At 51.4% G+C, this 66,998-nt stretch overlaps 2 protein-coding genes across 5 annotated transcripts; one reads left to right on the forward strand and one right to left on the reverse strand.

The window, feature by feature from the left end:
• The first annotated feature begins 13,021 nt into the window (after positions 1 to 13,021).
• Positions 13,022 to 51,895, forward strand: PTGS1 (prostaglandin-endoperoxide synthase 1). Of its 4 annotated transcripts, XM_073314093.2 has the most exons (11): positions 13,022 to 13,116; positions 13,202 to 13,270; positions 35,433 to 35,549; positions 35,969 to 36,109; positions 37,519 to 37,662; positions 39,356 to 39,537; positions 40,160 to 40,243; positions 41,017 to 41,263; positions 42,298 to 42,584; positions 46,200 to 46,347; positions 46,785 to 51,895. In XM_073314093.2, exons 1-11 carry the CDS (start codon positions 13,110 to 13,112, stop codon positions 47,147 to 47,149), a joined length of 1,791 nt encoding a protein of 596 aa, XP_073170194.1. In that variant the 5' UTR covers positions 13,022 to 13,109; the 3' UTR covers positions 47,150 to 51,895. The 4 variants fall into 4 exon arrangements, with proteins under 4 accessions (XP_073170194.1, XP_073170196.1, XP_078705194.1 ...); XM_073314095.2 differs by lacking the exon at positions 35,969 to 36,109; XM_073314094.2 differs by lacking the exons at positions 13,022 to 13,116; positions 13,202 to 13,270 and adding an exon at positions 21,012 to 21,873.
• Positions 48,840 to 57,225, reverse strand: LOC140899155 (uncharacterized). Its single transcript, XM_073314096.2, has 10 exons — positions 57,159 to 57,225; positions 56,579 to 56,705; positions 55,480 to 55,547; positions 54,863 to 54,992; positions 54,035 to 54,326; positions 53,732 to 53,889; positions 52,605 to 52,674; positions 52,038 to 52,215; positions 51,009 to 51,558; positions 48,840 to 49,931 (listed from the first exon to the last, which is right to left on the reverse strand). The coding sequence occupies exons 2-10, from the start codon at positions 56,661 to 56,663 to the stop codon at positions 49,828 to 49,830; spliced, it is 1,635 nt and encodes a 544-aa protein (XP_073170197.1). The 5' UTR covers positions 56,664 to 56,705; positions 57,159 to 57,225; the 3' UTR covers positions 48,840 to 49,827.
• Between the last annotated feature and the right edge of the window lie 9,773 nt (positions 57,226 to 66,998).

The raw sequence follows: 66,998 nt of genomic DNA on the forward strand, positions 1-66,998 counted from the left end.
AGAGCCCTGGGAGGGTAGCGCGGCCTGGAGCTCCGGGGCCCTTTAAATCCCCGCCAGAGCCCCGCCGCTGCTACCCCAGGGCTCAGGCAGCAGGGCTCAGGCCGGGATTTAAAGGGCCCCGGGGCAGTAGCGGCGGCTGGAGCTCCCGGGCCCTTTAAATCCCCACTGCTGCCCTACCACTGCTACCCCAGGGCTTTAAATTGCCCTCTCGGAAAGCCGGTCCTGGTACGGCACACCGGCTCTTACCGGTACGCCATACCGGGGCGTACCGGCTTACTTTCACCTCTGGCTGAAGCACTACAGATTCTATTGTAAACACAGCTAATTCAGAGGAAAAACCACCCCCTTAAGGGAGAAACCAAGGTGTTCCCAGACAAACCCTCCAGGCTAAGAATGCTGCTGGATCTGGCTGCAAGCCACAGAAGGGAGGAATGCCGTGAGATTGCAGTTCTGCTCTGGAAAGGGAGGCTGTAAAAAGGCATTGTGGGGTCCTACGGGCTGTGATCAGAACTGGACCTGCAAACTTACCCTAACTATGAGCTCAACTGTGAAAAGTGAGTGAAAGTTTGTAAAATGTTCATACACCAGCCCATGTTAATGGGGAAACATGCTCAAGAGAGACAAACAAACAGACTAAACTGGTGAAAACAAAAAGCTCTAGGACTGTGTTACGCTCATGCCTCGTAAACAAGAAAAGTGTGGGACTAAAAATTAATGAACCAGAATTGGTGTGTTGGAAATTAGGCCTAATTGGTAAACAGTAACGAGGGGCTGGGCTATTCCATTCATCCCTCTCTTTGGGGTCTGAAATGGAAAGACTTGGAAGGAAAAAATCAAGCAGAAGAAGCAGCAAACACAACTGCTGGCTGGGAGATGGATGGACCGGAAAGAGCGAGCTTCACCATTATGCCTGCCACCCCCACCAGGATCTACCAAACCCCAGTGGGCCTTTGTCGGCCAGATCCTGAGAGATGTCTAGAACAGACTGGGCCAGAAACAGGGGCCCAGATGACATCACCAGCTCCACTGGCCTTGGCTAAATCCTAAACACCACCTGGAATGTGAAACTTTGTTCCCGCTCCCATGTGTTCTTTCTCCTTCCTCGCCTTATTTCTTCTCTTTCCTATCCCCCTCCTTTTTCCTTCTGTCAAATGCGAGTCTGGTGTAGCCGGCCAAAACTGCACCTTTGGCAACGCTGCTGTGAGCCTGTGACCAAAAAGGCAGCGAAAAGCAATGCCCTAAACGGCCTGACGCTGGTACGAGTTTGCCAGGTGTGGAGTGGCTGATAAGAATGTGTTTTCCCGCCTGTGTGCCTCCAGCTGGAATGCAGTTAATTTTGATGCACTAGCTACACTGAAGCCAGCTCCCTCTTCTAGGCTCTTCAGTTACACTGGAAGGAAAAGTGGTGCAAAGAGAATCATAGAATATCAGGGTTGGAAGGGACCTCAGGAGGTCATCTAGTCCAACCCCTTGCTCAAAAGCAGGACCCATCCCCAATTAAATCATCCCAGCCAGGGCTATGTCAAGCCTGACCTTAAAAACTTCTAAGGAAGGAGATTCCACCTAGGAAACGCATTCCAGTGTTTCACCACCCTCCTAGTGAAAAAGTTTTTCCTAATATCCAACCTAAATCTCCCCCACTGCAACTTGAGACCATTACTCCTTGTCCTGTCCTCTTCCACCACTGAGAATAGTCTAGAACCATCCTCTCTGGAACCACCTCTCAGGTAGTTGAAAGCAGCTATCAAATCCCCCCTCATTCTTCTCTTCCGCAGACTAAACAATCCCAGTTCCCTCAGCCTCTCCTCATAAGTCATGTGTTCCAGACCCCTAATCATTTTTGTTGCCCTTCGCTGGACTCTTTCCAATTTATCCACATCCTTCTTGTAGTGTGGGGCCCAAAACTGGACACAGTACTCCAGATGAGGCCTCACCAATGTCGAACAGAGGGGGACGATCACGTCCCTCGATCTGCTCGCTATGCCCCTACTTATACATCCCAAAATGCCATTGGCCTTCTTGGCAACAAGGGCACACTGCTGACTCATATCCAGCTTCTTGTCCACTGTCACCCCTAGGTCCTTTTCCGCAGAACTGCTGCCTAGCCATTCGGTCCCTAGTCTGTAGCTGTGCATTGGGTTCTTCCGTCCTAAGTGCAGGACCCTGCACTTATCCTTATTGAACCTCATCAGATTTCTTTTGGCCCAATCCTCCAATTTGTCTAGGTCCTTCTGTATCCTATCCCTGCCCTCCAGCGTATCTACCACTCCTCCCAGTTTAGTATCATCCGCAAATTTGTGGAGAGTGCAATCCACACCATCCTCCAGATCATTTATAAAGATATTGAACAAAACCGGCCCCAGGACCGACCCCTGGGGCACTCCACTTGACACCGGCTGCCAACTAGACATGGAGCCATTGATCACTACCCATTGAGCCCGACAATCTAGCCAACTTTCTACCCACCTTATAGTGCATTCATCCAGCCCATTTTTCTTTAACTTGCTGACAAGAATACTGTGGGAGACCGTGCCAAAAGCTTTGCTAAAGTCAAGATACAATACAAGATACAGTCCTGTCCCTGAAGTCAGCAGCTCTGATGATCCTAGCTGGGGAGCAGGTCTGTTGACCTAGATTTGATGAGAACCCCCCACTCAGCTTGGTGCACACACTCCTCTTCCCAGACATTAACGGCCACTCTTCCTGGAGCACCCTTCACCCTCCATCTCCCTGCAACAGGGCAGAGTGTTGCTAAGCTACCTTCCTGGGTTTTGCTCTCTTCCCAGCGTCTGTCATCCCCATTCTCCATCCGCTGCCGTCACGCTCCCTCCCAGTTGCCCCTCATTGCTTAGAGCTGGAAAGTTGAGACCGTGCATCTTCCCATGTTTGGGTGTCCATGGGCCACAGCCATTCATCACTTGAGCAGAAAACACATGGTGTCCTTGCCAGTGGCCACTAGGCTAAGCCTAGTTCTGGGCTCATTCTAAGACACACCCTTGCATAAACATATGACACAGACCTTCTCCCCTAGCCAGGCTCTCTGTCCTACCGGCTGGCAAGAGAGGCAGAGGGAGCACTGGGAGGTCTATTTCACCTCTATTACACCCGGGAGGTGCTCAGGGACTCCTGTGGTGGGGGGCCAGAGAAGGTCTTGCACACCCAGCTAGAGCCACTCCTTAATCTTGGATGCTTTCCAGTTAGCAGGTCTGACCGGAGAGCATGGGGGTTTGAGGCTGGCTCTGCATGGCAGCTGTCATGGCCCTGGTAAAGCCCCCACTGCTGTTTGGGTCCAACAGGCTGGACCCAGGTGCTTCTCTGCTTTCCTGATTCTGAACAGAGTCCAGGCTCTGCCTCTGGCTTTGGGTTTCTAGGGAGACTCTTGGGGTGCAGATTCTCCTAGAACCCATTTTGGAGAGCCCCCAGGCCAACTGCCTAGCTCCTGAGACAAATACCAGCTTGCCAAGCCCTCTTCCCCTGGTTGCTTCAGCACACATTCCCAGAACTGCAAATATGTGGGCGCACTGGCTTACAGCTTATCTCGTCTAGGACACATGACAGCTGAGCACATAACACACAGGCTTTGCAAAAGGGGCTTCTAAACACAATTACGCTTTACTTTAGACCGCAGAAGAGAGATACAGATGTAAATGTAACTCTTCTGCCCGTCAGAGTTGGCAGCAACAAGGGCCGGGTTCAATATCTAGGGGATTCATTCCAATAACACAATGCAAACCGGCTCGAGCCCCCACCCAGTGACCTGGGACAAATATATACCACCCCCGCTGGGCACCTCCAAGAGGCGATACTTCCCCTCTCGCAAGCACATAGTCTGAGTGTAGCAAAAAGCCTTTTAATAACAGAGAGAAACAATGTGGCATTATGTTGGGGAAACACCACCAACAGGATTCGTAACACAACCCATGAGCAAAAAAAACCCACCCCAAGCAAATTGGGGCGTGCCCTTTCCCTTTGGTTCTTGAGTCCAGCAACCCCAAATAACCCAAAGTCCCAAAAGTCCAATGACCCAAAAGTCTCTGTCCCTGGTCAGGGCAGCCCCAGAGTTCGAAAGTTTATCTGCAGAGGGTTACCTCCCAACCTGGGTGGAGATGGGGGGGGGGCGGGGAGAGAGGTAAGGGGCACCTTACATGATCTGAAGCTGACCGCCCCACAGCTCCATAGGCCTTCACTCCGCTCCGCCAGCCGCCCCACGAACTGCTTCGCTCAGTTCCACTCCGCTGCTCTACCAGCCTGTCCACAAGGCGCTCCAGCCGTCCCACAAACTGCTCCACACTAGATCTTCAGGCTCCCCCACTACTTAACACAACGCCCAGTGATTTCAGCTCTTAGTCAGTTCAGCTCTTTGGTGAATTCAGCTTGCAGTAGGGGAGCCTCAGTGCTGGTACACCATTAGCCCAACGTGAGCTCAGCAGCCTGTGACTAGACTCCTAACGGAATCAAAATTAGCTCCGATTTTCCACAGTGGAGAGAGGAGGAAGTGCAATTAGCATGTAAGGCCGGCACCCAGGGGCCCATGCCACCAAATATTAATACTTGTCCCCAACCTCTCTCAATTCACAGAGTTTTGGAACCCATGACCCTTGCCTAGCGAGTGCTACTTAGTTGATGGTGAATCCCTCCATCATAACAAAAGGCCAGGCACAGTTCCCATAATCAGGGTAATAACAATTTATTCTTCCTGCCCCAATAACAGAGACACTGGGGACCCCACAGCAGCCAAAGTGACCATTTGGGCAGCTATGGCCTCATTCTAGGTGGGGTGGGTGTGCCTATGCAAATGAGATCGGCCCCTGAAGTTCTTTTCCACAACTTGCCATACCTCACCACCAGATGGCAGGGTGGAGCTCATCCTGACACTGCTTACATAAAAAAAAAACAACAAAACACCGGTACATCATTCCCTGCCTCAGTTTCCTCACCACTCAAGTGTTCTTTGGGATTTGGGTCAGTTTCCTTTCAGCATTCTCAGGATCTTCCACCTGCAGCTCATTGCTATCTGACCCCAGCACCCAGTTTCCTTCTGCCCTCTCTAAGATGGCCAGTGAGAGGCCCTCCCTTCCTTTTATAACTTCCAGTCCCCTTTGTCAGGTAGGGTTGCCAACTGTCTCGGTCCATCAATGGCTATTAGCCAGGATGGACAGGGATGGTGTCCCTAGCCTCTGTTTGCCAGCCGCTAGGAATGAGCGACAGGGGACAGATCACTTGATGATTCCCTGTCCTGTTCATTCCCTCTGGGGCACCTGGCACAGGCCTCTGTCAGAAGTCAGGACACTGGGCTAGATGGACCTTTGATCTGACCCAGTAGGGCCGTTCTTATATTCTTATGTCTAACCACGCAAACCCGAACACCCTTGCCCTGCCCCCTGCCCCACCCGAGGCCCCACCCCTGCCCCAAGGTCCTGCCCCACTCACTCCATCCCCACTCCCTCCATCACTCACTCTCCCCCACTCTGATTCACTTGCACCAGGCTGGGGCGGGGGGTTGGAGGTGGTGCGGGCTCTGGGAGGGGGCTCAGGGCTGGGGCAGGGGGTTGGGGTGTGGGAGGGGGGAGGGGGGAGGGCTCTGGGAGGGGGCTCTGGGCTGGGGCAGGGGGTTGGGGTGTGGGAGGGGGAGGGCTCTGGGAGGGGGCTCTGGGCTGGGGCAGGGGGTTGGGGTGTGGGAGGGGGGAGGGGGGAGGGCTCTGGGAGGGGGCTCTGGGCTGGGGCAGGGGGTTGGGGTGTGGGAGGGGGGAGGGCTCTGGGAGGGGGCTCAGGGCTGGGGCAGGGGGTTGGGGTGTGGGAGGGGGGAGGGCTCTGGGAGGGGGCTCAGGGCTGGGGCAGGGGGTTGGGGTGTGGGAGGGGGGAGGGGGGAGGGCTCTGGGAGGGGGCTCAGGGCTGGGGCAGGGGGTTGAGGTGTGGGAGGGGGGAGGGCTCTGGGAGGGGGCTCTGGGCTGGGGCAGGGGGTTGGGGTGTGGGAGGGGGGAGGGGTGCGGGCTCTCGGTGGGAGTTTGGGTGCAGGAGGGGGCTCAGGGCTGGGGCAGGGGGTTGAGGTGTGGGAGGGGGGAAGGGTGCGGGCTCTCGGTGGGAGTTTGGGTGCAGGAGGGGGCTCTGGGCTGGGGCAGGGGGTTGGGGTGTGGGAGGGGGGAGGGGTGCGGGCTCTCGGTGGGAGTTTGGGTGCAGGAGGGGGCTCTGGGCTGGGGCAGGGGGTTGGGGTGCAGGAGGGGGTGCGGGCTGTGGGAGGGAGTTTGGGTCCAGGACGGGGCTCTGGGCTGGGGCAGAGGATTGGGGTGCAGGAGGGGGTTTGAAGTGCTGGCTTTGGGCAGGAGCATCAGGGGTGAGGCAGGGGCAGGGGGTTGGGGTGCAGGAGGGGGTTCGGGGTGCAGGGTCTGGCCAGGCAGCACTTATCTTGAGCGGCTCCAGGTCGACAGCACAGTGGGGCTAAGGCAGGCTCCCTTTAAGAAGCCTAAAATCTCCCAGTTTGGCTTCAGTAGCCTCCGCCCGATTCCAGGAGGGTTGGCAACCCTGTTGTCAGGTGGCCTCTTGTCAACCTCCAATTCCAACAGGTGATCAGTTGCCTGGTTACCAGCCCACTCTACCAAACCAGTTTCCTTTCTGTGTCCAGCTGTGTCCAGCAGTGCTGCCATCTGAATAGCTGCCCACCATGGTTTAACAACCCTCCGTTGTTACTCCTCTGCAAGGCTCAAGAGTTTCTCCTGACATCTCCTGTGTGCATGCTCCATATGGAGGCTACAGAACCAAGGTGAAGGCACCAAGGTGAAGGGTCTTGCAATGGAAATGGTGCTCAGAAAACAAACCAAGGTTGTTGTTTGATCGGGATACAGATAAAGTTCATAACAGCAAACGGAATTAATAAGTTGTATATAGACAAACTCCCCACATTGCCACAGCACCCCTGGCACAACTGCCTAGAGTCCCGGTGGGACCCAAATGAGCAGCCTATCCCACCACATAGAAACGAGGGCCTTTCGCATCTAGGTTGGAAATCCACCGGGTAGCAGAGACTGAAAGTCATTACCAGCTTGAGGCTGCTGGGTGGCCCTTGTGAGAAGAGTTTGGTGGGTCTCAGTCCAGCTCCCAGTCCCCCCATCACACTACTCCCCCCTGCAACTAGCACAAATCATCAGCCCTGCTGGGAGTCACAGCAGAGAGGACAAGGACTGAACAGCCCCAGGGCCAGGCTTCAGGGAGGGTCCTTCCACGACAGGCCTGAGTCATGTTCGCAGCGTGTGGGCAGAAGCGTGTTCCTTCTCAGCCCATGCTACCAGTCCAGTGCTAAGCTCCCATTCATTTTTTATTTTCTACCCAGTATCTTCCCCTCCTGGTCCAGCCTCCAAACACATTGCTTTGCCTTTCCCAATCACCTACAATGCTTTGTGTTCTGTGATTTTGCTGGAACATTTGGGGTGTCTCTGAAGGAAGTTGCAGACTGGAAAAGCAATTTTCCTTTGTATAAATTCCCTGGAGAATATGTGGAAATGCAAAGCAGCTGTGGAACTAGTGAAAGCCACAGAGCTTAATAAAAACAGGTCTTGAGGGGAAAGCAGAGAGGTTCGGCTGTCTGAAGAACCTGGCAAAGGCCCCTCTGGTTCTGATCCAGTAGGTTTCTACCGGAGAAGTGGGATTGTTAGGGCTTTCTGCAGCAAAGCCTGTATTGTTGTGGAATGTCCTACCTGATTTGAAGGGAATAAGATGATGGGTGGCACGTCACATAGGCTGGGGAAGGCTGTGCCTTCCCAAACAGCGCTGCCTGGCCCCACCCATGCTTCTCCCCAAAGCCCCCTCCTGCTTGCCCTTCCCCCTTGGCTCCAGCCCAGGCAGGCTGCTCCTCTTCAGGGAAGCGGGCTGGGGCTAGGGAGGCTGGGACTTGAGGGGAATGGGGCACTGGGGCTGGGGGGCCATGCACCACCCGCCTGCCCTGTGCTTAGGGGCTTTGGAGGCCAAGTGCTGCCCGCCCGCCCTGTGCTTGAGAGCCGGGGAGGGGGGCATGCACAGCCTGCCTGCCCGCCCTGGGCTCAGGGGCCAGGGAGGGGGCCGTGATTTCCCCATCCACCTGGTGCTCTGGGGCTGGGACAGGGGGCAGGGACTGGCGGCCGTGGGGGGGGGGCCTCTGGCAGGGGAAAAGGGACAGATCCTCTGGCAGAGGCTATCCTCCCCCAGCCAGCAGTTCACGTGCCGCCCATGAATAAGATAATTGTTTATATGCTCTGGTTTTAGGCTCACCAGTTAATCTGATCAGAAGGTAATAAGGGTCTTGTCCCAGAATCAGACTACATAGAGTCTTGAAAGGACCCTCAGGGCATACGACAAGGATGCTGACACTGAGAACAAAATACAGCCTTAAAGACTTTTATTGAGCTAAATAGAAAAGTAATCCCTCAGAATGACAAAGGACGTAATGTTGTTCTAGAGGCCCTTGTGGTATTATTTACTATAAAATTTCCCAGCTGAACACACTCAAACCCTTCCTTGGTAACCTGGCAGTGAGCGACAAAGGACCAGCCTTGTCTCTGGCATGCCAAGAGTCCGATGGGCCAGGTTCCTCAGTTCTCGAGTGGGAGGTGAAGAACTTAGGAGAAGCTACAGAGCTAGAAAGCTATCCAGGGACTCAAGAGAAACTAACTTAAAACCTAACTAAAAACTAACCATGGGGGGTTATCCCTCTTCCAGAGCCTGAGCACCATGTGCCCACCTTCCCTGTCCAAACTTACTTTCCTCACCCACATACTATCGGGATGTCCTTACTCTCTAGGCTGGCATGTTCCTATGTATTAATAACAATTAGCTCGTTCTCACAGTTGTTATTTCTGGAATCCAATTATTATTTATGATGTCTGCCAGTCCAGTGCTGTGCTCCCATTGCATTTTTATTTTCTACCCCATCTTCCCTTCCTGGGGCAGCCTCCAAACACATTGCTTTGCCTTTCCTAATCACCTACAAAGCTTTGTTTTCCGTGATGTGGCTAGAACACTTGGGGTGTCTCTGAAGGAAGACCGGTTATTTCCATGTTCTTTGTGGGATCTCTGTTATATTTAGAGAGGGCATTAACTCGGGTAGGCCATCGATCAGTGCCAAAGGTCTAACTTGCTTTAACTCCTAAGTGAAATAACTCACTTATCTAGGCTAAAGGTCACAAACATAGGTATGGCAACTTGCTTTAGCTCCTCACAGAGATGACACTGTAGATTCTTTGCATTACTGCCAAAAATATTCTAGTGTAAATCTACAAATCTATAAATCTATTATAATAAAACAAATAATCAAACCCATAAGAGAGGATATCAGCAAGGAAGCAGGCCAGCCCTCTGGGCTACAAATTCCTTATACTGTAAAGGGAATTCCTGTAACGTGCCCTGCACAATTATAGCATCACATTCAAACTCATTCTAATGAACGATGGGCCTGGGAGAAATCCCTGAGTGGAGCTCTGCCCTCCCCACATCCCCTGACCCATTTATAGTATTGTTAACCTCAACCTTCTCAAATTCATGAGCCAGCACATTCAAACTCATTCTAACTAATGATTGGCCCCTGAGTGGAGCTCTGCTCTCCCCACATCCCCTGACCCATTTACGGTATTGCTAACTTCGAGCTTCTCAAATTCATGAGTCAGCCTCCAGAACGCATGAGATTAGCTCTCAAATCATGCAATTTTTAAAAAAAAATAGATCGTTTGCATGTTGTAATACATTTCACTTGCCTTCTAGCTTTTGCACCCTTGAGGTGCACTCAAGTCTTGTTTTTGAGTTTTTCTCTGCAATCATGAAGGCTACAAGCTAATTGATCTTTTAAACGAAAGCTGGGAGTCTCATGAAATCACCTGACTCCAGGAGCTGGAGCTTGAAGAAAAACACCAATTATCACAAGACTCATAAACTCATGAGAGCTGGCAGCACTATGGTGGGCCCATGCTGGAGCACAACATCGGCAATAGCCCCAACCCCCACTGTTTCAAGTGTGTGAGTCCCCAAAACCCATCATTAAATAATAACGTTGGGATTCTGCTGTGGCCGTCTCTTGGAGCTCTGAGGGTCACATTCACTGCACCTTTTCAAGCTTTACCCTGCAAACCGGAGGGCTAGAAATGGACTTTTAAAAAAAAAAATGGAAGCTGAGATTCTCCCACAATCTCTTGATGCCAGAACCAGGGGCTGTGAATGAAAGACGTCACATAACATGAGACTCACTACAGAATCACAACAGTTGGCAACACTGGGCCAGTGAGTGACCCCAGTGAAAGTGCTGCTGTCACCACGCCGACAAAGCAGAGACAGGTGACTTCTTGGCCCCCAGCCCCGGGAGGAATAAACACTTGAGAGGCTCCTGTTGTACAAAGCAAAGGAAATTCTCTGCCTGGATCCAGCCCCATGCAGAGCTTCCTGCCAGGGTGAGAAGAATAGGCAAAGGCTTGATAAAGCCCAGCGGAGGGAGGGTGCAGCACGAGATAGTCTTAACAGTGCACTTCTGCAGAGCCCCAACAGGAACCATCTGGGCAAAGCACACAAAACTCAGACAGCAGCTCAGAGGTCAGGCTCCAGCCCAGCAGGAGTGGCTCCAGCCCAGCCTACGGTGTGGGCAGCTCTCACCCTAGGCCAGCCCTGCCTGTAGCTTGCAAGGCCCAACTTGCCAGTTTTAAAGCCCTGGCTTCACAACAGAGCAATGAGCAGGTCTGGTGAATGCAACCAGCCACTGAGACATCCCCAGAGGGTCTGCTCCTCTCAGAGCCTGGCCTGGAGGCATCAAGAGCCAGTAGGCCACAGATTACAAGCTGCTTAGGTAATAACATGACCCCTATCATTGGAGTTGCTAAGACCCTCGCAGTCTTTCTCATCACAACACCCCTGTGAGGCAGGGCAGGGCTACTATCCATTTGTACAGAGAAGGAGTTGACACACACACACAGAGGCTAAGTGACTTGCCCAAGGGCACACAGGAAGCCTTGGCAGAGCAGGGAATTAAACCCAGCTCTCTTAAGTCTCAGGCTAGCACTCTAACCACTACACCATCCTTCCTCTCAACACCCTGGCCTCCTGCTGCTTTAGCTGGGCTGAGAGCCCCAGGAGCCTCGGAGTATAGTGCAGGGACACCTGCATGTGGAGAGGAAAGTCAAGATGGCCTGTGTCCAATGAGAAGCCCCCGGCCCAACATTTTATGGTTTTACTGCTAAACTCATCTCCTTTCCGGAGCCTTCAAGTGACCCAGGATGCCCCCACCCCTCACCTTGAGGGCCCCTTCCCTCGAGAGTCAGTCCCAGGGGCCTGGGCAGGGTTAGCGAAGAGCCTCCATGACAACAGTTCAAAGGGAGGCCTGTTGGGACCAAGGCCTCCTTGGATGAGGCCCAGGATTTCAGGCCTGATCTTCACCACTTATTACCAGAGCTGTTAGTGTGTCATTTCCTAGCTCCTCCAGGGCTCTTGCATGGACTAAACCATCACCACGGGACTGCACCCTGATGTGCTGCACTAGTGACCGCTGCTCTGCAAAGACCCCTTGAAATCCAGGGCATAGCACTGTAAGTAAAGTGTGTAAGAGAGAGAGAGAGAGAGACACTGCTCTCTACTGGGCGGAATCAGAACTGCCTAACTATGTGTCATGGGCCCTATACAGCTAATGACCAGTCCTGCGGAGCAGGAGTATCTGAGTTCTAGGCCTGCCATCACTGAGCAGTTCTGCACAGCCGCAGCACGCAGCACAGTGACAACAGTGACGTCCCCAAGGTGGCTGCAGATATGCTGCAATATTTTATTCCTAGCTGTGTAACTTACAAGGTGGCCCGAAAGATTTCCCTCAACAGTAGCCTTGAGATTTGCAGTGTGGGAAATGTCAGTCCTGCGAGAATGTTATGGAGAAGGTTAGAAGCATCCAAGAAACAAGGTCTTAGAAGGGAATGCCACCCTGGCCCACTGATGCTGGGGCAAGGACACCCAGAGAGCGGTGTGGGAGTGAGTGCAGCTTATACCCAGTAGCATTATAAGAGTTTCGCCACCCATCAGCCTACCCCACTCAGCAACTGCAATGAGCAGTGCACTTCCCCCAAATCCCAGCACTGGTCAGTACACTGCAGAGCCGCTGATGCCCTCTTAAAGCACATGACAATGCCTGAGGTTGACGAAAGGAGGCCAGAACGGAGGGGCAGATTGGTCTGTTTCAGTGTGAGCACCATGTCCTTTGCTCCCTGAAAAATCCCCTGGCAGGGTCCCAGTCCCAGCCTGAGTCACTTTAACCCTCTACATTTATAGTACGTTCACCTCACGGAAGAAACTCCAGCAAAGCTTGTGCCATGGGCTGGCCCTCAGGCATCCCTTGCTAGGAGGTGCCCTGGGTCTGTGGAAAATACAGGGACTCAGGGACTTGCATGCCGAGACTTGGAAGCAGTTTTAGGAGAGCGAGTGAGACCCTTCTGCACAGGACACGCGCACTCTTGGTCCTGAGCTTTTTGCAAACAGGTGGAGGCAGCCAGGCTCCTAGGGTTGAAACATATCATGGGCTCCAAACACTGGAGCTGGAGGAAACATACACACAGTGGTGTCCTAAGGGCCACAGAGACTGGGCTGGGGAGGGGCAGGTTAAACCTAATGAGTGGGGCAAGCTGGGAAGGTCAGGATGGACAGGATGCCTTAGGAAAGCAGCAGAGGAGGGAGGGGGAGGGAAGGAAAGGGGGGACGGCGTAGCTGGAGAGAGAGGACGGAAGAGGCCTAGTCTGCACTGGAAAACATTTGCTGGTGTCGCCAGCCTGGCAAACCCCTCTGCGTAGCTGCAGCTTAGCAAGCAATGACTTTTGCTAATATAACTTAGATGGGTTCCCTTGCTGCAACAAGCTGGTGTAACTGCATCTACACCAGGGCTTTTGCTGGCATAGCAATAGCCCCAACAATGCCAGCCCCGAGCGATGAAGGGTCCAGCAGGCATCTGGCCCCGGCTGTGAAGAAACCCCTCCTAGCAGTGAGCTGGGGCGGGGGGGAGGAGCAAGAGGGGAAGAAGAAGTGGGAGTGGGGAGAGGAGGAGGAGGCAGGACACCGCTGCTGAGCAAGGAGAGAAGCCAGAGGCAGCCACAGAAGGGCTGCTGGAACTTGCCAGGAGCGACTCTCTCGCTATGACCCGTAAGTAGGGGTGCTCTGGCCTGGCTCCCCCACTCCTCTCCCTTCCAGGCATTCTCTACCCAGGCTTTTCCTCTCTGCATTTCAGGGCTGCATCTCTCCTTCGCACTGGTGATACTGCTGAGTGTGTGTGAGAGCCGGGCGAGCCCCCGCACAGGTACTGTACCCTGCTTAGCACAGGAATCAGCTCTGGCTGCGCTAGGACCAGACCTTCCCTCCCTGCCCTGGGGACACCCCAGCTCTGCTGGAGCCCAGCACCTTGGGGCTCCCCAGGCACAGGAGAAGGATGCTCGCTCTGCAGGTGTTAGTGTTTTCTGAGGAGCATCTGGCAGTGCAAAGGGCTGCACTTGGATGGGCTCCTGGCTTTGTTGCTGGGGAAGGGATTAGTATGAAGTGGGGGCCCTAATAAACAGCACTGCAGTATTCTACAGTCACGTACCCAGAGCTGGCAGGGCCCTACTGCACGCTACAGAGGGCACCGGAGTGGGGCACAGACACCGGAGGGGCGGGAAGGACACGGGCGTGGGGCACAGACACCGGAGGGGCGGCACGGACACTGGAGGGGCGGGAAGGACACGGGCGTGGGGCACGGACACCGGAGGGGCGGCATGGACACTGGAGGGGCGGGAAGGACACGGGCGTGGGGCACGGACCCTGGAGGGGCGGGAAGGACACGGGCGTGGGGCACGGACACCGGAGGGGCGGGAAGGACACGGGCGTGGGACACGGACCCTGGAGGGAGAATGTGTGGGAGGAGGGTTGGGGGGTAGCAGAAGCCAGAACATCACTCCAGGTTTGTGCGTGTTCCTTCTTGTCATTTTTGGCAGCATTTTTCTATTAATCGACCCACAAACGTGGGTTTCAGGGCTCACTGGTCAGCCATGGCCCTGGGGGAAATCTCTCCTTTGCCCTAAGTAAAGGAGCCAGAAAAAATAGCTCCCTAGGCGCTCGTGCTGTAAGCAACTGTCCACACCAGGGTGGTTCAGGGCTGCAGACAGAGACCAGGTGCTAGAAGCTAGAGGAGGGGGGCAGTGACCAGATCCGTCCTGCGTTTCCTTTGCCCTGGTATGACCCAGTGATGACGTTTCCCCTTCAGTATGTTCCTGAGTGCTTTGTCCAGGCTGGTTTGCAATCCCTGCAGCAACGGGCTCCCTCTGCTCCAGGACAGACGAGTCCAGGGAACAGCGTCTCCCCCATGTTTCCACTGAAAGTGGCACCACTGTGCTCCTTGTCGCGAGGAGAGAGTTAGGTCTCCAGCCCAGTCTCATATTCCCACTAAACGCCCCTTGGAGCCTGTGCGGCTCTGGCTGGATTAGGGCTCCCTTCTTGGCAGATCTTGGCAGCGTTTCCCACCAGGTCCTGGAATCAGCAAGGCGAATGCAATAGGAAAAATAACAAGCAGGACCCAGCGGCTGGAGGGAAAGGCAGGGCCATCCAGAGGAGAGGGAGGGAAAGCACACAAAGCGGAGGTGTGTATCTGCCAAGCAGGCTCTGTGGGGCTGTCAGGGCAGCAGCGTCAGTATGTACCGTTGCTACGCAGAGGCTGCACCTAATGGGCATAAACTAGACCAAATTGTAGCCACTGCCATCCTCAGTCTGAAGAGCCTATCTATCGCCGCCTGCCATGCACCAGTCAGGGACCGGGGAAGACGAGGGGGCTTGTGCTGCCAGAAGGGGCTTTAACTGGACAGCAACATGTGTCCTAGCTCCGTCTCCACAGGCTTTTCTCCCAGTCTGCTCCCACCAGACTTGGCCGCTGTGCACGGTGCTTCCAGACCCGAGGCTGCCTTGCACCCCTCTGGCAAATACCTAGGGCTCACCTTGCGGCTGTCCCAGCCAGATGCAAATATGGCTGTCCATTCACCCTTTCTTCACATGACGGGCAATATCCAGCCTTCATCCCAGCTCCGGGTCCGGCAGGGAGGCTGAGCTGTAACATCCTGCAGGGGACAGGAGTGGGGGCATCATGCAGCTAAGTTCAGAGGGAAATGAGGGTAAGGAACCAAAACACACAAAAGAAAAATCCCCACAAAGGGCTACAGGCCACAGTCCTCACTGAGCTCTGACCTGGTTTTTATTCAGGCCAAGCTGCCATTGAAATGAACAGAGTCCTGGCCTCGGTCTTGAGGTCAGAGCTGTCAGTCTAGTGCTGACGACAGCGCACACTGACTCTCCTTCTTCAGAGGGAATGCTAGCCCCACTAGGCGAGGAAGCCAGCTTGTAACATGGGCTGCTACCTGCTTCCGGCTCCAGATAACACCCTGGGTGCTGCCTCAGGCTGTTTCCTTACTAAAGTCTCTGTGTTGTTCTGCTTTGCAACGGCCCATCTCAGACAGAGACAGCCACTTCCCACCACGTCGGCACCAGCTCCCACGCCCCCCGCACGCCGGGCTGACACTTCTGGAAGGCCAGAGGTGGCATGGGCAGCAGCAAGCGCTGCTCCAGAATGGACCGTGGAGCCCTGTTTTAACCAGCCGTCTCGGCCTGGAGAGAATCTCAGAGTTGAATTTCCTCTGGGTCCTCCCTCGGTGGGAACAATCAATTCAAGCACGTTTTTAAGGGGGTAATTTTCCATCCTTCCTCAAACAAAACCACCATTCCAGAATGCTTAGGCCATGGAACGTTTCAGAATGCACTGATTTTCTGCTGGAAAACAATGGCCTTTACCAAACCCAGGGGTTTATATTTAAAAAGGTACGAGGGGAAAAAACCCTCAGAGAACCCAAGTTCTTTAGATTATTTTTCTTTCCTACAATGACCTATGGGCTCAGGTGTGTTTTATACAAACAAACCCTGTCATATTCTCCAGCCAGGGGCCCTAACCTGACCTGCCAGATCTATCCACCCATCAACTATGGGGGAGTTCAGCTCCCCGTTTGTATCTGCTGAACTCTGTTCATTTCTCTGTCAAAGGGCTTTGTACCATAGTATCTGAGTGCCTCCAAGGTGAAAGAGAAGCCCTGATGCTTCTCCCTTCTTCCATCTAGTGTTGCTATAAGCAGGGATATCCAAAGCTCAAGAGAGGAGGTGGTCTGGGAAGTCCTGCCCATCTACCATCACCCTAGTGTCTACGGTCTATGCTACAGGCTTCTGCTTGCATAGCTGTGTGGCTCGGGGGGGGGGGGGGTGAAGAGGTGTGATCCATGACCGCCATGGCTCCGCCAGCAGAAGTCCCTAGTGCAGACACAGTTACAGCGGTAAAGCTACGCTCTTACAGAGAGCTTGTTTCGCGTGTGAGAGGTGGTTTTACTATAGCGGTGTAGAGCACAGCTTTGCTGGTATAGTTGTGTCCGTACTAGGTGTGCTTTGCTGGTACGGTATCCCGGGATGCCTGTGCCAGCAAAGTGTCCTAATGTAGATATGACCCAGACGCCCATCTGAAGCAGGCAAACCTTCTGTGTCAGGGACTCTCCGCATCCCCAGGACAGGCTCACTCACTCCTGTAGTATTTCGACATTGCTGTCTTCTGTCCCAGCCAGAAAAAGGAAGTGTTAGAGCATGTGTGGGTGGGTGGGGTGTTTGTCCAGGGGGGAGGGATGTTTGTCCGGGGGAGGGGAACAGGACAAACTGTGAAGTAAGCTGGCCAGAGCCTGCTGCACTGTGGGATTCAGCTGAAGAGAAGGTTTGGGCTGGGAGCATGATGTCGCAAACTGGGTTTTCCCAAAGCTGAAGAAAAATTTGCTTCCTGAGCCCCATGGCAGGGTTGATTTCCTTTCCAGCCATCACTGAGCACTCACCAGAGCTCTTAGCTTAGGACCCCATTCTGGTTCTGTCTGCGCCGGTCTGCGTGTGCTAGGGTGGGGAGGCCGAAGGGGGCTTGCTCTCTCGTGGAAGGTGTGTTCCTCCATCGTGACAAACAATAGCCCCCAAAGTGGGAATGTCCTGGCACTGTGTGTGCTAGAAAGAAGACAGGTGGCCGGGGACTGGTTCACTCAAAGGGATCCAGGTCTTGGGTTCACGTGGGCCTTCAGGACAGGAGAGACCAGGCCATGAGGCCCATGATCATGCAGTGACTGTTTGCCCATGTGGAATTTGCTGGGGTCTTTGCTGGAGAAGCCAGGGAGTGCATGGGCCATGCAGATGGCACTTCCCTCGGGGTGATCCCTGCCAGGCAGGGGTGTGGCGTATCAGGGATGGAAAATTACGTTGCTGCTGCACTGCTGTGACTGTTCAGGGATGGGCAAAGTGTGACAGGGTCTGTCTGTGATGGGATCCCCGGGGTGCAGCCTGGGACTGTGGGACTGCTGTGCCCCCTTAACTCTCTCCAGCCTGGGCTGTCTCTCACAATGCCTTGCTAGTGATCAGCAGCAAACCCCTCCAGACGCTGTGATCGCTCAGCACAACAGTATGTGGAGCCCCACACCAATGTTCCCTCTAATATTTGACAGGCCGCGTGTGAAAAAATTTCTTCTGTGCAAACCGTTGTGCGTGCGGTGTTTTGCCGTGTGCGCGGGGCTTAGGATCTGTGTGCGTGCACACATGCGCACAGCTTAGAGGGAATAGTGCCCCACACCCAGCTAGATTGCATGAATGCTCCCAGAGCCACTCATGAATCACACAGAGAAAGGCAGCAGTGAAATCCCCCCAGTTCCCAGCACTGCACCTCAGGAATATAGCGTCTTGCACTGCTCAAGATGGGCTATGCAGATTTATTAATTGGTTCGCCACTTCATCAATGGGAGTGGACATACACCAGTCTTTGCAAAACCTGCGCAGATTTGCCACACATTTCATACAAACTCACTGGTAAAGATAAACAGTAAAACAAATTTATTGAATATAAAAATAGATTTTAAGTGATATTAAGTGATAGGCAAAAAGTCAGAGTTAGTTACCAAAAGAAATAAAATATAAGCACGCAATCTAAACTCTCAACCCTATTAGACTGGGCAACAACTATTCAAAGTAGTTTTTCTCACCCCACTGGATATCACAGTCCTTAATATACAGATTTCATCCTTGAAATCTGTGCCATTCCCCTCAGTTGGAGTCTTCAGAGTGTCCTTGTTGTTTGCAGCGTAGGTGGGTGAAGGAGAAAAGGCCAAGCATGTGGCCACTGTGTATGTTTTATACCCTCAGTCCATGTGCTTGGAGAATACAAGTCCAGGCATGTCTGGGTGCATTGCTGCATATCCAGGCAAGGTTGAGCAATTCCCCTGGTGTGGCCTTATGTAGGTGAGTCATTACATCATAGTTCCCTGGCTCCATAATGGTTGTTGATGGGTTGATTGATACTCAGCCTGGGTGTTGGTTACTTTCCTTGCTCTTGCCTCTGGGGAGCTAATATCTGGCTGATTCCCCAATTTACAGTATGTTTTAGTGACAACCATACACACAATTCTCATAACTTCATATGCATTAATGATATACATATCTGGATAGAGAAATGACTTTCAGCAGATCATAACCTTTCCCCTGATACCTTACAAGCTTTATATGTAAGATCACAGTCATATATAAATGAGGAATATGGGGGCTATAGGGTGCTTCTCCAAGGTACAGAATGTCACACTGTCTACACTGCATACTAAGCCTGGGCTCTGACTCGAGTCTGAGCCCAATCCTCCTTCCGTCCACACACAAATCAGGGTTAGCAAACACTCAGGACCCTGGTCTTAGGACCCTGCTGGGGGTGGGGGGTGTCAGACCCCAAGTCTCACTCTGACTTGCATCCAAGCCCTGTCATTTTGCAGTGTGGATCAGTGGTGAGCTGGACCAGTTCACACAGGTTCGCTGGAACCGGTTGTTAAATTTAGAAGCTCTTTTAGAACCGGTTGTCCCGTGAGAGACAACCAGTTCTAAAAGGGCTTCTAAATTTAACAACTGGCCAAAAGTGGCACCTTAGGTGCCAACTCCATGGGTGCTCTGGGACTGGAGCACCCACAGGGAAAATTTGGTGGGTGCAGAGCACCCACCGACAGCTCCCTGCCCCGTGCCCAGCCCCAGCTCACCTCCGCTCCGCCTCTGAACGCGCCGCCCCGCTCTGCTTCTCCGCCCCCCCGGCTTTCCGTGAATCAGCTGTTCGGCAGGAAGTCTGGGAGGGCTGAGAAGCAGGCGGTGGCTTCGCGCTCGGGCCCAGGGAGGTGGAGGTGAGCGAGGAGGCCCCCCCGTGCTGCAGCAGGTAACCCGGGGTAGGGGGGGCACGCAGGGGAACCGCTTCCCGCCCCAGCTCACCTCTGCCACCCTGGGCCTGAGTTCAAAGCTGCTGCCTGCTTCTCAGCCCTCCCAGACTTCCCACGCGAACAGCTGATTCACAGGAAGCCGGGGGTGGGGGGGGATGTGGAGAAGCAGAGCGGGACGGTGCGTTCAGGGGTGGAGGTGGAGCGGAGCGGAGGTGAGCTGGGGCCAGGCGCAGGGTGGGGAGCTGCCGGTGGGTGCTCTGCACCCACCAAATTTTCCCCGTGGGTGCTCCAGCCCCGGAGCACGAAGGCGCCATTTTTCGCCAGTTGTTAAATTTAGAAGCCCTTTTAGAATTGGTGTTGTGATATGATCAGTGTGGGGAGCGGCCACTCCCCCTGCTCCCCCCTTAGCTACACTCCCCTGCCCCTAGGAGCCAGAGGGACCTGCCGGATGCTTCCTGGGAGCTGCCCCAGGTAAGCACCACTGGGACTCCCCACCTCGCCCCCCGGCAGGTCCCTCTGGCTCTTAGGGGTGGGGTGGGCACCCACTACGGTGGCCCATGAGACCCTCTTGCCCGGTTCTGGGGGCAGTCAGGGGACAGGGAGGGGGGTGGATGGGGCAGGGGTCCCGGGGCAGGGGCATCAAGGAACGCGGGGGGTTGGATGGAGCAGGGGTCCCGGGGGGTGGGGGTGGGCCATGACCCCCTCGTGGGGTGAGGAGGGAACTGGTTGTTAATATTTTGGCAGCTCATCACTGGTGTGGATGCAGCTCAAGCTGCACACCTGAGTCAGAAGGGCTGCATAGTGCAGTGTGGACACGTTGGCACTGTTGCAAGACCCGGGTCCAGCCATTGTAAATCTGGGTTTACACTGCAGTGTAGCCACACTCACTTTAAGTCTGCTTCCTTTCACCCAAGAGAACAAAGAAAAGAAGGAAGGTAGCAAAGTGGGCGATGGAGGGAAGGGGCCAATTCCCTCCCTCACCCCAGAGCTTTTGTCTTTGTACTGCTTTCACGCAGTGTGTGAGGTTGAAAATGGGCCCAAGCTCTGAGATGGGTGAGGGGTGACTCTTACCATCCACACAAGGAGAGCAGAGCAAAGAGCTATGCAGCAGATTGCCAGGACACAGGTCCAAAGGCTGGGCTGGAGAAATCTAACAGGAATCAGCCCAGGCTACATCCGGCTACTGTGAACCTGCTCTCTTGCAGAGAGGTGGGATGGCTTCTGCAGTAGGCCAGGGCACAGACAATGGGGAAGAACTGTAGGTTTCTTCTCCAGAGACCAGTTCAAAGCTGGGGTAGGTCACAGCTGTTCTGTTCATTCCCTCCTGGGCACCTGGCTCTGGCCACTGTTGGCAGACAGGATACTGGGCTGGATGGACCTCTGATCTGACCCAGTAGGGCCATTCTTATGTTCTAATCCCTCTCCAGGAGAGACCACGCTGGGCTGGACAGTGCCATAAGCTGTCACATTTCTGTCCTCCCTAGGAGCAGCTCAGTGCAGCTTCCGCAAACCTGCAAGGCAGGAAGACAAAGGGGGCCCATCCTCACAGCCAGCCCCCTAGAGAGACTTCCTCAAAGCCCACGGGAAAGTGACAGCTTGGCTGGGGCTTTTTACTTCCTAAAAGTCAATAGAAGAAAGTTTTTAAATAGTTGAGATGCATTTGAGTAATTTCTTCTCCTCGCCTCACTGCCCCTGTCTGGAGCCGGGGAGCTGGCAGAGGAAGGAGGAGGACGGGACCCCCCTCTTGTTTGGTGGCCTCTGTGCCTCGTGGGGGGGAGCGGGGGTGACCTGGGGTCGGGGAAACAGTCTGTTTATTTCCCCTCTGGACAGTCACCCACGTCACAAAACCACCAACTGGTCATTTCAACAGACAGGCCAGGGGCTGAAAGGGCGCTGACGAGCAACTTGCCATCTGCCTCCTGCAGCGGGTCCCTCCATTTCAGAGGGTGGGACACGCTGAGGGGAACCCAAGTGTCCCTGCCCTGTGCACACAGGCCGTTGGGCTGCGGCACTGCCTGCCAGCATCTCTCACAAGCACTAGTAAGGTCTGAGGAGGGGCCGGGAGGAGAGAGGTGGGCTGGAGTCTGAATTTGCAGTGGCAGCAGCTGGGTGTATGGTGCTGGGTAACTAGGACGTGGGCTGGATATGCTGGGAGACAGGAACCTCCTGCCTCCAGCTTCCTGACAACCACTCACTGGGTACAGCAGGGAGGCAGGAGCTTTGCAGAATGGCTGGGTGTGTCACTCCGCCAGGAAAAGAGTGCCCAGGAGCACTTCTCTGGCAGGAGGGCGCTGCAGTGGGGATATTCAGGGAGGCAACAAGAGCACTCCGAGGTGGGGAGTGGAGCCTAAGGGAGCTGGAGCCGACTTGGCAGGAAGTAGTGGGGCACGCTGTCCTCCGAGAGAGAGCAGGGTCTGCGAGGGAGTGCGCTGGCTCCGACTGTAGCCGGGTATCTGAAGATCTGTCTCTGCCCTGAGCTTCGGCAGGAAAGCTAGCCCCGGTGCAAGCGCAAGGGTGGGTGCGGCCTAGGAGCCTCGAGGATGAGATTCCAACCCTAATCTTCGATGATTCTATGACACCAGCTGGCATGCCAGGGAGGGGATTTACCGGCTCTATCGGCTGCTGCTACACCAGAGAGGTAAGGAAAGTTTTGGAATAGCCTTCCAAGGGAAGCAGTGGGGGCAAAAGACCTATCTGGCTTTAAGATTAAACTTGATAAGTTTATGGAGGAGATGGTATGATGGGATAACATGATTTTGGCATTTAATTGATCTTTAAATATTCATGGTAAATAGGCCCAATGGCCTGTGATGGGATGTTAGATGGGGTGGGATCTGAGTTACTACAGAGAATTCTTTCTTGGGTATCTGGCTGGTGAATCTTGCCCATATGCTCAGGGTTTAGCTGATCGCCATATTTGGGGTCGAGAAGGAATTTTCCTCCAGGACAGATTGGAAGAGGCCCTGGAGGTTTTTTGCCTTCCTCTGTAGCGTGGGGCACGAGTCTCTTGCTGGAGGATTCTCTGCACCTTGAGATCTTTAAACCACAGTTTGAGGACTTCAATAGCTCAGACATAGATGAGAGGTTTATTTCAGGAGTGGGTGGGTGAGATTCTGTGGCCTGCATTGTGCAGGAGGTCAGACTGGATGATCATAATGGTCCCTTCTGACCTTAATACCTATGAATCTATGTGCATGGTGAACCGAACTAGGAGACATGCAGGGAGGTGGCCTGGGGCAGAAGCTACCAAGTAAGGAACAGGGGAAGGAGATAAATAGCAGGGAGAGAGGAGAAGCTGGGGCTGAGCCCAGGGGTCTGGGTAGATGAGTGAAGCCAAACTCTCCTGGCAGACATTTCTCAGAGCCTGCGCAAGGAATAGCAAGAGCTGATCCGCAGCGTATTTGATACTGAGGGAAGCATTTGCCCTGTAAAGCCAAGGGACTGTTTACTCATCTGTAAATAAGATTCAATAATACCGGCACTGTGCGGCTGGTATGGGGGGAACGGCAGGTTCGGCGGCGGCAGGGAGGAGCATCGGGGCAGCTCCTCAGGCAGGGTCTCCTCCCTGTGGGTCAGTGGGATTGGTTCATTTGCAATGCCTGGGAATAATGAGGCACAAACTGCAGCTGGTCTACAGAAGAGGAGAAAGGGTCACTGGCCAGATAAGAAGCCAACGCTCCTGAACCCTGGGAACCTGCATGCACCCAAAATGGGTCTCATGCCCTCTGCTGAGCTGTGCTGGCTGGCCAGTGCCACTGGCCTGTATTGTACTCTGCCCCAGCAGTTTATTCACGTGCCCCAGGGTTAGAGAGGGGGGAGAATCATTCAGTGAGAGTGATGTGTCCGAGCCATTTTTTCTTGCCAAGAATTTCATTCCTGTTCAGTTTCCTCACCTTCCTCTGTAATGCTCAGGGGCTTTGAAGCCCAGAGCTACATGTCGGTCCCAGCTCCACCGTTCTGGCCTGCAGCTCTCACTTAGGCAGCTGGGAATATGAGGATCTTGTTACAGCTCTGCTGAGATCAGGATGACGATAAGTGCATGTTTCTGGGCACTACGCATCATCGTTTCCCCTTCTTCACCATTAAATAATTCGCCCCCCTGCTTATTGGGCTGTTCTGGCTGCCCTCTCCGAGCATTCTTTGAAGGAAAGCACCATGCAGGCAGGGGAGTGGCACCATGTCATGTCTGCTCTGCAGGAGGCAGGCAGGCAGGCATAGCAAATCGGATTCTTCCTCAGGGCCACATCTGAAGGGCTGCCAGGTAGCACTTCCAACAGTGCAACACAACCTAACCCTACACCACGGTACTGTCAAGCACTGGCCACCAGGCCAAGTGCTGGTGCGGGATGTAAACTCAGGCCCTCCGGCAAAGAGGTGAGAGAGCTGCCAGCCCAGACAGACCCAGAGCGAGCTCTACCCAGCAGAATAATGCTTAATGCAGAATACGAGTAACTGTGGCGTTTGCTGCTGCCAGATATTATTGAAGCAAATACCTTCCCCCGGGGTATACAAAACAGTCTGATAAAAAACAGCAACTGCAGTTACATGAGTGGGGATACACGTGGCAAGTTTCAATTCTCAACCTCAAGGTACTGTGAGGTGACCACTAAACGGGGTCAGGAAGAAACCTGCCTGCTGTTACCGTACTGCTGGAATACGCACATTGTCCGAGCTTGTGGTCTCCTGCCCACCCGTCCGTAGCTCGCAGAGTTCTCCTACTTGGCTCCTTTACTTCATTGCCCTGGGCAGCAACTGCTGTGTGATGTGCTTAGTGCAAGTGGGGAGGGGCTGCCCTTTGGGCCTCTGCCTCTCTACAGACAGGTCCTCTGGCTGTGAACAGCTGCTGCTACAGTTAGGAGCTGACAGCCTGGACGGCCCCATGTCTGCCTGCCTTTTCGTGTCCTGGTCTTCATGTCCATGACCATGCCGAGCTGCTGGGCCCCTGGGCTGTCTATTTTTACCGCAACAGTAAGGAGTCCTGAGAAGAGGCTGCACATTCCTTCGTCATGTATGGTTTCTGCAGGACCTGCCTGTAAGACTAATATTTACAAAGGCTTCCCTCGTGGCGTGCAGCCCGCGGGAACACTGAGTGCTGGTCTCTGCTCTTAGGTGTGTGCCTGCCCTGCCTTCCACGCACAGAACTCGGCACTAGCCAGCAGCCGTTTGCCCAGAGATACCCTCACGCTGGCTAGACGTGACGTTGGCGCGCAGGGGGCGGTAGTGGTGCCCTCCTGTCGCGTTTCTCCTGGTCTCCATTGGTCTAGAGAGAGGAGCGCTCAGAGCATGTGTCTTCACTGCCGTTAACTTGGGTGCTCGGCCGTGGGGTCTGAGCACCGGTGTTTAGCCTAGCCTGGGCGTGAGCCGCCGGCTGCAAAGTCCTCCCCGAGTTACTGCATCCCCACTGCTGCTGCCCTCACTCGGGTGCGTCACTAGGACTTGTGGGGGCATATCTCATGGTCCTTTGTGCTGCAGTGAGCTGAGCCACTCCATGATCCTTTTCCAGGGAACTGAGGGAGAAACCATCTGTCCTGGGCACTTGCAGGGATTGAATCATGGGAGGCGTGGAGGGTCGACCAGCGCTTCAGTGGCTTAGCCTACATTGTCAGTGCAAAGTGGGCTGGTTGGCAGCCCGAGCGGAAGCAGCATGCGGGCTCCAACCCCCCAGCCAGGCCTGAAAGCACTAGTAAACTCGAGTGAGATGCTTGTGTGTGTGGAGGGGAGGTGGCTGGGACAACAGCTGGCTGAGAGCCTGCGGTAACTGCAGGGAAGACAGACCCTGAGAGAGCAGCGGTGAGCAATAAGGGCCAGGTCCAAAGCTCATTGAAGTCACTGGACAGAGAGCGAAGACTCCACTGGTCTTCAGATCAGGCCCTGGGGGTGTCAGCTTTGTGCTGCAGGAGGGGAGACAAGCCCCGGCTGTTGCTGTGCTCTGGATTGGCAATTTGGGGGTGCTTCAGCCAGTCCTCAAGGAGACACATTTTGGGGCAGGCTAGCCAGGCTCTGCTCCTGTGCCCATCCCGCAGGGTCTGAGGGCAGGCCTGTTCAGCTGAGTGGCAAGCTGCCCCAGAGAGCAGCATGTGGGTCCGTGGGTCCTGAGCCCAGTCGTGCTGGCTGACACTCATCCCAGCGGGACCGTGGCAGGCCAGGAGCACTGACTGACACACTGGCTCCTGAGCCCTTGCATAGCCTTCCAGGGCCACTCCCTCTCCACTGTCATTAGTCTCACTCCAGCAAGACTGGAGTGAAAGCAAAGGGCTCAATCTCCAGCAATAGGAGGAGAGAAATCCCCCCTTCAGGGCCTGTCTGTCCTCACCGAATCTGGTGCTCAAAGATGTTTCTCAGGCACCATGGCTGTAGGCCTCCTAGATCCTCCAATCTGGATCTCCAAGCGGGAAACTGAGAGGACCGTGAAATTGCCAGTCCCTCATCAGGGGTGTTGGCTGGCAGTATCACGCACCTGGGGCAGGCTGGTTCCTGTTACTACAGCACCTTACGTTCTAAGAGCCCTTGGGCCGAGCCGCTGCCTGTTTCCATTGTTTCTTTTTGGGTTTGGATGTCACACACTGGTTCCCATTAATTCAGCCCTTTCATCCTTATTTTTAAAAGCTTATAAATTGCAGCCTCAAGCCCCAAACCTGCCAAGCATCCCTAGTTTCACAGCATTGAAGAAACATAATACTCAACATCTGCGGACCAGTTGGGAGACCGGGAATCTCATTGAGTTTAGCGGCTACGAGACCAAAGGCTCACTGTGCATTGGAACGTGTATACGGCAAAAAGGCATTGCATCACACCAGCTGCCTTTAATATGCATCCAAGGAAGTCTCTGAACCAGGCTAATTATAACTCGCTCTGGTTTGTGTCTCTATTTACCATCAAACCACTGTATAAACCAGGAATGTTCCACTGAGCAACCTGCTCCGGGCCCTACATGCTGTGCTCCCTGACTCACCCTCGTGTTGGTTTGGCCATGGCTCTCAGGCAGGATATTGTCCCCTTATGGAAATTTTGAATGGTGACCCCTGTGTATCCACCCAGCTGTCCTCCCACCGAGGCGCTGATACGGCTCAGTGCAGCTAAATGGTTTACGTGGCATCAGCAATGCAGTTTGGAGAGAGGCCATCGCGGGCTGGAGATGAGGATGTTCTAAACTCAGGCTTACAGACAGGGAGTGACTTGGGGCGTAAGTGAGAGCGTGACCCCAGTTATGGAGAATCTCAGGAACGGGATGGAGGCGGCAGTGACGGAACTCCTGCAACAGATCCTCTCTGCTTGCCGGAAACTGTCTGTATGTGAGACTCTCTCCCCGACTCAACTGGCATGCGCTGCTCTCTGCCTCCTCATGGACTGCGCCAATCTGTGAGAATTCCCAGCCCAGGTAACTCAATAAGCCATCCATGGACATAAGCCCAAGCCAGCACCTGGCCCCATTCAGAGCATGCTGCAGAATCCACCTGTTTGACCTGGCTTGGAAGCCTGCTTGCATCAAAATTCCACAGCTATGCAGCTCACTGACATGCCTCTCCTTGCTGGCCAGCTGAATTGGGAGTGGCCCATGCCCAGACGCTGTTCTTGTATAACTTCAGAGGACTCCGGATTTACACTCGAGAGCAGAATGAGAGCAGAACATGGCCCGAAATGCTTTACCCATCACATACTGGGTCCGACTTTGCCAAACGGTGAACTGTGCACTGAACCTGCCCCTGGCAAAGCTGTGGAAAGCTTTCTCTCTGTATTCCCGTGCCCCGTTGTGGCACTCATGAGTGGACAGGTTGTTGTCTCCCCAGGCTCTTCTGTTCTCCTGGTTACTTGTGAGAGATGTTTCTTTTCCTCCAATGGCTCTTCTTCCAGGCAGACCTAGCTGGTCAGCAGGGGGAGCTTTGTTCCCAAGCTGGCTCTGTGTTGCGGGCGGAAATAGGGTGTTTGTGTGGTTTGGGGTTTTTTTTAAGTGTACTGACAGATACACTTCTAAAGTGCAAAAATACAGATCTAGGAGCATCCCAAAGGGTGTTGGAACAGACATAGACCTAAATCAGGTTTTCAGAAGTTTCAACATTGCAGAAAAAGCAGCTCATGCTCTGGCCGAGATTTATCCTATAGACTGAAATAAGACACCAGGGGCACTGCTTCCTGTCCCAGTGCTTGTAGGAAGGTGGGACACCCACTCCTCCCAGCCCCACTCTTACCTGGCCCCAGCCACATGACCTGGGTCAGGGTTACAAAGGTTATACCCCTTCCACATGGCAAGAGAGTCATTGAATCATAGACCTGTAGGGCTGGAAGGGAGCTTGAGAAATCATCAAGTGCAGCCCTCTTTGTTGACGTGATGCAATACCAAGGAACCCTAGACCTTCCTTAACAGGTTTGTCCAACCTGTTCTTCAAACCTCCAGTGATGCGGATTCCACAACCTCCCTTGGAAGCCTGTTCCAGAGCTTAACTAGCCTTAGAAAGTTTTTCCTAACACTGAACCTAAATTTCCATTGCTGCAGATTAAGCTCATTACTTCTTGTCCTCCCTTCAGTGGACATGGACAACAATTGATCACAATCTTCTCTCTAACAGCTCTTAACATATTGGGAGACTGTTATCAGGTCCCCACGCAGTCTTCTTCTCTCAAGACTAAACATGTCCAGTTTTTTAACCTTTCCCCACAAGTCAGGTTTTCTAAACCTTTTATAATTTTTGTTGCTCTCTGGACTCTCTCCTATTTGGCCACATCTTTCCTAAAATGTGGCACCTAGAATTGGATACAGTGCTCCAGCTGAGCCCTCACCAGCGCCAAGCAGAGTGGGACAGTTACCTCCCGAGTCGTACGTACGATATTTCTGTTAACACATCCCAGAATCTTAGCTATTTTTCAAGGTCATCACATTGTTGACTCATATTCAGTTTGTGATCCACTCTAACCCCCAGATCCTTCTCATCTATACTGCTGCCTACCCATTATTCCCCATCTTACAGTCATGCATTTGATTTTTCCTTCTGAAATGAAGTACTTTGCATTTATCTTTACTGTTACAGTATCACCAACCCCCGAGGTTCAAAAGTCACAAGACAGCCCCCCCAAAATCATGATATTGGCTTAAAACTTACAAGGTTTTAAAAATTATTATTTTTTTTATTTACCTTTTGTTGTTTTTGAGCCTTGCAGGTGGGGCGGGGTGTCACGTTTTCAAGATTTTCTCCACAACCATCAGGGCTAGAAACTTAGCACTTTTGTAAATGGAAGCTAAGTTTCTCTCGTAGTGATAGAATATCAGAATCATAGAATATCAGGGTTGGAAGGGACCTTGGGAGGTCATCTAGTCCAACCCCCTGCTCAAAGCAGGACCGATCCCCAATTAAATCATCCCAGCCAGGGCTTTGTCAAGCCTGACCTTAAAAACTTCTAAGGAAGGAGATTCCACCACCTCCCTAGGTAACGCATTCCAGTGTTTCACCACCCTCCTAGTGAAAAAGTTTTTCCTAATATCCAACCTAAATCTCCCCCACTGCAACTTGAGACCATTACTCCTTGTTTTGTCATCAGCTACCACTGAGAACAGTCTAGAGCCATCCTCCTTGGAACCCCCTTTCAGGTAGTTGAAAGCAGCTATTAAATCCCCCCTCATTCTTCTCTTCTGCAGACTAAACAATCCCAGTTCCCTCAGCCTCTCCTCATAAGTCATGTGTTCCAGTCCCCTAATCATTTTTGTTGCCCTCCGCTGGACTCTTTCCAATTTTTCCACATCCTTCTTGTAGTGTGGGGCCCAAAACCGGACACAGTACTCCAGATGAGGCCTCACCAATGTCGAATAGAGGGGAACGATCACGTCCCTCGATCTGCTGGCAATGCCCCTACTTATACATCCCAAAATGCCATTGGCCTTCTTGGCAACAAGGGCACACTGCTGACTCATATCCAGCTTCTCACATGACTCCAAGAGCTGGGGGGGTTTGAGTAAAACACTAAACAGTGCAAGAGTTGGCAACACTGGCATCAGGACCCACTGACAGCAGTGGGTACTGTTCTACCACCAATGCTTGTGCAGTTTGCCTTTCAGTAATTCCAGGCAGCTGAGAGCCAGTAAAGACAAACTGGATGAAAGCTAGAACTGGAAAAAGGTCAGCGGGCAGCAAGGGACAGAAGTTGTGTGTGCCTATAGGTGGAATATGAAGCATGGTGTCTAATGCTCAGCATGAGGACTCAGGATGCGGGGTCTTCTCCGAGCTCCCTCCCTTGTGTGACTGTGCTCAAGTCACTGAACCTCTCTGTGCCAGTTTCCCCATATACAAAACATGACTAATGCCCCGACACTGGGACATCGTGAGGACTAATAAGCATTTGCTGAGCACTCAGAGAGCCTGGGACAAGTGTCATGATAGAATGGCAACGAACCATCATTGTCCTACAAGAGAACGGAGAGTCACGGGCTGTTCGTTCATCTTGTGCCAGGGGATGAACGTAACAGACTGTTTTCCAGGGGGAGAGCTCAGCTTGCCTGTACTCTTCTTCCTCCTGACACGCCTGGTGAATGGATCGCGGTGAACAGTCTGTCAGAGCCCTTTGAGTTTGCGTCGCAGTTCATTGACACGTGTCCCCTCGGCTGATTTCAGAGACCACGGGCTCTCTGGCCCCAGTTCTCAGTTCCTGGCCTGTGTTCTTGGAGTAGCCAGGGTTGCGTGGGCATGTCCTGCCTCAGGCCTGCTCCAAGGGACACTTGAGCTGCCTGTGGCTATGGACCAGAGGCAAAAAAGACTTGTGGGAAAACATGGTGCTTTGGCTACTCCCTCTTCCTCCATCCCCATCCCAGACATGCCTCCTACGCCAGGACTGGGAGTGTGGTGGGTACAGAGCTGTTCCAGCAGCGCTCTGCTGGCCAGGAACCTGCTGAAAGGGCGCTTATTCACCAGGGTCTGTTGCCACACAGTTTAAGGCTTCCTTATGGCACTGAAGCAGCAGAAAGGGGCCTCGGAGCAAACGTGAATCAGGCCCTCTTTGTCTGCAGTAATTTGACGCAGTCACGTGTCACTGATGCTGACTCTATTTTCTAAACTAATTTTCATAGAGAAACAGTGAACAGCACAAAAAGGTGACTGACTTACAGCGTGTATATATTTCCCAATACTGGACGCCTCACGGGCCCTCCAATCCAATTATACGATCACACAGCTTTACAACGTGTTTAAGCTGCAAGAGCAGGCAACACTAAGCCAGCTGCACCGGCATAGACATAACATGTTAGGGTAGGTGAAACAGTGATAAAATAGGAAAAGAAGTAGATGAATAGGGAAAGAGAGGCTTGGAGGGGAAAGGAAAAGAGGAGTTTTGGGTGGAATGGAGATCTGGCATTCTTTGAACCAACTCAACACTTTTTATCCAAATGTGTCTAGAAACAGGGTCCACATTTCCTCAGATATTGCTCTCCATGGCAACGATAAGCTATTCTTTCTTTGGCTGCCAACTCAGACAGGGTTGAATCTGTGTTGACTCCACGAACTGTGACACTGCTCTGTGACCATGCAGTGTGGAAAGGTTTGAGAAACCTCAATGGCTAAGGACAGTGCTGTTCCTGGGTTTTAGATGCTGCCCTGCCTTGGGATGGTGGATGGTGGATGCTCTCTACGCAAGCTGCTGCAGGGCTGTGCAAAGGCCCCACAGTGACATCACTGTTTGGCTGCGGGGTTAGTGTTTAAACAGGGATCACATTTGTTTCCAGTTCATTGTCTACCACCAGATGTGGAATAATCTAGAGAGTAGCAGAAATATTCAGCCTTTGCCGTGGAGAGCCCTTTTAAGGCATCCAGTGTTTATGAACAAAGACTGTTTACATAGGCTTGGAGTCACTCCACCACGTCTGCAGTTAAAACATCCTCCCAGATTTGGGAGAGTTGGAACAGCCCTTCTTTCTGGCTGCTTTTATTCTGATCCAACCACTACACTTCCTGGCCCTTGGGAGTTTACTTTACCCCAACTTTATCGCTTCTCAGGAGCTTTGCTTGGGATGAGGTAGAAGCCCAGGATAAAGGTGACTCAGTTCTGGGCTGGGGTGCTCAATCAGAGAGGAGAACTGTACTGCAGCGTTATCACCACTATCCACAGGGAACGTGTGACGAACCACTGTCATCCAGGTGGCTGCTGCCAGGCTTTAGAGGTCATTTTCAAAAGGAGGGTTGGGCTCCCAGCTCCCACTGCCTTTCAGTAGGGGACGGGCGCCTACCTGCCCCCTGTGCCTTTGGAGATCTTGCTCTCAGCGAGAGGGATGGAAGGAGAAGCAGATGCTTTTGTTGTGGACATTCACAGCCCTGATCTTTCCAGGCCACTTGCTCAGCAAGTGTAGATTGGCAGAATTCTGTTAGCTTCAATGGACCCCCAGGGAGGTTTAGCAGCTGAGAGACAATGATTCCTAACAAGCACTCCAGGGGCCGAGTGTCTCACATCTCTGTTCCCCAAATGGTTTTCTCGTTGAGTCTGGCAATCAAGAACTGTCGCGTTACCATTGCATGTGTGAATGAGATGAACTTCTGCTGAGGGACAGCTGAGATTTGGATTGGTTCTTCTTTGGGGCTTCAGATAATTCTAACACTTGACCCAATGTTACTGGGGAAAGGGAAAACCTGATCTGTGCTTGCAACCAAGGAGAGTCCTAGCAATTGTCAACATGGCATCCTCTACCAGTATCACCGCAATCACGGCCTGTCCTCAAGGGAAGGGATGATTGCAAGAGGCCTGCGATTCCAAAGGCCGTTTGTATCACGTCTCAACTCTGTTTGTTGAGGTCTTAACTGAAGCAGGTTTGTCTAGAGCTGAAGGACTCAAAAAAAGGGAAACCTTCCACAAATTGCTTCCTCTCCAGTCTCCACTACCGTCTCCTGGAAAAGACCATCTGCACTTAGCCTTTCCTCGCAGGACAAGGAGCTTGCAGAGCTAATTTGCATTGAAAATCCTTAACCAAATTTCCGTGAGCTGTTCTCACCTCTCTCCATTATTAGTGTCTAAGCAACCATCGCCTGCCAAAGTGTCTCTAGGAATGGGACGACAGATACAGCATTTCAAACGCCCCTTTGACAATGGTACCCCTGTTCTGCAAGCTCTCCAGTACCTCGGGACTCCGTAGTAATTCCACCCACACATTGACACATTCAGGAGGAGGCTGCAGCAGAGCACACTTGCATGCAACAGTCGGAGCTAACTGGATTAAGCAACCCTGGCAGAACTCCTTCCAACTCCCCTCTCTCGTCCCCCATCACCCATCCACTCCCTGGCTACTTCCTCTCAAATCTTTATCCCTTTCCATGTCCTTGTTTGTCTAGCGTAAATTGCAGGGAATGTGGCCTATCTATGTTTGCAAATTTACAGTGCTACAAAAGTGATTGATAAAGGATCTTGCAGCCACAGCTGTGATGCTGTTTCTTTGTCATGCAGAGCCCTGTGAATTGGCAGATGAACCGGGATTTACCAACTTTTTCCACCAAGGTCCCCCAACAGACATCAGATGGGCTGGCTTCACACCTAGGACTCAAGGTGTCCTTGCAGTGTAAGGGTCCTGCCCTCACAGCCATGCAGCCCCCTGCCCGGCTTATGCAGCTGAAGACAAGACCATGCAAAGCAGGGTCCTGCTGTTGCAAGACGTGGCACGTTGTCTTAAAGAGGGTTTCTGCCTCCAGGGGAGGAAGCTTTTCATTTATGCAACAATTCTATCCCTAGGGGAGTCTCTCTCTCTAGCTGGAACCAGTTTCTGCTTGTAGCTTCCCAGGCACCCTTGCACCCATCCCAGCTCAGAAGCTGGCCATGCCATGGTGCTGAGGGTCACAAGGAGGATTAACTGCTAGCCCCTTGGGCTTCAGAGTGCAGCTTTGACATGACAGTCCGATCCTGAGACATGCTGAGCAACTGAAAATCTTCCTGGCACTAATCCCAGCTCAGACCCCGAGTCCCTGTGCAGCCATAGACAAGTCACCTCCCAGCTCTTTGCCTCAGTTTCCCCCTCTGTGAAATGAGATAATGCTACAAGGATCCATTAGTCAATGCGGGAAGACTCCAATCACTACTACGGGTTTAATAGCCCCTGATGAAGTGCGCCGGGCCCTTAATAGCCTCCAGCGTTGGGCATGTGCTCAGTGTCGATGTCAGAATTGATACAAAACCTCCCCAGGGAAGCAATGGGTGGGGGGGATGCAAGATGCCTGGAAAGCAACAGGTTTCAGAGTAGCAGCCGTGTTAGTTTGTATTCGCAAAAAGAAAAGGAGTGCTTGTGGCACCTGCTACAAGTACTCCTTTTCTTTTTTTGAAAGCAACAGCCTCCTGAAGTTCTTGGGTGTGCGTGGCCCCAGAGGGGGGATGGTAACAGCATCCACAGTTCAGCAGCATCTCTGGCTGCATTTCACATTCTTTTCATGCTTACCCTGTGATCTGCTTTTACAGGGCGGCGAGGGCATTACTTCAGCCCGGGGCAAATCTGGTTAATAACCCAGAGCTCTGAGTCCTGACCATGCCCGAGTCTATGCACGCACAGCAAGTCCCTGCTTCTCTGCCACCTCCCAGCTTTACATGAAGAATACTGCAGTGCCCAAAATGCCTCCCAGGCACCAGCTGGGACCTACAGGAGATCTTATCTTTGGGAGCAGAGCATAGGCCCTGTAGTGTGTCTCTGATTCCCTTTAGCCTGGTTTCCTGGGAGCTCGTTAGCACACAGGCAGATTAAGTCAAAACTCTTTGTATGGAGCATTCAGCGAAGACATGGGAAACTTATCGTGCCTCCTTCCCAGCTCCGAGCTGTGCTCTCAGGCAGAGCTTTGCAGGCAGAAACCTGAGAGTTCATTGATGCAGAATGTTGGTTTGAGCCACTGATCTTGCTAGGAAGAATGAAAGAGAACAAGAAAACAGGAAATGTAAAAATGGCCCCTGGTCTAACATGGGGCCATCTGCCAGACCACAGGAGATTGCAGCAGGGTAAGGGTCTCCCCTGGCCTCATTCCCTGCCATGTCACATGAGCCCCCATCACCCCTGGAGTGACTTGCTGATGGTAAATTTTCAATGAACATCCTTTAGGCGTTGTGGATTCTGCATGGGATGTGGGATACTCTGGGGAGTGCTGGCTCACTTATCTCCAGCCTCCAGACATCATGACATGTGACTAAGCCTCCTGTTTCAGAGGAAGTGACCCTGCGAGAAACAACCCAGGAAGCAGCCATTTCCATCCATTCATAATAAGGAAAGGGTGTTGGGGAGCTGCAGCTTCTGGTGTTTCTGCTAACACGCTATTTTAGGTTAATTAATTCCCCTGGCACGATAACCTAGAGTGCTGACCTGATCTCATAGCAGAGCAGACCCTGGGAGCATAATATGTGTCCTTGCAGCTAGATCACTCAACCACTAGAGGTCATAGTGTGCTGGATAGAGCTTCAGACAGGGTGTGGTCCCGGGTAAACAAAGGAAACCAAACTGGGACCAAGCTATGTGGAAGCCTGTTTGTGGCCTCCTATTTCAAGTGGTGAGTGATTCCCATGGCAAACAGCAAAGGAGAGGAGGCGCCATTGCACCCAGAGTGCCCCTTTCAAGCAGGCGGGGGGAATCTGGGCACACGTACTTAGCATGCCCCTGTAAGGATGTGGTGCTGATATCAGCTAGTGCAGGGCTTTGCTCCTCCCTGTACATATTTCTGCCATGCTACTACAGTAAATAATAATACAATCTGCTTTACAGGCACAAAACTTGAAAGCCTCTGGGGGGCTTAACAAAAATAGCTGAAAGCAAAGTACTGGACATTATATGTAGGGAGTGGGGGAACCCCTTTTCTCTCTGCCTTGCTTGACTCATCAAGTAACTCTCCAGCACCAGCCAACGTATATTTCTCTTCCTCCGCCCCATATATCATTCTAAGAATGCATGATCATACACTGACTATTGTAGGACAAATGCTGCTTACCTCACTCTGCAGCCTGGTGGCCTTTGATTGGATTCCTCACTCCACAAATGCTTTCCAGGAATGTCCTAGTTGGAATCTTTGCAGTGACTGGTATTCGCAGCTAAGCACATAGGGTAGAGTTCATCTCACAAGGCCTAGGTACCACTGGGCTGAAGTGGGACTTAAGTGGTACCTCATGCTGGCTCTCTGCTCAAGGGCAAATGTCACTCCATGGGGACCGAGGAGCTGCCAAATCAAGTAATGTCCATAGGTTAACAATGAAACCTCTCTCTCTTTCTTCCCTTAGTGAATCCATGTTGCTATTACCCATGTCAGAACAAAGGGGTGTGCATGAGGGTCGGCAGGGAAAGCTATGAATGCGACTGCACCCGGACAGGTTACTTCGGCACTAACTGCACTTGGCGTAAGTTCACCCTCCCTCTCTGCCTTTGGGATGGAGGCCCAGGGGCAAGGTAGAAAAATAGCAGCTTCTGCAAAAGGCTTCATTCAACTACACGAGTAGGGGTTGGAGCTAATCCCAGCTCAGAACACTGCCCCTAGGACTCTCCCAGAGGCACAATGAGTGGCAAGTTTCAGAGTAACAGCCGTGTTAGTCTGTATTCGCAAAAAGAAAAGGAGGACTTGTGGCACCTTAGAGACTAACCAATTTATTTGGTGGCAAGGCACTCAGCCAATGGAACACAAGTTAGGAGCATTGTTTCATAAGCATGTGCTCTTACTGGCTGACCGCATGCTGGTGTCAGCGGGACTTCGGCAGCTGTCACTACAGAGGAAAGTGTTCGCCTTACTTTACTTAGTAATAAATTTGCTGTTTCCTCCCAGCTGAGTTTTGGACACGACTCCACATTATGATAAAACCAAGCCCGGCCTTCTATCACTTCATCCTGACTCACTTCAAGTGGCTTTGGAACATCCTCAATAACACCTTCATTAGGGACATGCTGATGAGACTGGTGCTAACAGGTGAGGCTAGGCTCTTGGGTGGGAATGTTTAAATTAAAGTCCACCCTCAGCTCTGGCCACTGGGGTTCAAAGTGTGTCTTCACTCTCGGGGCACTGCTGAGATCTCTCCGTGTACCTGCTGCCCCAGTCGTGCTGCTTTTCCTGTTATCTTCATGTTTTCGTAAAGCAGACATAATCCATTTGCACTTGCAGAATGAGGTAGTGTGTCCAGTGGTTGGAGTAGCAGGAACTCCTGGGCTCCATCCACAGCTCTGGCTGAGGGAGGAGTGAAGTCTAGTGGCTGGAGACGGGACTGGGACTCAGGACTCCTCGGTTCTGTTCCCTGGTCTGCCAATGACTCACTGTGACATCAGCAGAGCTGTGTGGGTTAGAACCCAAGCCTGGCTTAGCAGGGGGGCTATGGGTAAGTTTCACGGCCAAATTAATTGTCAGACAAATATCGGTACTGGAAGTCAGCAGGATGCTTTCCTGAAAGTATGTGGATAATCCTATTAAATCCATCGCCCCCCCCACTTGGCTCCTCTTCCTCTCTTCTCATTTCTCTGTCCCCCCATTTCTATCCCCCTCCTTTGAACCTGGCTTCTGTTCTTTATCTTATCTTAATAATTTTATTTTAGTTGGATTTTTATAAACCAGTTTAGTTTGTTGGTAACCTGTACAATACAAATAATTGATTTAAATTTTAAGTTCTGATAGAAGTTTTGTATAGTATGTTTGTTGTTTCTGTAAATGCACTTTAAAAAGTTAATAGAAAAAAACCCAGCAACATTAAAAAATTTAAAATATGCAGCTCTCCAGTGTTCAGACAGGTACCTAAATGTCAGCACGGCCAACTGCCTGTGGTGTTCTGGCAGCAGGGAGGGCTAGCACTGGGAGAATGGTCCCAGCAAACCATAAACTCTCTACTCACTCATGCCGCAAAGCTTATTATCTTGCATAAATATTTTAGTTCAGGTCCTTGGAGCTCTGCAGCAGGACAGGTCTCTGGGAATCATTGAGTCACTAGTTAAAGGAGAACAGCAAAACTTTCATGAAGATTGCTTGACTCCAGATCAGGGACAGAAACTATATTTACATTTTCAAAGGAAGATGTTTACAGATCAGTTCCCCTTTTACTTACCTGCTTGGATCCGAGTTCAGGAACCTGCATTCGCCCTGCAAAGGCTTCACAAGAAAACAAACCCATGCATATCCCTGCATTCCCAGCAGTGTCTCCCCCTCCTGCCCCTGTTCCACTTTTTCCCATCCCTCCATCCTGTTGTGTGTGTATGCAGTGCCACGGCCAGCCAGGCCCTGTCATACTGGTGCTGTTCCAGGAACAGGTACACATGGGAACCACCCAGAGCAGAATGAACACATCTGTGTTAGGACTGCCCGGCTGCAGGTGACTTTCTTCCCTCTCCTTTCAGTCCGGGCCAATCTGATCCCAAGCCCCCCCACGTATAACTCAGTGTACGGATATATCAGCTGGGAAGCCCATTCCAACGTGAGCTATTTCACCCGGGTCCTTCCGCCGGTACCCGATGACTGTCCGACTCCTATGGGAACCAGCGGTAAGTGCCTGTCTCAGCAAAGACCATGTTCAGGATGTCCGCAAGCCTGGGTGCTGGAGTCTCCTTGCACTCGGTTTTGCAGGGGCAGCTTCGTAGTAACACCCCTGTGTGATGCCGCCTCAATCCCAATCCACAGTCACCCCTGCCAGCTGCTCCGGTAGAGGCAGAGCTCTGGCTACGCATATTGCACAGGCTGCTGGCCCCGGCACCTCAAGGGGTCATTAGCTCCCACTCTTTCCAGGAGTTTCACTGCAACGGAAGAACAGCTACTAAAAATCAAGGCCACTCCTGGCACCCGTCTGGGGGAAGTGCTGTCCCCAGGACAAGTCAATCCAGCACCCCAAGCATCCCTGCCCCCTGCAGCCCCTCGGAGCGTAGTCTCACACTGCATGCCCAGGGGAGTTGACTAGCGTGACCCCAGCAGTCTGGAACCTGGCGCCAAACCCCTACTCCCAGCCCCAGAACGCAAGAGAGGACGAGGGTCAATGTTCCTCTGATTACCAGAGGAGTGATTAGAATTCACCTCCGGGGGGCCTGAGGGCTCCCACCCTAGGGACGGGACGGCAGAGTCCTTCATCCCTGGTTCAAATCCAGCCAGGCTAGTACTCTCCAAAACGGACCTCCCTCAGGGAGAGGTTCTGAGGCAATGAGCGCAAAGGCTCCATTCCCGTGGGCGCGGGCTGACCCATCCCCTGGGAGCTCAGCGACAGGCTCTGGAGGACCAACGCCCTCCTCAAACGGCACAAGCTGAGGTACTGCGTGGGTCTGCCCTGTCCTGTCGCTGCTTGTGCTGTGTCTGCTCTGTGGATTCCCAGAGGCCCTCAAGTCTCCAGCGCTGTCAATGGGCCATCTTTCAGGGGAGCAGAGCCTGGGGGATCGTCCTCCGCGTGGGAGCCATGGCAGGAGCACTAGGTGACGGCAGCCACTCTGGGGGTTTAAACTGGCACCGGCCCGGCTGGAATGCAGCCCCTTAGGGAAGAGCTGTTCTTATTCATGGTCAGCTAAATTGACAGCATGCTGCTAATAGCTGCATCCCTCCCCGCCCCCAGCCTCCCTCCCGTCCTGTTAAGCTCATCCTCTCCAAGGACCCCAGACAGGGTTGAAACCTTCAGAGGAAAGCAGAGGCCCTACCCCAGCCTTTGAACACCTGGAGCTCGGAGCATTCACTTTGCTAATGGACCAGCAGGGCCCAGCAAGTTCCGCACAGCCAGCGGGATGAGTGACCATGCCGGGCTGCAGTCAGAGCGAATGCCTGGGTAGGTTACATCTTTGGGTCGCCACTGGGAGGGGGCTGCTTGATGCCGCTAATTCCTGTCCAGATAGCCAAGGTACACGTGAAAACCTCCAAGCCGAATAACCCTCGTGCAGAGGGTGGACAGTAGTGCTCTGGAGTTGCTGAGATAGATTATTATTTAGACAAGTGTCTCCCACTGATTTTAATGGGCGACAGCTGAAGCAGTCCCCATGAGACACCCTGATAGTTGTTCCTGACCTGCACTGACTTCTGCAAATAAGTAACGGGATGGCAGAGCTGCTGGTGGCTTCCCGGCCCCCCGAGCGAAGGGCAGAGACATCCCTCTTCTCCCTGTGACAGGGGCTATGGCTGAATTGCTCTGAAGCGTAAGGTATCTGGAGCCCCACCGGCTGGATGCGCTGACAGCTCCCAACTTGGGTTTGTTTCCTTCTTTTGCAGGGAAGAAGCAGCTCCCTGACCCTCAGCTCTTTGCGGAGAGGTTTCTGCTCCGGCAGCGGTTCCAAAGGGACCCCCAGGGGACCAACCTGATGTTTGCCTTCTTCGCACAGCACTTCACTCACCAGTTCTTCAAGACATCTGGGAAGATGGGGCATGGCTTCACCAAGGCCCTGGGCCACGGGGTAAGGAGATGGGCCTCCCGTGAAGCTGGCCCACGCCTCACAGGGGGCTCACCGTGGAGCTGGCTGCTCCAGCAGTCTGAACGGGAGAAAGACACTTGCAGCTGTGTGATGTCATCCCCAGCGCTACCCACAACTCAGCTCCTGTATCCAAGGCTCAGAGCAGTCGGGGTTCACATCCTGGGAAGAGGACCCCTTCGGAGGGAGGGGGGAGTGCAAGTGCACATTCAGACAGAGAAGGGGAAGAGCAGGAGAGGGGACCAAAGGCAGAGGTGCCTTCCAGGACAGGGCCATATGGGGAAGCCTGTCCTGGAAGAAGCAGAGACCTCCAGGCTGCAGGGCGCTCACCCTCCCCAACCCATCAAATAGTCCCCAGCGCCCGAGGCTGCTTGGAACATCAGACAGCCACGGGCAGGGATTGCCGGTGCTTGTGGCATGGCTGCACCATGGCTACAGAGTGAATTGCTTGCCCCCTCAGCCGGGGCTCCCAGCTGCCTGGGTCCCTGTCGAAGGCTGGGGCCTGCTGTCTAGCCCTACTGCCAGTGGGGCACGGGGTCAGCTGACTGGCCCAGTTTGTCTGCACGAGCTGTGTGCACAGCAGGGTAACGCTGGCCTCTCTCTGCAGGTGGACCTTGGGCACCTGTACGGGGACAACCTGGAGCGTCAGCACCAGCTGCGGCTCTTCAGAGACGGGAAGCTCAAATATCAGGTATTGCAGCTCTCAGCCCAGGGCCCCCAGCCACCCGTGTGGTGTGCTCAGCCAACACCTCTCTCCACATCTGACTGTATCACTGCCCACATCTGGCTCCCTCCCACAGCCACTGCAGGGGAAACCTGCTACCATGTCTGAGAGACTGAGGAGCCTCGGTCCCATCCTCCATAGGGATGCAGGCATGTCAAGACCATGGCTCATTGGAAACCAGAGGACTGAAGGCTTCTCAGTCACACAGGAGCTTTTGGAAACCTTACCCATCCACAGCCTCTTGCTGAGCACTGTGTGAGAAGCCCCATTGGTCTGCTACTGCAGCATGCCCCGGAGAGCTCTCCGCGGTAAGACACTCATTGGGAGACACTCTCCTAGCAGCATCCACTGAGCCGTAGGCCTGCCTGCACCATCTCTGAGCCAGCAGGGACAGCACACCCAGGAGTGTGACCAGTGCATGGACCCTAGGACCTGCTCATGACCCTGCTCATCTCCAAAGCACAGCTAAGCCTTAGACACCACCTTCAGGCCCTTTCAGCTCTGGGCAGGGAAGCAAGGCTCCAAGGTTTTGGCAGCGACTGCCCCTGCTGTAAAGCGAGTCCCCCTTAGACCAGAGCGCAGGCCCAGGGGCTTACGCAGGGAGGTGGCGCTAACATTGACTGGGAGCCAGCTGCGGCTGGCGGTGCTGGAGCACGGGGATCTACTGGCTACCCAGTGGCTGGCCAGGGCAGTTCTCTCCATTCCTTTCCTTGCTGCCAGCCTGCTCTTGTCTCCCCAAGGTAGTGGATGGAGAGATGTATCCACCCACGGTCCTCGATGCTCCAGTTCACATGATCTACCCTGCCGGCACTCCCAAAGAGAAGCAGCTGGCTGTGGGCCAGGAGGTGTTCGGCCTGCTGCCGGGGCTCATGATGTATGCGACCCTCTGGCTTCGTGAGCACAACCGAGTCTGCGACGTGCTGAAGCAGGAGCATCCAACGTGGAGCGACGAGCAGCTCTTCCAGACAACCCGCCTCATCCTCATCGGTGAGAGCAGGGGTTGGACATGGGCCCTGGGGAGAGCAGGGCATTGCGGGGCTGGAGGAGGTGACAGAGTATGATTTAACACAGCACGTATTAAATGCCATCCAGTCCTTTTTTCAATGCATGATTATTCCCTGGGCTCCAGGGCTTTGTACTGTCCAATTTTAAGTGCCCTATGAGTTTCTCTGATCCCCGAGACCATCCCAGATCCCTACAGATCTCACTATTGGGGCACTGCCTTGTTTTTCAGCCTATGTTTTCCTTTAATTAACTTCAATCCATTATCCAAATTATATCCCTGAGGCACCTTAAACAGCTCTTCTCCTGGGTTGCTGGGTGCACCCTTTGGCTGTTTTCCTGTCTCACCCGCCCTAGTGATCGTTCGCCCCAGCTGTTCTCGCGCTAGTTATCGGCCCTCGTAACACAGCAGCCGTGCTGGGCAGACGCTGGCTCAGTAGACGAATTGGTCCAAAGGGGGAGCCCTTGGAGTGTCAGTACCAAGACAGCATCCTAGGCTGAGAGTTACCCACAGAAGGGCTGATTCTCCGCTAACGGATTCCAGGTGCACACTGTGGCTTACACCTGCCTTCCTAGGAGACAAATAAGAGCCAGACGAGCCAAGAGGTCACAGGTGATAGAAGAACCTCCTGGGGACTGTTTTATGGGACATATGAAGGCAGATCTAGTACAACACACTGGATGTTTAATCCAGCACACCTCTTTCCATGCCAATCACCAGAGCACCCATGGTGATGTTCTCTCCCCGGAGGTGGTGCTAGCCCACCGTGGGCCCGAAGCAGGAATATTCCCCCCTCCCAAACATGATTATGAGCAAATAGGGGGACCCCTCGAGCTGCTTATGCCTAGCGCCGACTCTGTAATCTCTGTTAAACGCTCCGAGCTCCAGGTGTTAGGACGCTGGCTCATTTACAGCCAGGACCTGTGGCTGTTGCCCAGGAACTAACTGGCCCGCAGCCGCTTGCCTCTGCTGCTGGCTGACATTCCGCTTCCCTGCGCGTCTCTCCTCCCCCTCCTAGGAGAGACCATCAAGATCGTCATTGAGGACTACGTGCAGCATCTCAGCGGGTACTTCCTGCACCTGAAGTTTGACCCGGAGCTGCTGTTTGGCATGCAGTTCCAGTACCAGAACCGGATTGCCGTGGAGTTCAACCAGCTCTACCACTGGCATGCGCTGATGCCGGACTCGTTCACCATCCAGGAGGATGAATACAGCTACGAGCAGTTTATTTACAACACTTCCATGCTTCTGGACTATGGGGTGGAGGCCCTGGTGGAGTCTTTCTCCAAGCAAATGGCAGGACAGGTATGGCACTGGACACGGGCACCTGTCGGCCAGAGGCAGGGAACAGCTCCTGTGCGCAATCTGCTGGGGGAGGCGGGCTACTTACACAGCCCCACAGGTGTGAATGTTGCTCTGCAGTGCGATGGTGCTAGCAGGCTGTATGATTTTAAAGGGGCATGGGAAGTGGCTCGGGGAAGGAGCCACATCTCCTGGTGGGGCCAGATTCTGGTGTGGGGAGGATGTAAGGAGCAGGATGACTCCTAGTGCTCCCCCACCATCTCCAAGGCAATGCAGCTGCCCCCTGCCTCTCCCAGCAGGGGATGCCTCATTGGCACAATCCACTCCAGAGGTGCAGGTAGCCCCTGGCACATCGTGGGGGCTGCCATAACACAGGCAATAATCAACATGTCTGCGGCACGTTCCACCTGTCCTCATAAAAACGGCCACACTGGGTCAAACCAAAGGTCCATCAAGCCCAGTATCATGTCCTCTGACAGTGGCCAATGGCAGGTGTCCCAAAGGGAATGAACAGACAGGTTATCATCAAGTGATCCATGCCCTGTCACCCAATCCCAGCTTCTGGAAAACAGAGGCTAGGAACACCATTCCCGCCCATCCTGGCTAATAGCCATTGATGAACCTATCTTCCATGAATCTATCTAGCTCCCTTTTGAACCCCGTTATACTATTGGCCTTCACAACACCCTCTGGCGAGGAGTTCCAGAGGTTGACAGTGTGTTGCGTGAAAAAATACTTTATTGTGTTTGTTTTAAACCTGCTACCTCTTAATTTCATTTGGTGGCCCCTTTTTATTGTATTATGAAAAGGAATAAATAACACTTCCTTATTTACTTTCTCTACACCAGTCATGATTTTATAGACCTCTATCATATCCCCCCCTTAGTTGCCTCTTTTCCAAGCTGAAAAGTCCCAGTCTTATTAATCTCTCCTCATATGGATTCGTTCTATACCCCTAATGATTTTTGTTGCCCTTTTCTGAACCTTTTCCAATTCTAATATATCTCTTTTGAGATGGGGTGACCCCATCTGCACGCAGTATTCAAGGTGTGGGCATACCAGGGATTTATATAGCAGCAATGATATTTTCTGTCTTATTCTCTCTCCCTTTCTTGATTCCCAACATTCTGTTCGCTTTTTTGACTGCCGCTGCACATCGAGTGGATGTTTTCAGAGAACTATCCAGTGACTCCAAGATCTCTTTCTTGAATGGTAACAGCTAATTTAGACCCCCCATCATTGTATATGTACAGTTAGGATTATGTTTTCCAAGGTGCATCACTTTGCATTTATCAACATTAAATTTCATCTGCCATTTTGTTGCCCAGTCATCCAGTTTTGTGAGATCCTTTTGTAGCTCTTTGCAGTCTGCCTGGGTCTTAACTTAGTTTTGTATCATCTGCAAATTTTGCCACCTCACTGTTTACCCCTTTTTCCAGATCATTTATGAATATGTTAAATAGGACTGGGCCCAGTACTGATTCCTGGGGGACACCACTATTTACCTCTCTCCATTCTGAAAACTGACCATTTATTCCTACCCTTTGTTTCCTATCTTTTAACCAGTTACCAATCCATGAGAGAACCTTCCCTCTTATCCCATGACTGCTTACTTTGCTTAAGAGCCTTTGGTGAGGGACTTTGTCAAAGGCTTTCTGAAAATCTAAATACACTATATCCACTGGATCTCCTTTGTCCGCATGCTTGTTGACCCCCTCAAAGAATTCTAGTAGATTGGTGAGGCATGATTTCTCTTTACAAAAACCATGCTGACTATTTCCCAACAAATTATGTTCATCTAGGTGTCTGACAATTTTGTTTTTTACGATAGTTTTAACCAATTTGTCCGGTACTGAAGTGAGGCTTACTGGCCTGTAGTTGCCAGGGTCACCTCTTGAGCCCTTTTTAAAAATTGGCATCACATTAGCTATCCTCCAGTCATTTGGTCCAGAAGCTGATTTAAATGATAGGTTACAGATGACAGTTAGTAGTCCTGCAATATCACATTTGAGTTCCTTCAGAACTCTTGGGTGAATACCATCAGGTCCTGGAGACTTATTACTGTTTAGTTTATCAATTTGTTCCAAAACCTCCTCTAATGACACCTCAATTTGGGACAGTTCCTCAGATCTGTCACCCCAAAAAAATGGCTCCGGTTTGGGAATCTCCCTCACATCCTCAACAGTGAAGACCAATGCAAAGAATTCATTTAGTTTCTCCGCAATGGCCGTATCATCCTTGAGTGCTCCTTTAGCATCTCGATCATTCAGTGGCCCCACTGGTTGTTTAGCCAGCTTCCTGCTTCTGATATATTTAAAAAAAAATTTTGCTATTACTTTTGAAGTCTCTGGCTAGCTGTTCTTCCAATTCTTTTTTGGTCTTTCTAATTATTACTTTCTATTACTCCTTCCCCCAAATCCTCTTTAAAGGCCAGTGGCTCTGAATCAAACAGCTCTCCCAGGAGCTCATGGTAAAGGACAACAGCCTGGCCTCATCCTTTGTTCTCTGCTGCCACTGTGTCTCTGTTTTCTTTCAGGTTTCAGAGTAGCAGCCATGTTAGTCCGTATTCGCAAAAAGAAAAGGAGGACTTGTGGCACCTTAGAGACTAACAAATTTATTTGAGCATACCCTTTCGTGAGCATCCAATGAAGTGAGCTTATGCTCAAATAAATTTGTTAGTCTCTAAGGTGCCACAAGTCCTCCTTTTCTGTTTTCCTTCACTAATTCACATTGACAGCGTTTGAGGCGTCTCTTTCTCTCTTCTTGGGAAACTTTTATTCAACATGGGGAGTCAGATATTCCCATTTGCTGCTGTCCGAATGCCCAGCTTGCTTCCTTAATGGAAAGAAATAATTGCCACCCTTCCATTGACAGGTTACTGCATAATTGTTCAGTACAGGGTTTTCTGTAGCCTTGGAAGGATCAGATTTTTGTTGGTAAACTGGTGATTTCACTGTATACAAACCAGTGAAAAAATATTTCCATCGAAATTTACAGATAGGCAAAGAAAGAAAAATGCTGCTTGAGAACTTTTGAGAGTTTGGTTTAAGGATATTTCCTTGGTTTGTTTTGATGTAATGTTGACAATTTGTGTTTTAATGGTTTAACCTTTGAATCTCAATGTCTACTGTCATTAAATCATTATTGTCTGATATGTTCCCCCCATTGTCTAATCAGCCAGTAATTCCCTGCAACTGTGAAAATTTAAATAGACAGAAATAAAAAAACACTTAAATAAACATCAATATTATCTATCAACATTATAAACAATAAAAATGGAATTCTGCCAAGTCTAGTTTTCTAGCATTTTCCTCTGAAGCAGCTGGCATTAACAACTGTTGGGGACTGGGCACCACACCAGATGGGCCATTTGTCTGATCTGGCTTGGCTGCTGTGACACCGTTCTGGTTAGCATTTCTGGTGGTTCTCTCGCTCTCTTGCTGTGACCTGTGATTTTGACTATCTTCAGTCATGTGGCACCTATGTGATGGATGCATTAGAAAGACCTAATGAGACGTGTAATCTGGCATACTTGTCAGGTTTCTGCAGTTCCGAGTGGAGTGACAATGCTTGACTGTAACAGAAGTTTGCTCTTCTTTTATCCTTCCTGTGTTTCAGATCGGTGGGGGACAAACCATCAATACCAACCTCTTGAAAGTGGCTGTTGGAGTTATTGAGGAATCACGGCTGCTGAGGCTGCAGCCCTTTAATGAGTACCGGAAGAGGTTTTCCATGAAGCCCTACAAATCCTTCCAGGAGTTAACAGGTCAGATTTCATGACCTACATGCTGCTGCTGGCAGTGTGTGTCCAGTAAGGGGCTAGCACTGCCCTGGGGGTTCCCTCGGCCCAAGGCAGACCCCTCACGTACAGTGTGGGAGCACAGACACACAGCTCATCCAACCAGTAGCCCTACTGTAGGCTTTCAAACTGATTGATGTATAAACATCCCGCCACAGCTTACTACTACTCACCCCACTCTGAAAACTGCCAGGTACTGCCTACTTGAAAGGGTTGTTACCTACTGCAGGGCAGATGAGTGGTTGAGTGGGTGGGACATGGCCCCGAGAGTCAGTCAGACCGTTCAGTTGGTGCTCTGGATTACAGAGATAGAGCAGCTGAAAAGTCCTGTGTCTTGTACGGATTTGGAACCTCCCTTCTGAGTGACTGTTTCACTAAGACATTCTGTCTCTCTGTTGATGCAGGAGAAGAGGAGAAAGCGGCGGAGCTGGAAAAGCTATACGGAGACATTAATGCCTTGGAGTTTTATCCTGGTTTGTTGCTTGAGAAATGCCAGCCAAACTCTATTTTTGGGGAGAGTATGGTGGAGATTGGAGCCCCGTTTTCCCTGAAAGGGCTTTTCGGAAACCCCATCTGCTCTCCAGAATACTGGAAGCCCAGCACTTTTGGCGGCTCGACTGGCTTTGAGATTGTGAAGACAGCTTCGCTCCAGAAGCTCGTGTGTCTCAACGTCAGGCGGTGTCCGTATGTGGCATTCCACGTGCCAGATCCTAGCACAGAAACAGCAACTGGTGACCATCAAAATGGCAAACCATCCACTGAGCTCTAATGTTACTGTGGCTCCTCTGAGGCTGGGCCAATGAGTTTCCTCCTTCATTATTGTCCTAACGATTCCTGTTGTACCCCACGGCCTTGGGTACAAAGTCCTCCCTTGCAGAGAGAGACAGGCACAAAGGAGGAGGACAGTATGCTCCTTGCACCATGTACCAATAGAATAGGAGGCCCCCTGGTTCTGGGCGTTATCCACACCCAGGGCTGGGAGAGGGGAAAGGAGAGGGAGGCTGGTACTAGCTCAGGGAGAGCCTGAGTCATCTAAATGCTACAGACACCATAATGGTCTATCTCCACGCAAGCTGCTTCTTCTGCTAGCAAATTCTCTGCTCTAAGCCAGTTCTGTTTTCCAGTGGACTCTCTGCCTCTCGCTGCTGTCAGAACCTTTGCTCTCAGTATCTCCCCCGCACCTTGACTGCACAAGGCAGCTATCACACGTACTTTTCCTGCACCGGGACTGCAAGGCACCTACGCCCACCAGCTGAGTAGGGGTGGAGCAGTACACAGCCACTTGTCTACCCCAGCTGGCCGTCACACTTGGTCATCTCTCAGGCTGCTCTTATTTTCCTGCTGTGGCCAAATGGTTTGTGTGTTTATATTGTGGACCGACCACCCCAGACAGCATCCTTAGAAATCACAACAATGAGGATTTTCTCAGAGGGTCTCTGGTTTGGACAGAGAGGGAAAGAAAATCATCCATAGCCTGCTCAATGCCTCAGGGCTTTTCCCCTTGTCCTACACAGATTCAAGGTCAGTAACCCTTCCATGGCTTTAAGAATGTCTGGGAGGGGACGGGGGTGAGAGCAGACCCCAGTGCATTACTCTGCATGATATGGCTGGAGCATACATGTACTGTACATGCCTGTCCTAGGTTATTCCTTATACAAACCAATCGGAGCTCAATCATTTCTCATACACCCAGCTCAGCCAGTTTTCAAACACTCTGGGCAAGCTAGCAAAAGTGATCACCTGAACTGCATGTACAATTCGGCACCGTCAGATAACTGGGCCTGGAAGAGCCCGCTGTCCAGCTTTGGGAACCAGGTCCCGTTAATGTGCTGAGTGGGCTCTGGCAATAAATCGAGAGTTCAACCTGATTCAGTCTTTGCCAGCGCAAGGTGGAAAGCGAAGTGCTTCTGAGAGAGCAGGAAAGCTGTTGAGTTTCATGCTTCTTCAGAGGCATGGGAGCTCCATTCTGCAGCATCACGTGGAGTTTAAAATACTGCTGGGAAGTAGATATTGCTGAGGAGTGAAGGGCTGGGGTAAAATCTGTCAGAGCTCATGGAAACTCCAAACCTAGACCAGCCAAATAACCACACCGTTGTACCACAGGGAGCAGTGCTTAGGTGTCAACTAGGCAATCTCTTAATAGGCCTTTTCTGCCTCTAATTGGATTGGGCCCGGATTCTGTCACCCTGACGCACTCTGAGAAGTACCCCACTCCACAAGCGGTTCCACTGCTCCCATAGAGGAAGGTACTACTCAGTGCATGCAAAGATGTCAAAATCTGGCCCATTGAGTCTATGGGTCTTAAACTTTCCTGGTGTAAATAGCTCAGAAAACTCTCTTCCGAGAAGACATATATGCCCTGCTTCAGGCCTCCTGAGGTTCCACACTCCAAAGCTCAATACAGACCTAGGAGCATTGTTTTCCTGCCTTATACCCCCCCCCCCCCCGTGCCCCCCGTTTCCAACAGCCACTGGTCTGTGCCTCAGTAAATACAGACTGGTGATGAGCAGAGACATTCTAATCCCCAAATTAGCATTGCAGACATGCAGCTCTCTGAGTGATATGTTTGTTTGGAGAGTCTGAACGCTCCCCAGTGTTCACTTGTGACAGAGTGGTCAGCTGTGATCCCAATAAAAGAGAAAGTGATTTCACCTCCAGGCAGATGGAGAATAATAATGGCCAGCTGAGTTCTTCCAGAAGCGTTTCAGGCATCCACTCACCAGACTCAAGTACTAAAAAGAACATGATGTGTACAGAGGAGCTGGCAAATCACTGGCGTTCGGGTGAAGAGTCCCATTGCCAGAGATGCTCTGGCCAGGGTACAGCATGCAGCAGTGTGGGAGTGGGTACTGGTGATGCTCTGTAGCATTATAGCAGCTTAGCCAGATGAACATCTCAGAAGGTATACATGCAAATATCCTTTGCTTTAAGAGAAGCCCTGGGGTGTGTGCACAGGGAGTCTGCTCCCACTCTCTCTTCCCACCTGCCATATCTTAGCACCCTTTATTCCCCGGCACCACCTTCCAGCTCTGCTCCAGCCACCCAGCCCTTCTCTTGTGGTGTGGTCAATAGACCCCTCCCACCCCGTGCAGGACCCCCCCAGATGAAGTGCTGATCTCCCAGTTGCATACAGCCCCCTCTCTGCCATGCAGCCTGCTCACACCACAGCTACTGTTGTGTTCGTTGCTGATGATGAACTGACCGCATACTGACATTTCATCCATGTCACCATGGGTTTATTTTAAAGCTCCAGATGCTGACAACACAGCGCTTACATTCTTTCACAGCGTCTCTCTAGCATAACATCTACCCCGATGTTAATCTCCCCCAGCAGGGTTCTGTGTCCACATCACAGAATGAGATATCCAGTCAGTCACAATGTCACACATCTCCATGCCAGACACACGAAATGCTTCCTGTAGGGTTCATTGCACGGCTTCCGTTCCGTCAGAATGGGACTTCTTCTGCTACAGGCACATGGTGCTGCAGTGTTTGCCCATGATCTCGCTGTATCCTTCCCTGGATGCTCCCAAGACACAGGGCTTTGCAATCTGCACAGTAAAACAATGGTCTTGTAACTGTCCTCAATTCATTCTCCAAGCCAAGAGTGTCCCAAGCCCTAATTGTGACTCTACCGACACACAGTGCCAAGGGATTTGATGACTTGGAGCGCCTTCTTGCTATTTTATGGCTAGACATTCTGCAGCTGGGGGGTTTGTGGCTGATGTAGCACAGAGGAGAGCGACTCAAAAAGCTAGAGACAGGAGCAGATGAGGAGGACCAAAGAACAAACATTCATATACATAGTAGAATATTCTGACCCACTTAGGAGCACCAATCATCAGGGCACGCGGCTGCTCCTGGCCTCACTCTGCCAGAGAAGAGTTATTTTGTTCTCTTCAAGACTTCACTGGGTAAGTTTTAATCCAGTCACAAAAAACTCCTGGGCCCTGTGAAAGTCAGAAGAGTGTATGAGCAGGACCCTCTGTGCATGAGAATTCACAAAAGACTCAAAAAATGGAATTCTCCTTAGCAGCAGCAGGCTTAGAAGCTGTGCAGTAAAGAGCACGATATGCAGAGTTTTTATCCAGGAGGAACCCCAAACCCTATTAACTATTTATACAAACTGTACAGGGATTGCTTCTGTCCCCCACTGAAATGCAGCCACCTCTGAGATGGAACATGCAACAGCTTAACAATACACACCAACCCCACACAACAGTTTGGAACAGAAAGTGAAGCGGGAAGTTAGGAGTGCAGAAAATTACCTAGAATGGAATTTGTGCTTGGCTTTGCTCTGTATCTTTAATGACCAATCATACCCATGCTGTAAGCCTCAAATGCCCTCTCTGGCCTGGCAGCCAATATGGGCTCAGTGCCCATGAGACAGGCTCGACCCACCGTCTGGCCCAATGTACTGGTACATACAGAGCCAGCACCTAATTTTAGAGGGGAAAGTAATTTGTCTACCCAATGATCCACTTCAGGCCGAGACCTGATACTCTGCTGCAATTCCCAGTCAGGGTTTCCAGAGCAGAAAGTCTGACCCAGCCGGTCCCCTGCCCTTGGCCTAGCACCCTGCAGTCAGAAATACAGCCACAGCAACAGTAGCAATGGTGCTTACATACCAGGGCCTACCAGCGAAGCTGGCTGCTGGGATGCTGCCCCTGCTGCCTCTGGAGGAGATGAATCGGAGACAGTCTGAGTGGTTGCCAGGGATGATGACATCTCTGGGCTGCAAGGATACAGGTGTATTTCCACTGTAACAGACATCCTGACTGTTTCAGAGCTGGACTGAGCTCTGGGAGGGGAACACTCCACCATCCCCACCAAAGGGGCTGCAGTAACTTGGCCATGATTCCCACCGGCGTTCCTCCCAAGCGGTACGATGCTCCGGAGCAGTGGCTCAGGCCCGTGGAAATACAGCGTGGTGCCAATGTGCTGGAGAGACGGAGAGGTTACAGAGCACATGCCAGGGGCCCTTGCACCAGGCTCCCCGGGCCTGGCACTCTTCAACTCCGCAGACACAGAAGAGGGTGGAGCTTTGTGAGGGCTTGGGTGTTTCTCCTGATGAGCAGACTCATGCTGCAGGGACACTGGGGAGTCCTGGTATGACGCAACATGCACGTCGCAAGGAGCAGAGAACACAACTGGAGCCGTGCTCCCGCCCAGCAATTCCTAAGTAATGTGAGAACAGCTCTGTGAGTGACACAGGATGCAGCCCTGAACCCAGATAGCACAGTGAGGGGCAGGAGACATTAGACAGCTTGAAATACAGACGAGAGAGACTGGATGGAATCAAAACAATCCACCCAGTAAATACGGCAGATTAAAGATACCGCACCGGACCCTCGCCACTGTAGAGCGGCCTAGCTTCACGGACGTCAAAGTAGCTACACTGATCTACCCCTGCGGAGGGGCTGACCCACCTGACTGGAACTGGAGTCACTGACAGGAATGGGACGCTCTATTGTGTTGAGGCTGGGAGAGAGGCTAGTTCACAGGGACACACGACACTGGCAGGCGGTGATGTGAGACACAGGGTGGGGGACAGAGGCAGGGATCGCGGTGCAGTGCTGCGGTACGGGGGTGAGGTGGGTTCAGAGAGTTTTAATGCGGGGGGAACAGCTACCAGAACAGAACCAGGTGCACCTTACCGCTGCCCTGGCCTGTGCTGTCTGCAGAGCCTTGCCAGCAGCAACACCCGGAGGTTCCTCTCGGTGCCCAGCCGCCTCTGCAGGGAGCGTGGGGTCGGAATGCAGCAGGTGGGGGGACGTGCTGCTGTCGTATGGATTCTGCTCAATAGCGTCGACAGTGCATTCAACTTCGAATGCCCTGTGGATTGGAGAGGTGTCAGGGATGGGGAACAGCGGGCTGGTATTTTAAGTGAAAGCCACATCTTGGTCATTTCATCAGCGACTCACCATGTTCACAGCCTTTCAATCCAGGTAGCAGAGCTCCTCTATCTGCCAGTCATAACCCACCTCCCCCGGCCCCCACTGAAATACGTTGCAGATTTGATTGCAGGGTAAAACTAAAGTCTCTCGTACACATTCCTGAGTGAGCCCATCCCTAGGTGACCCCTGAAGCAGCTGGTACGGACTGTTCCTTAGTGCCCGAGCACCTCTGAGTTCCAGAGTTTTGCTGCTGGGACATAGGATTTGAAACCACAACCAGCCTCACCACTTCACAATCCCATTGTGTATACAGTGGGACAAACTCACCTGTTCTCGTATGCCTCATCCACGTCCAAGTAATTTCTCCTTCTCCGAGAATTAGAGGATTTTTGAGAAGCTGCGGGAAAAAACAGATGTGTTTATTCAGCCACATGGCAGAGTGCACAGGCAGAGTCAGCTATCATGCAGGGCAGGCATGCCAGAGCAGCTGGCCATCTGGTAGGGACAGCGCATCAGTCCTGACAGTCCAGCAACTAAGTACTCCTGGGGCAATGTCCAGAGACTGTAACGAACACACCAAAACACCCATGCAGCAGCACCTCTGAGCGCTAGCAAGATGTGGTGTTTGAATGGCAGACATTGGCAGAGTTCATCTCATCGACGGGACAGTCCCTCATGAGACCCAGACTCTCCACATTCCTGCACGTGTCTGCTGTAAATCACAGACACGGGAAACACTGAATCAGGGGCCTGGCGTCAGGGAGGGTGTGAGTAGCTTTAAAGTCACTCCCTGCACCTTCCCCTTCCAGCACGGCTTTTAGTCTTGTGTCCTTCCTCCTGTGGCTTTGCCCCCTTGGTAGACAGAGAGCAGGGGCAGGCTGCATACCAGCTGTGCACACACACATCTTTCATCAACAACATTCATGTTCAGGTTTGGAGCAGAGATGGGCCTGAAATCTGGATCCAAATGTACTCAAGGATCAGGGTTTGGTTCTGGCCCGTTGAAGAGATGAGCCAGCTGTGATGGACAGATCCAGATCTGAACCTCCACAGCAGCTGGGGCTGCTCAGAACTGGGGTTCTGCTATGGGCCCATCTCTACTTTAGATAAATCCAGGGACCAGCAACCCTCCTCTACCACAAACCCTAAACCTTCACCTCCGTCTAACCCCAAACCTACGCACAACTTGGAGTGAAGTGCAGAGAAATGGAGTGAGCTCTCACCTCTCTAGTCACTTCTGCCCCTGAGCCTGCTGTTTCCAGGTGGCCAAGGAAACAAATCCCGAAGTGTCACCCCTATATTGCCAGCCTCAGTGAGAGCGGGACAGCGTGGATACCTGCCAAATACAAACCCAGAGCTTTCAACACTGCTCCAAACTGTTTCTGAGGAGTGCAAGGGTCGTTATGCCCCTGGAGAACATGCTGCCTTTCGGAAGCCAGGGCTGAAATACTCACAGGTACTGTTGCCTTTGGCGTGCTCTATTTTCTGGCGGAATGAATACACCCCCATGGAAATGAATATCAAAGCCAGAGACACAGAGACCCCCACAACCACCGGGATGTCATGCTTCTCCAGGACGGGGAGCCAGTTGGAAGCAGGTGGAGATTTCTGCCTGCAAAGGTAGTGCAGTCAGGCCCAGATCCACAAAGGTACTTGGGAGCCTAACTTACATTGTGGGTCTGGGCCTCAGATCAGAACAATGACATGCACCAGCAGGCTAATGTAATGAACGGAAGCAACTGGCCTCTGTGCGTTACCTTGCTGTCGTGACGGGAGGCCAGGTGGCATTGTCCTGTTTCCTTTGGGTGGACAATCGTACCATCCCTGTAGCGTTTCCAGCAGGCCGAGAATACACTTTGCTCCTGTGGCGAGCGGGGATTTCCTTGCCCCACATCCCTGAGGGATGCTCGATATCTCCAGGTGGCCGCTGGGCAGCGCTCCCTGCTGGGGCTGCAGTGCCACGTCCTTCACCTTCCTGTTCCAAGGGCAACACCAGGGCAGAAAACTCTCCAGCAGGCAGGGCCCTCCCCGAGGTGGAGGAACTAAAGGCTGGAGACAAAGAGAGAAGTGCTGCCCTAACGCTAGGGGCCCTGCAAGATGGTCAGGGAAACACCAGCCAGAAACCTTTACTCATGGGGACCGAGGCAAGAGTTGGGGCCTGTTCTGGAGCAGCCCCTGGGGGGTGACGTCTCCAGGCAGGTGGATGATGGCCAGCGAGCCATCAGGGGTTATGATGTCAGCATGTCTGGGTGGTGATAACATGCACAGAGGAATGAGAGCCGTCAGCCAGCCAGGGCTGAGGGAATCCCTGGGAAGTAACATGGGCACCGGAAAGGCATGATACTCCTGACAGAGCGTTTATGTGAGCAAGAGGCAAGCAAGGCCCAGCCATGCTCAGGCCACTGCCAGCAGGAGGCTCACATGCCATGAAGCCCTAGAGAAAGCCAAGGGATGATGCCTGCAGCAGAGCCAGTGGGAGTCCAGCTCAGGGGGGCAAGGTAGACAGCACGCGTGGCCTGGAGGGTGTCATGCAGGAGAACACTCGTGGCACCCCCCTTGACACACGCATCACACCTGACACTCACAGGTTCCTGAATCCGGGCTGGGCCCAGGACGTGAGGGGAAGCTGGTTCCCCTTGTGTGAGCTGCCTCACTTGCTTTTACCAGGGGGACCTTGGCAGAGAGCCCCTCTCCTCTGGCATCAGCCTGTCTGAGCTGCAAAACACAAAGTGCATTGGATACGCTGTCAGTCTGGCTGAGAGGCAGGCCCAGGAGTGGATCTGTGGCTGGGGGTGCCGCCTGGGGCTCTGCACCTGGAGCAGGCCCTGTGTTAGCCTCATCATGGCCCCATCTCCTCGCGTGGGGCCCTGCCAATCACCATGCTCCAGTCTCTGGGGCAGAGCATGACCTGGTATAATGCAAGCGTGAGCCAAGTTTCCTCCTGTTGCCAGGTGGCCTCCCACAGAGCAAGGCTCTGTTATCCCCAGGCCATGGGCAGCCAGGTGAGGAAATGGTTGTCCGTTGCTGCTCCCATCCTGATACTGAGAGCACAACACCCCCACTTGACACCTCATGGGAGGTTCAGCTTTATCCCACAAAGGGGAACTGGAAACAGGAGTGAAATCCTGACCCCACTGAAGCCAGTAGCCAAATTCCCGCTGAGGTCAGGACCTCAACCACAAAGTTTACATGCCAGATTTACCTGCAGGAGGCTGGTGACAGAGGCTGGGGTATTTCCAACTCCCTCATCCCAGGTGTTCACTTCTCCATCTATAAAAGATCAGGTGCGTGTCACTGCTGTAGTGCTGGAGACCCCATCACCCCCGATCTCCTGTGTACAGCCAAACCCTTTGCATCCTTCACAGACAGCCTCCAGGAGCTGCCTGATGTCTCCATCCTCTCAAGCAAAAGGAAGCGCAAGAAACAGTCAGGATGATCTTGAACCCATTAGCCAGAAAACCCATCTGTCTCCTTCAGGAAAGTGGGGGCCCCAGACAGACAGGCCCTGGTTAGCAATGGCTGTTAGCAGACTCACATGTGACCCCAACAGACCATGGGAAGCTGTGCTCTCTCCTCCACCATTCACGGTCAGCGTTGCCATCCTGCTGTCCCTCCCTGCCGCGTTCTCAGCAACACAGAGAAAGAAAGGGAGCCCCCTCAGCCCAGGAACGTTGCTGAGAGCTAAGGTCAGCAATGCCTCTCAACCTATTGCAGCAGGAATCTGAAGAGATGCATCATAAGCAGCACAAGAAAGAGTCAGTGGCTGGTTCAGCTGAGCTACAATATCCCCTGGGCAGGAGGTAAGCACTGCAAGGGACAGAAGGGACAGTCCAGCGTCAGCTCTAACCCTTCCACAGAGATGCAGCAGAACCACACACCTTGCAAAAGGACGGATCTGAAACAACCCAGGCCATTCAGAGCAGCAGCTCGTGTTTGGGGCTAGTGGGATGGATCAGAACAGGCCAAGTGCCACTAGCCACCATGGCTACAATAGGACTAGCCTCCAGAATCTAGCTGCATCAAAGGGCCTCCTTGCTGCCAATGCCTGCTGCCCTTGGGCATCCAGAACTCTGTGTCCCAGCTGACGGAGCTCACAGAGCCCTGGGGCTTTGGATGCTTTAGGACGCCAAAGAGATTCCTGAGTATGCGTCTGTCTCCCTGGACCCATCAGAACAACTCCAGGGACTTTATTATGGCTGTGGCACTCTTAAAAGCTGCAGCCCGGCTGAGTGACTGAGAGGCCCAGCATTGCGAGGGCCAAAGCCTGCTCCAAGGGATAGGGGCTTCCACATCACACGTACCTGGTTCCGCCCTGCACTGGCTGCTCCTCACGCAGCAGTTCTGTATCACGCTAGAAACAAGCACATAGAGCGCCACAGTCCCCATGGCTCCAGCTCGGTGCTCCCTGCTCGAGGCTCTGATGAGTGCCTAAGAGACACAGAAATACTGGATGTGAGCCCAGCAGCATGACAAGCTCCCACCCCAATCCCAGCCCAGTCCTCTTCTTCTCTAACACCTAATTCCAGCCTTAGCCCACTTGCCCTTTGCAGAAGTTGATGTCTTGTGGTGTGCCGACGCCATGCTGATAAGCACCCTTCCAGTGCTTGTCATGGGTTAACAATAGTTCTTAGGCAAATAAGCACATTACAGATACTTGACCAGGTTTATTCTTTGTCCCTGCCAGAAAACACTTTTCATTCATGGAGGCAACCCAGTGTAATGACCTGCACCGAAATCTAGGTCCCCAAGATCTAGTCCCAGCTGTGTCACTGACTTGCTGTGTGGCCTTGGGCAGGTCACATAACCTCACTCCCTCTGTTTGTCCAGCTGCATAACTGGAGTAGTATTTACTGCAATGCTTTATTGGTATAGCATTCGCACCTGAGACCCCTGCCCCGCTGCACCAAGCACTGCACAAACTTGTAACAAAAAGATGGCCCTGCCACAATGACCTTACAATCTAAGACAAGACCAGAGTCCTCACGCCTCACGGGGGCTGCGCAGATTCATTAGTGGAGTCTGTAGAGTCCTCTGAACACGGGAAGGGCCAAGCACTCTTATTAGCTGCAGTCCATGACTTCTTGTTTTCCTTGTGGGTTGGCCTTTCCCTCGGCTCGGCACTAGATGGCGCCTGTATCCCACGAGCTGGGGACCTGAAGCTAGTGTCACTTTCATCAGGAATCCACCTTCATTTAGTAATGTGGGTTGTGACAAAATGGCTGATGTTGGTATGGCGGGTCCTACGCTTTTGTTGGCCGGGGGAGGAAGCGCTAGGATGTCACCCCTTGCCCCTGCTCGTGGGGCACCGAGAGCCCCGCTAGTGGCCCAGGAAGGTGGTAGAGGAAGGGAGAGGGATCTGGGTTTGCTCCTCACTCTGAGCCCCAGCCCCTCTCAACCCCTGGGGGTTTCTTACCCTCTTCCCCCTTGGGTAGGGATCCCCTTCGTCCTTGATGCCTCCCTTCCTCCGGTTCTCTGGTCTTTCAATTCTCAGCAACACACTTCCAAACTCCAGTCCTCTCTCCTTCCTTGCTCCACCCTGTCTGCCTGAAGGAGGGGGTTTTATTAGGTTCCTGACAGGGCCTTAATTGGCTACAGGTGCTCCAATTAACCTGTAGCAACCTTCCCTAGTCTACAGGGAGCCACACCGAGGGATTATACATCTCCGCTAGACCACTCTCCCACTACTCCCTGGCCCTGCTGTATCACAGGGTTTACAAAGGGAGTTGTCTTCAGAACCACAGAAATCCTCCCATGGATACACAACTCCATAGACACAGTCTCTCTCATAGCCCCCCAGAGCACAGTCCTTGCTGCACAGGAGACTGGAGTTAGCGCCTTTGCAAAAGGTTGACATTTGCTATTTATTCCCAGGTGGAAGTTACAAACATTTAGCTACATTTTGGCATGACAGAAAGTGTTCTGTGTGTGTGACCCCATAACGCTCCCTTCCAGACACCCCCAGAACCTCGAACAAGTAACCGAGACAAGAACGCACAAGTCTCACAATGCATGCAGTGCCGTGCTCCCCAGCTGGATACACGGCACTCCGCTCCCTGAGCTAGCCTTTCAGTCCATGCCAAACGTGATCCATGGAACATGCTGACCCCAGCACCAGCCTGGGTGGATGCAGTTCCCCCTGCACCAGCCCAGGGCACTTGGGATCTAGGTGGGTGAGGTGCAGAGAGGCTGAGCCAACCAAGGGCCACCTCCCAGCCCAGGGGCGAGGCTAGAACAGTTGTCACAGACACTCCATGCTGGGGCGCATGGGCCACTGGATCCACAGAGTCATGGTCCTTCCCCTGGATAGCCTCCAGAACTGACCTTCCACACAGGGCCCCACAGAGGCCAGCATGGAGACAACTGCTCAGCACACAGGCATGCAGAGACCCTCTGCTCAGCTGTCTGACCCCAGCTCATCTCCAGCAATGACGGGGAGGGCCCAACAATGGTGAAACTGGAAATAACTAACCAGCTTTAGCCTTGAGAGAGCCTCTAGTATCTATCCATCTATGAGCCCTCCTCACCATGGTATCTGAGCGCCTCCCACGACCAGGCCCTTTCACCCAGGTGGAGCTAATGTTGCCAACTGTTTGCACAGACCATTTAAATTGGAATCAATTTACCCATCACAATAATGCAGCCACCTCTGGGGTAGAATATGGCAGCAGTAGTGACACTGCATATTACCTCCACTACAGTGTGCACTGAGATGTCACCCATACACCCAGAGCCTCTGGAACTAGGGATACCTGCTTTAGATTACTGCGGTGCTTTAGAGATTACCTTTATCAGACGTACCTGCACTTCACTGAACTCCTGGTTCATGAAACACAGCCATTTACAGCAAGTGTAAGCAGGGGAATAGTCCCGCTATTGTGGGGAACTTTCCTGGCTTCTGCACTACCCCGGTGAAGTGGGCTAGCGAAAGGATCTGAGTCCTCGCTCCCACTTCCTTTACCTGGTGGCCTGCCTGCCCTTGAGGACTCCCCTTCCACTCTCCTGTCTGGCAGAGTCCTCGCAACCCCAACAAGGCTGGGCCCAGGATTCCTGGGGGGCTTGACCCCCAACCCTGCTGTGGTCACCTAGGACAGGGGCTAGGGTATCCCCACTCCAGGTTACTCTCTCTGCACTGGGCACTTCTCTGACCCACTGAGCGTTACATACAAGTTAAAGCAAATGCAAGTTATTTAATCAACAATTAATTTTAAAAAGAATAAGGAAAAATGGGAAAGGTTAAAGGAAACACATCACCCCGCTCTGTGGCAGGGAACATCACAAATTGTGTCTCTGGAATACCAGGGCAGTTCACAGTCTGTTCCTTGTAAGTCCCAGGCCTTCTTCTCAGGCCCTGGCTTTGCTGCAGGGATGGTGTGGGTTGGACTCACACGCCCATCTACTGTGGCAGAATGGTCTTTAAAGAAGATGAATATGGAAGAGCACAAAGAGGCAGCATTAGCTTATCGCTGAATGACCTCCTGAGCGATGACTCACTGCACGCAGGGCTAATGGAGGAGGATTATTTAGTGGATGATCAATTACTCCCCATTTCCTAGGAAGAGAGTAGGAGTTTACAAGAACAAGATCAGTTGACTGAGGCTTATTGCCATGCAAATGACCATCAGGTTAAGCTGAAGGGGCATTCATCTGCTAATAAAGTTGGACTTCACCTGTTTCTAACATTGTTCTCATGGGATAAACTGCAGAAAATCCATGCTTTGCAGTTCTCTTTCGCCAACCGCAGGAGCACCAAAACGTTGTCTCACTGATGGTGACTTATGGTGACTTATGAATTCAGGCGCTGCACTCGGCTGCTTTTTATGCTCTGTCTCTAATATGGAAGGGCAGCCCACAGGAGTAGAAGCAGCCCATGCCCCATCACATGCTGGGGGCAGTAAGGCCATTCCTGTGTTACTGACAACACGACTGAAGATCAGGAAAACAAAATGGCTTTTGCAAATCTAATTTTCTTTTTGACTTTTGTGAAGTTTAAGTTTTGCACTTCAGTCAACTTAGGGCAGTGAAACTAGTCTGGTGAGTTTGACTCTAGTTCTAGGGAGTTTTTGGGGGAAGGGATAGCTCAGTGGTTTGAGCATTGGCCTGCTAAACCCAGGGTTGTGAGTTCAATCCTTGAGGGGGGCATTTAGGGATCTGGGGCAAAAATTGGGGATTGGTCCTGCTTTGAGCAGGGGGTTGGACTAGATGATCTCCTGAGGTCCCTTCCAACCCTGATATTCTATGATTCATGTGCCTGTTCCCAGGCTCCAGCTCAGGGCCTTTTGCTTGGATTTCCAACAAACCAGCAGAAGGTTAACAAAAATCTGAATTCAGTGTTTTAAAAAGAAAAGCCAAACCAATAAATAACAATCCATTTTTATCCATATAAGGTTTTTATAAACAGCTCTCCCAATTTCCACCTCCTCCCCCAGGAAAACTTACACAGAGGGCCTAACAATACTTTAATCCTTTCTTTTTCAGTCTTGTTCCTAGTGCCTGGAGCAGGGCTTGGTGACACTTACAGATGTCTGAATTAGACTTCTTAGGAACATTCAGCGATCTCACTGTCTTCCTTTCACTGAGCAGACATTTTGGGTTTTGTTGTGTGTTTGGATTCTATAGGCCACTCTGCAAGACTACAGTAAACCCAGAGTACAGTAACTCTACTAACATCAACCAAGTTATTCCAGATTTACCCTGGTGTAACTGAGTTCAGAACTAGGCCTTCAGAAAAAGTTATACATTCTGGCTGCTCTCACCTGGTTTATTTTGCTTTCTCAAAGAAAGCGTTTACAATGGGTAAACCTGCCGATTGCATCTCTCAAAGTCCTGTTAATCTCCTTTTTCCGAAGATGAAAGATCAGCTGCAAGTAGAGGGCTTGGGTTTAATGCCAGCGCCTTCATGAGCTGAAATATGCATGAAGCAAAACAGACAGAGCTGGGGCCAACACAAGCCACAAACTAGAATGAGTGGATAGCTTTATCACCTGGAAGAAAGGAGAGATATCTGACCATTCAGAATGGCATAAGGATTTCTTAATAATACACACATGCGGAAGTGGGGCAGTCGTGGGGAAGGGGCCATCAAGTTATATCTCTGTCATGTTATTCCTCTGAATGCCTCTTTCAAATGAAACATCAGGAAATCGTCCCTCTCGGACCATTCATTTGTTTGGTGTCTCTTTGAAAAAGAAAAGCTAACACTCTAAAAGGGAAGTGAAACTGGAAGAGGAAGACGGAGATAGACATAGACAACACATGTACTGGGATGAGTGCGAGATGAAAACACAACAGATGAATGAGGTGAAAAATATGTCAGATTTTTAAAAGATTAAAGCAATGGGAATGTGAAACAAGCCAGATTGCTCCACAAGAGACCACCTAGGGGCAGGTAGCCCACACAAACCATTCTGGACCCGCTGTTCCTTAACTAACCTTTTCTTAAGCACCACTGAGGGATTTGCCATAAATTCTTCTCAGCAACTGGCCAAGATTGGGTTCAGTATCTGACACCTCTTATCAGCTGGCTCTGATTCACAGGGATGAGCTTTATAATCAAAAAGATCTGTTCCACCGCATCTGGCCACCTGCTGTCTGAAAATTCTTCTCATCTCCAGCAACATGACAAAAACCGCAGAATTCAAAAGCACAACATATGTCTGCATCAAATACATTTAAATTTGAACCTCCCCTGGCATTTCTCACAAATCCACAGGTAGATACAGGACTAACCTGAGCAGAGGTCTTCCTGTACTACATGGACCTACTAGAGAAGCCAAATACATATGGTCTGTAGCTGAATGTTTATTCTGCCATTTGGTTCGGGGATAGAGCAGCAGCAAGCACAACACAGGGAAGGGGAGCTGTGATCACAGGGACTCAGAGAAGCAATGAAATTCTTAACATTTTCACATTCCTACAGCTGTTTCCTACTGGTAGCTAGAATCTCACTAGGGAAGAAGCACATGCCATACACCATCCTTATGACCACACACTCTTCTGCATCTCCTTACTCTTGCATTTCAGATAAACAAAGCAGCATAGACACTTCAAAACATTTAAAACTATTACACGCCAACTGCCATCACCTCTATTTTGCAAGGACCGTCCCCACCTTTTCCAGCTCTCCATTGCAAAAGCTCTTTCACTCGCATTGTCTCTCAGTGGAGTTAAAGTCTGTCTTTGTTTGTAGCTTTCAGATGTTGGCAAGTTTGCCGAGGTGAAAAATTCTGTTCTCATTCAAAGTAAGGTACTCCACTTCTAGCATGACAGGCCAATCTTTTGCAAAGCAGTTAACTAAGAGTCTAATCCCTTTCTTAGAATGATCAAACCGCCCCCAACTCAGAATAATACACACACTTACACCATACTTCACAGACATTAACAAAACCACTGACTTTCGACAAAGAGTTTACAGCACAGGAGATAAACTTTGGTCGGATCCCTTTTGAGAAGCAACAGAATCCCTGGTCCTTCTGCTGCCTTGGTAGGGAAGCAAAGGCAGTTGTGAAAGGCTCAGGGATGCAAAGCTGCGGGCTGATACCTGTCCCATTTCACAGCCCATGCTGCCTGTGTGTGCTCCCTCTTGCTGTTCGCAGACTGGGATCCATGTTGCTGAGCTGCTGGATTGATCTGCAGGAGGAAGATGGGTGGGCTATGGGCTGCTGGATAGTTGCATCATCAATCTGAGTCTACACTGTTAACCCAGCAAACAGAAAACCCTTCAGGAGATGCACAGTGAGCTGTTGCTTAACCACCAGGGAGATTGGGCTGGAAGATTAACTCTTTCCTTACTCAAGTGGATGTACGCTTTCAGTGGCACAAAGCCCTGGTGCTAGGGATAAGGTGCACGTGGGAAACCCACCTGCATTTAACAATTGCAACTATTAATTTGTACCTCTTTAGCATCTGCTATCTCAGAGCCGCTCACAAACACTGAATCTCACAACAGTTCGATGAGGTTTCTATAAAGACGCATTACTACGTGCAAGGCAGATAACTGTGCACATAAGTATAGCTGATCAGAACATTTTCAACAAAAGTTTTTAATAAAAAAATGCTGTTTTATCAAAACCAAACATTTTGCGGAAATGTACCAATTTCAGCTGACTGTAAGGTCCCTGAGTGCCAGGGTGAACTCTGTAGAAAGAAAGACCCAAATTGAAAACCTGAGGGTTTAGATCTGAAAACAGACATTTCATCACAATTCCATTTTCATTCCAGTGTGGAATGAAAAACTTTGAAACCTGAAAAGTTGTGAAATGGAATGGTCATTTGCAAGCCAGCTTTATGCATGAGTGCTTTTTGCACATGCAATGCTGATTCTGTTCTTGTGTATGTTTGCATACACTGATTTTGCATCTGCAGTTTCTGGCCATGTCTACCTAAGAAAGAGATGCGCTGTAACAGGTTAGTTAACACATGAACACAGGGTAAAATATTAAGGTAGACAAAGCAACGTTTGGTTCTAACATGCGTTAGCTGGTCGAGGTGACCCCTCCTCCTAACACGTTAAAACACAAATTGCCCAAATACTAATATTTTAACAAGTTAGTTAACATGTTCATTTCCTAGGTGGCCAATCTGGAAAATCCAGTTCAATACAGCACAAATTCTGCTACTACAGAATCTCTCTTAAAACTTCTCTAATGGGGTCAGCAGTAGGCCAGACCCTTCATTCCTCTGTTTGCACGGGGCTGGCTTTCAGACAGCAGAGACACTGTGGCATAACATTCATCCTCTCTCACCCCATCGCCACCCTACTATGTATGACCTTCTTCATATTACGATACATTGGACCATAAACTCTTCAAGGCTGGGACCTTGTCTTGCTATTGGCACCATAAAGCACCTAGCACACACTTGAGGACTGTAAATTAATAACTGAGAGGTCATCCGGGGCAGCAGGAGATTGTTTTGATCCTATTACAATTTCACTGCGATAGGGAAAAGAGCACTTTCTGAATGTGCAAAATTTCAAAGCTATTCAAATAGCGCCAATCCCCTCTCCGAAGCCGGGTTTTATTATGATGCTAATGTTCATGCTGTCTGCATTGCAGGCTTCATAGTATATCAACCTGAACATAAATTATAACCACTTTGATTTTTTTTCCTTAAAAATGCTGTTACTAATGCTCAATGGCTTCATGTTCTCTGCTTGCCTTTCTGAGATAGAGAAAATCTTAGCTTGGAGCTCTTAAATGCCTCTTTTGTGCTTATAAATTTTCCTTAAGTTAGCTGCAATTCAAGCATGTTCATATTTTAATTGCATTTCTTTTTCTGTTTATAACTCTCTTTTAAACATAACTAAATTAGAAATATTAAATCCCCTTATGTCCACAAGTGTATTACTACTATAACAGAAATATAGAAAGGCACTGCTGAGGGCTGAGTGTCGCCGCACTGACACATGGTACAAATCAAGCCACCTTAAAATATACTACACTAGGTAAAGTGTTTATAATTCAAATTACAGGGTATCATTACAAATTAATCCACTTTTTCCACAAAACGGTAACCAAAGATCAAAAACAAGTCAGGGAGTGAATGAATGAGGAAATGGCAGAGTGTTGTAATAAAAAGATTCATTACATAAGGGGTATATTTAACTCAATAATTAGAACATTTAGTATATAAAGAAAGTACACACTCCTATATAACCCATTTGGGTTGGCTATATTACTTGTGATTACTGCAGTCATGCTGAAATCATGCCAATAAAACCTTTGCATCACTCTGCATCTTGTATTTTTTTAATGAATTGGTTTACACAACATTTTACAGACTGTTTTAGAAATATTTTAGAGACTTTTAAATGCATTGGTACTATTCTTTGTATCCCTATGCTAGTCAATGCAGGCTGCCTTACTTCTATGAATCCAGCCACAAAGGCTGTAGGAGCGAGAGAGAGGGAATAGCTTTCTGTAAATCATAATGCTGCGATCTAATTTATAAAGCGCGCTCAGCACAGCACAGACAAAACACGAAAAGGTCATCAGCAAAAATTAAACCATCATAACACACAGTTGAAAAGAAACTCAAGAGTCAAAAGCTGCTGCAGGAGGAAACCAGTTCCCATAACATAAAGCAGCAGCATTCAGTAACAATAATGATCACTAATGAACAAATGGTGCCAGCCAGTTCTGGAGGTTTCTCTCCTGTATCATGAAGTGGGACCCGATCTGTGTTTTTTAGGGATGATGGGAACGTTCAGGCCCATGTTGCTGGGCAACCGAGGCAGCCACAGGGATGTTTTTTAAAAGGCTTTTGTCATTTTTAACAAAAGATGGAAAAAATGATTGTGAAGCCTGCGTGGAGGGTTTTTTGTCACCCCCCCCCCCCCGCCATATATAAATTTTTTTGCTGCTTGAGTGCATTCTAATGATGCTGAGTACAAAGATGTGCTCCCAACAGCTGCTACAAGAGTAAAACCAAAATGACTGACATAAGAAGGCAGCTTCTGTTTTATCTGAACTTTCAGTGTAGAAACCAGGCAACACACTTCAAATTGGTGGGAAGGTACCCACAACGCCTCATCAAGGATCTACAGCTTGTCCTGAAGGACGACCCATCACTCTCACAGATCTTGGGAGACAGGCCAGTCCTTGCTTACAGACAGCCCCCCAACCTGAAGCAAATACTCACCAGTTACCACACACCACACAACAGAACCACTAACCCAGGAACCTACCCTTGCAACAAAGCCCGTTGCCAACTGTGCCCACATATCTATTCGGGGGACACCATCACAGGGCCGAATCACATCAGCCACACTATCAGAGGCTCGTTCACCTGCACATCCACCAATGTGATATATGCCATCATGTGCCAGCAATGCCCCTCTGCCATGTACATTGGCCAAACTGGACAGTCTCTACGTAAAAGAATAAATGGATCACAAATCAGACGTCAAGAATTATAACATTCAAAAACCAGTCAGGATAACACTTCAATCTCTTTGGTCACTCAATTACAGACCTAAAAGTGGCAATTCTTCAACAAAAAAACTTCAAAAACAGACTCCAACGAGAGACTGCTGAATTGGAATTAATTTGCAAACTGGATACAATTAACATAGGCTTGAATAAAGACTGGGAGTGGATGGGTCATTACACAAAGTGAAACTATTTCCCCATGTTTATTCCCCCTGCCCCCACCCACACTGTTCCTCAGACGTTCTTGTCAACTGCTGGAAATGGCCCACCTTGGTTATCACTACAAAAGGTCCCCCTCCCCCGCTGGAAATAGCTCACCTTACCTAATCACTCTCGTTACAGTGTGTATGATAACACCCATTGTTTCATGTTCTCTGTGTATATAAAATCTCCCCACTGTATTTTCCACTGCATAATGAAGTGAGCTGTAGCTCACGAAAGCTTTTGCTCAAATAAATTGGTTAGTCTCTAAGGTTCCACAAGTGCTCCTTTTCTTTTTGAGGATACAGACTAACACGGCTGCTCCTCTGAAACCTCACATTAATATTTGTATGAAGTGAGTTGGTTTAGTTTATTTATTGGCTTAAAGAAGATTTTCCACAACATAGCTGTTCAGTTATATGTAAGGCCAAATTCAGCCCTAACTTCTGCCATGTGTGGCCCTGCACCTCTAGGTTATATCGAATCACAATGGGTGGAAATGCAGCACAGAATGTGGTTGGTTGTGAAGTTCTGTTGTAAGTTTTGTGGGGCAGAGACTGAGTCTTCCTTTCATACACTGTGCTCAATAAAT

This window comes from Lepidochelys kempii, chromosome 16, assembly GCF_965140285.1.
Source record: "Lepidochelys kempii isolate rLepKem1 chromosome 16, rLepKem1.hap1, whole genome shotgun sequence".
Classification (NCBI taxonomy): Eukaryota; Metazoa; Chordata; order Testudines; family Cheloniidae; genus Lepidochelys; species Lepidochelys kempii.

Excerpts from the sequence above, each read along its gene's own strand:
- LOC140899155 (XM_073314096.2), bottom strand. The coding sequence starts at position 56,663 with ATGGGGACTGTGGCGCTCTATGTGCTTGTTTCTAGCGTGATACAGAAC. Across the intron at positions 54,327-54,862 it reads CAGCCCGGATTCAGGAACCT|CCTTTAGTTCCTCCACCTCG; the intron begins GTGAGTGTCAGG and ends CTTTGTCTCCAG. Across the intron at positions 53,890-54,034 it reads CCTCCCGTCACGACAGCAAG|GCAGAAATCTCCACCTGCTT; the intron begins GTAACGCACAGA and ends CTACCTTTGCAG.
- PTGS1 (XM_073314093.2), top strand. Across the intron at positions 13,271-35,432 it reads CCGGGCGAGCCCCCGCACAG|TGAATCCATGTTGCTATTAC; the intron begins GTACTGTACCCT and ends TTCTTCCCTTAG. Across the intron at positions 41,264-42,297 it reads AACCCGCCTCATCCTCATCG|GAGAGACCATCAAGATCGTC; the intron begins GTGAGAGCAGGG and ends TCCCCCTCCTAG.